At 37.1% G+C, this 65,285-nt stretch overlaps 5 protein-coding genes across 6 annotated transcripts; 4 read left to right on the top strand and 1 right to left on the bottom strand.

Moving 5' to 3' along the window:
- Window positions 1–6,914: 6,914 nt before the first annotated feature.
- On the bottom strand, window positions 6,915–15,815 carry LOC114541335. The gene is made up of 2 exons (XM_028561274.1): window positions 14,764–15,815; window positions 6,915–7,369 (listed from the first exon to the last, which is right to left on the bottom strand). Exons 1-2 carry the CDS (start codon window positions 15,490–15,492, stop codon window positions 6,959–6,961), a joined length of 1,140 nt encoding a protein of 379 aa, XP_028417075.1. The 5' UTR covers window positions 15,493–15,815; the 3' UTR covers window positions 6,915–6,958.
- A 10,529-nt stretch (window positions 15,816–26,344) lies between these two features.
- LOC114541356 lies at window positions 26,345–35,329 on the top strand. Of its 2 annotated transcripts, XM_028561298.1 has the most exons (4): window positions 26,346–26,468; window positions 27,904–27,971; window positions 32,227–32,304; window positions 34,825–35,329. In XM_028561298.1, exons 3-4 carry the CDS (start codon window positions 32,278–32,280, stop codon window positions 35,308–35,310), a joined length of 513 nt encoding a protein of 170 aa, XP_028417099.1. In that variant the 5' UTR covers window positions 26,346–26,468; window positions 27,904–27,971; window positions 32,227–32,277; the 3' UTR covers window positions 35,311–35,329. The 2 variants fall into 2 exon arrangements, with proteins under 2 accessions (XP_028417106.1, XP_028417099.1); XM_028561305.1 differs by lacking the exon at window positions 27,904–27,971 and having other exon boundaries at window positions 26,345–26,468.
- A 7,005-nt stretch (window positions 35,330–42,334) lies between these two features.
- Window positions 42,335–49,463, top strand: LOC114541345. Its single transcript, XM_028561286.1, has 3 exons — window positions 42,335–42,690; window positions 46,737–46,811; window positions 47,613–49,463. The coding sequence occupies exons 2-3, from the start codon at window positions 46,785–46,787 to the stop codon at window positions 48,219–48,221; spliced, it is 636 nt and encodes a 211-aa protein (XP_028417087.1). The 5' UTR covers window positions 42,335–42,690; window positions 46,737–46,784; the 3' UTR covers window positions 48,222–49,463.
- Window positions 49,464–52,605: 3,142 nt separating this feature from the next.
- LOC114539248 (L-amino acid oxidase Lm29-like) lies at window positions 52,606–56,443 on the top strand. Its single transcript, XM_028559887.1, has 3 exons — window positions 52,606–52,636; window positions 54,551–54,962; window positions 56,355–56,443. The coding sequence occupies exons 2-3, from the start codon at window positions 54,620–54,622 to the stop codon at window positions 56,441–56,443; spliced, it is 432 nt and encodes a 143-aa protein (XP_028415688.1). The 5' UTR covers window positions 52,606–52,636; window positions 54,551–54,619.
- On the top strand, window positions 56,426–61,974 carry LOC114542345 (putative L-amino-acid oxidase YobN). Its single transcript, XM_028561960.1, has 5 exons — window positions 56,426–56,515; window positions 58,130–58,213; window positions 58,905–59,476; window positions 59,820–60,307; window positions 61,646–61,974. Exons 3-5 carry the CDS (start codon window positions 59,132–59,134, stop codon window positions 61,800–61,802), a joined length of 990 nt encoding a protein of 329 aa, XP_028417761.1. The 5' UTR covers window positions 56,426–56,515; window positions 58,130–58,213; window positions 58,905–59,131; the 3' UTR covers window positions 61,803–61,974.
- The last annotated feature ends 3,311 nt before the right edge of the window (window positions 61,975–65,285 follow it).

The raw sequence follows: 65,285 nt of genomic DNA, 5'->3' as shown, positions 1-65,285 counted from the left end.
AAAATAACCAAACTACCCAAGTACTGACAGTAATGTAAACAAATACTCACTTTAGACTCACTTTAGAGCTCGGTGTTCCCCACGCTGTCACGTTTCGGTGATAGGCTAGATTGCAGAATACCCCTCACCGATTATTAGTATAGGCGTAGACAGGTTTTGGCTACGCGTAAGTGAGTGACAACAGAGACCTTTAGTTTGACGTTTACGGCAAACGCCAAACCGCTAACAAAGTTTGTGTTTTAACTCCACTCTCCTTATTTATGGACAGGTCCTAATGTTTGGGTGTCATAGAAGGGACCCTAGCTTAAATTGAATATCTCCGCAAGTATTTAAGCTAAAGATACCGGAATACCACCAAACGATAGCGCTTGAAGAGATCATATAAATGCTATATTCAAATCCGCGGATAGTTTTAAGCCGCACTTGTAATATAAGCCAAAATAGTAGCTTGCGTTGTTATCTCAAATTACATGCCCATGGCCCATAGTGCATTCTAGGGGTCTCCCGCCACAGATCTGTGGTGGGCAGCTCTACCATGAAACTCCCGCCAAGGAAAATTTGGCGGCAATTATGAACATTTGGCGGGAGAAAAAAAAAACAAGCTTCCATGGCGCAGATGGCGGATTGGCAGCGTAGCGGAAAACTTTTCATATTTTGCGAATCTTAAATATTTACTTAATATTTTATACAAATATATTTATCTTGGACAGTGTAATTGTAAATAGAAGACTTTTACAGTTCGACTTTTACAGTTCGAACTAGAAGAATTTTATAGTTTAAAACTTTTAAAAATCCGTCAAATGAAAGTCAAGGAATTAAATTTCTTTTGCAAAGAAATTTTCTCCAAGTGGAAACATGGTGACAACAGTCAACACAATTTACACAAATACACAATAATGATTAATGCAAAGTTATGCAAAGTTTCAAGTTGACACTTGACAAGTCTGAACTTAAAGAACTTTGAAATGCAAATGAAAAGTTATGGTAATCATAGACATAGTCATTATTTTGTAATTTACATCAATTAATTTAATACGTGTATTCATTATTCAACTTTCAATTTTGCATTGCATAGGATTGCATAATTGCATTAATTTGCATTGCATTGCACAGGATTTGCGCTTAGCCGCTTACTGCTATAGAAACTAAAAAAGTTACTTCACGCAATCTGGCATTATTTTAGGAAAAGTTAGAGAATATTCACAAAACCTGCTGTGTTTGTAACAAGGAAAGCACTGGAGCACATGAATGTTATGTTTGTAAAAATCCAGTACATGCTATTTGTGGTAGCAAATTGACTGACAGTGATGAAGGCTATGGATCCAAAGTAACATGCAAGAACTGTGAAAATGGTGAGCCACCTGTAAAAAAGACCACTTCTTGGTGTATAAAATATCCTTCCAATACAAACCTTAAGCACAAGGCTCCACAAGCAACACAAGTTAAATCTAGTGCTAAAACTATTGAAACACGTTGTATCTGTTTGGAATGCTATCACAACAATGAAGATCCAAACGTATTTGTGATGTCTAGGCGAGACCCTAGCACAAAAGAGAGACATGTCAAAAGACGTCATCCTCAAAAAACATTGAACGAAATCCAAATTTATAACTTTGAATGCCATGCAAGTGATTTAGAGCAGGCTCGTCAGTTATATTATAAGAGCCCAAAGAATGCAAAGAAACCCTCAAAAGTATCCATAAATCAATTGTTAATACCTGCAGAGTCAAAAAAGGTTTTTCATGTCTTTAATTCTGCACAAAGCGATGTCACATCCTCCAAAAAAACACAAGAACAGTGTAAGGGCACAGAATCAACTGATCTTAATTTGTGCACGGCAAGAGATGTCCAAATAACAGTCATGTGATAGATCAAAGCCAAACTGATTGCAAATATACTAATGTTTCAAATTCCGAAGGTGCCTTAAACATAGACTTGGCTCCTTGAATCTAAAAGTGGATCACTTGATTCAAACAGTGAAAGAACTTAAGCTGTCCAATGTGGGTTCAAAAGATGATAGGCCAACTCTTCGACAATCAGCGCTTGACTTTCAGGCCCAGAATTCCAACGATTGGAAGGATATAAAGAACATAATTGATCTGACTGACAAAATATCTGAAATACAATTCTATGCAGGTGATTCATCTGACAACATCCCATCCGTAATTCGCTGTGAGGCATGCCACATCCTCTTAATGGATAGAATGAACAGTTCAAAGAAAGTTGAAAACCCAACAAAGATTGCACTACAAGGAATTGGAAAGTACTCTGGGTCCCTTTCATCTGGCCTACTTCTTTCACCTGAGAAAACAGAAAATGTAATCACAGGTGGAAATCAGTATTGGTACGAGATCAAAAGGTGTGTAAAACAGCATGTAAGTTGCACTGGTGACCATTCCCAACTGCATTTTGAGGCACTTCAGCACCAAGCTGCCGCAAAGAAACGGAAAGCCAGAGGAGTAAGAGTCACAGAAAACCTAATTAGAATCGCCTGGAGTGTCATCAAATCTAAGTCAGCTGCTCAGCATTATGAGAATGAGATTGCTTCACATATCTCTACTGGTAGTGACCTAGGGGACATGTGTCATTCCCGAAATCACTTTAATGAGATACTCTCTGCGATGAATGTTTGGATTGATTCTCAGACAGGTAAACACCTTTCAAAGCCATTGCAAGCAACATCATTTCCACCACATTTTTATATCACAGCAGATAAAAGTACTCCGCAAAGAATTTCAAATCAGGCAATTATGCTTTGCCCCATGGTTGATGGAAAACGAGTTGCCATTCCTGTAAATTCCCCTGTTGTTTACAGTTCCAAAGAAGATTGCAATCCAGGAAGTGTGTCGGGTGGTTGTGCAGATCAGCTAGCTAGCCAAATTGTAAAAACAGTCAAGGAAGCGTACGAAGATAGCGAAGACTTTTCACTAGAAAGTGCATGGCAAGGGACTTCCTGTGATGGTCAATATCAAGCGCAAGAATTTAAACAGACCTTGCACAAAGAACTAGATTCGCCAATTGATCCACTTTTCTCAGCAATTGTTTGGGACCCATCGCACTGGATAAATCTATCCATTCTTGATATCCGTGACGGAAAGGTTGGGTCTTCAAGCTCTTACCTCAAGCGAATTGTGAGAAGGGCAAAGAATATTCATACCATGTTCCAACGCGGCAAGATGTTAAGCAGTGCAATTGATCTCTCTAAGCAGGAACATTTAAAGCTGAGAATGAGCAAGGGTAGCTGCACCACAAGATTCTGGTCATCCCAGTTCGAGGAGTTTAACATAATTATCGAAAGTTTTGCTGCCTACGTACAGGCGTTCAGAGCTTTTGGTTACAGTGAAGTTAAAGAATACGAGATCCTTGGTGATGATTTTGTCATCGATTTGTGTTCAATCACCGATGTTATGAGAATTGTCATTGCTTTGATGGTCAAGGTTCAAGCGCTAAGCTGTCCATGTTGGAAGATATGTGTTTGGTGGCCAGCTGTGAAGAAGGTTCTTGAGGAACTCAAGACTGTTAGTATCAAAAATCCACCAGAAGTTATGAAGATTCTCAACACTAATATCAAAGATATCATAGAGAAAAACAAGTTTAAAGATCAACCTCTCAAGATCGGCTGGTTGGTTGAGTCATACACGGAAGGTGAGGAAAACTGGCTGGCGAGAGAAGTGGAAGATTGTGAAGTTGATCTACATCAATTTATTGCTGATTTGCTTGATTCACTTATATCCAGATACACGAACTGCGTTTCAGATATGTGCAAATATTTGACAGCTATCGATTTGGAAAGTATCTTCTGTTTACTTGTCGGAGAACGGATAAATGGCAAGCCATCGATTTCGGAGGTTGAACTTGAAAAATTCGGTACAGTTTACTTCAAGAAATTTGTGGAATATGTATGTTCTCAGAAGCATGTTGCGGCCGCAGTTGAAGAAGGATTGTTAGAAATTGATTCCCGGCTGAGTCATGTAATCCACCGAAGGCTGAAACAAACACTAAAGAATATTCTATGGGACATGAAAAGGATCGCGGTACATTGGTTTTCCGTAATACAGAAAGGAACCTTGAAATTGAAACCTCTGGATGAAGTACTTCCCAACAGCTGTGGAAATCTTATGTCGTTTAAACTATCTTAAAACCAGCCGTTTGTTGAAAAATGTTTTGTTGCAGTGTTTCATGATGATGATAGAGAGCATGTTGTAAAACTAAACGAGGATGCAGTCTACAGATCGCTGTATACTGAAGAAGAGGTTTATTCCATGTGTGGGAAAGAAGTCTGTCTCATAATCGACATTGGCTTGGCTAAAGGAGGTCCTGAATCTATTGTGGAATCATACTATTCAACCATGAAATCGCAGCAGCAGCCAGGAGGCCAAAGTAATGAGACGTTGTCCCTTCGTACAAAACTCGACTGGTGTTTACCCAATGTCTTACAGGGAGAGAGAATCATAAAAGAGGTGGCTAATCTTTACATTAATGGTGATAAAGAGAAAGGTTTGAAGAAACACCGAGCTCCCGTGTTGTGTGATCGACCTGCTATGAAAGCAAACAGTACTAGCAAAGTCATCAAAAGAATTAAAGAAAGTGACGTCCGAATGCCGTTTTTGCTGTAGTTACCATGGGCCATTAGATGTAGGCAAATGATATATTCGGCAATTAAAAAGTTCAAAACTAACGTGTGTGTATGGACAGGACTGTAAGGCATAGATGTGTAAAGGTTAATGATGTGCTGTACTACATCCAAAAAATATTTGGGTAAAGAATCTACAGTACCCACACTAGAACCCATCGAGCTCGTTATACGATTTGTTGGAACGATTTGACAGTTTTCTGAATGTTAATTATTGCGTTGAGTCGTTGACCACATATTTTCGATGCAGTACATGAATTGTTAATGTTGAATAGGCTTTTAGCCATTAATTATGCTCAAATATAGAATTTTCCAGTCATACGACGGGCAAAACCAATTCAAAACGTTGATATTACAATAATGATATTAATATTTACTAGTAACTGGTAGTAAGTGCAGTAATTTTCTTTATGTATCCATTCACTAGTTGTAGCCTTCTGGGCTGTGGCGGTGAAGTAATAATTATTGTGTATTTCTTATTTTCTACTCAATCTGTCATGCGGCGATCAAATTTTCCCCAAGAAAATTACTGGCGGGAATCTGTGGCGGGCAAAATTGACGGAATGCACTATGGCGGCCATGGCAACCATATACTTTTCAAAATTCCATGTTTGTCAATTTATTTTGTTCTCTGTTAGCTTTAGACTGTCTCAATTTTGCCTATTATTCATTCTGTTATAACTTAGATGTATTTTTAGATTAGGATGTGCTAGAGAATCGGAGAAATAAGCCATTTTAAGAGCTAAGCGATGAGCCTTGATGAGCGTTGCTAAGCGCGTGTTTAGCGCTTGCTCGGAATGTTGTCACGCGGTTCAAAAATGTGACAAAAGTCTGTGATGCCCACCCCCTAGGCAAATTTTGACCCCAAAAATCGATTCCTGGCGTAAAATTGGACCAAGGGGTCCGTTTCTCAGCTTTTTTTGCCCGAAATTTTTGGTGAATCTTTTTATTATTGTGAAATGCTTTCCGTGAGCGATGCGATAATACATACCATAATGCAGATTATGAATGTTTATGTAAAAAATCGGCAAAAATCTTCTAAAGGCACCATTTTGAAGCTAAATATATCAAAATGATCCTAGAAATGTGAACTAAATCACGGTAACCAGTTTTTGTTTGCGTTTTGGGCAATATTCTAAGGATTAGGCCGCTTTGAGGTATAATATCGAAAATTAGCCAAATCGCATGCATTCTAAAGCAAATATCCTAGCGAATTTGAAACGTATAGAACTAAAAAAAAACATCTATCTACTGAGGACAATGTCCTCTTTTAAATGGTTTAATTTTTATTAAAATCAGCCAAGTATTTGCACAGAAAATGCAAGTTAAAGTGAGCCAACCATTTTTAAAGGTCATCTGATCAGCTGACAAAGAGTTTTAAATTAATAATAATTGTGCGGCAATTTCGCAAAATTACAAACGTTCTACACAAAACTTGTGATGTTCAGCAGCAATGTAAGAAAGCAATAGGTTATTTCTAATGTATTTAGAAAAGCAGCAAATTCAGCTTTGCCGTATGCGTTTCACGTTCGCCGTATAAAATTTAATGCTTGAACGACTGCATACACCCTCAGCCGTTCAGGCATTGAATTTTATACGGCGAACGTGAAACATATACGGCAAAGCTGAATTTGCTGCTTTTCTAAATACATCAGAAATAGCCTATTGCTTTTTTACATTGCTGCTGAACATCACAAGTTTTATACAGAACGTTTGTAATTTTGCGAAATTGCCGCACGCTTAAAGATAGTGGAGTTAAAACACAAACTTTGTTAGCGGTTTGGCGTTTGCCGTAAACGTCAAACTAAAGGTCTCTAACGTACGCGTTAACGCGTAGACGTGTAGGCACATTTTCAAAGTCAAGAAAGGTAATTTTTAAAAGTGACTAAAATTCGAGAATATGTAGACTTATATACTCATCAATGTACTTGTTCCTTTTTTGTATAGTTTTCTTCTCTTTTTTGTTTGTACATTTTTACATAAGTACATTTGGAGAAACGATGCATGTTAAAGGAAGTTTCTTTATTAAGATAGTACTTATGTATAGGTAAAATGTGCTGCGCAAAATTTAAACTTTGTATGTTGAATAAATGTGCATAACATACATGACTCGGATTTTTAAGCGATACAGTGCATGTGTGTGCCGTGCTTGTATAGGAAACTAGCACAGTTGCAATTATTACTACGCAAGCGAGCGTTAGAACAATAACTTTTCAGTGTACTCAATGAATCCACATTTATTAATTATAACAGAAATTACATGTAATGGAAATTGCATAATATGAATAATAACACACTTTCGATTTAAGCATTCAATGGAAAAAGTTAGGCGAAGAAGTCGTCGTTAACTTGTCCCGCGTTTACCAGGCTTCTTTTTAAGCCTGGTCCGACAGAGGAATGCAGATGAAAGCGAAACTTTTCAGTGTATGTTTCCTCGGATATAAGACTGGTCCACTGAGTAGTAATGGTGGTAGGGTTCTTCTTAAAAAAAATGTTAGATGGTTTTGGTTGGCGGGGGACTCGTACAGACACGAGCTTTCCATAATTTGAACAAGTGAATGCGCTGTGTTTAAATTCTTCTACGGTTACGCTTCTCAGCTTTCTTGGGCCTGATTGTTTGAACGCCCTAAAGGGTACAATAGGTCCTGCAATTTGTAGGATTGCAACATTAATTTCGTCCTGTTGTGGCTGTGGGGTTTCCTTGTCTATGCATGTGCTGAGGATGTCATCAATGAGCTATATTAATGAAAAAATTGAAGAGGTGCAGTCAGGCTAAACACAATGATAACTTTATTAGAAATAAATATATTCCAACTGAATAATTACTATATACAGTGCAGTAAACGCACTGCAATAAACGCACGCGTGTATGAAGTGGCAAATTCACAAATGTTGTGTTATCGATATGCAAAAAAAGGTCGATATATACAAAGATATTAAAAAAAAAGTTGCTGACTTTAGATTGGGGAGATCATGGGCCGAAACGGATTAGGGCCACATCGGTTTAGGGCCAAAGGTTAGGAACACGGGGGTTAGGGCCAAAGGCTAGGTAAGGGGTGGGGTTAGGGTTAGGGTTAGGGTTAGGGTGTTAGTTGCCGCGAATTTGTCATTTTGATAAATTCGGACGTGCTTAAGAATTTAGTCATATAGTAAATTCAAAGGTGGAGCTCATGCTGTTAAAGTCTTACCAAAGTCGCTATATCTTTCTGGGCGTTCGAATAGGTGATCAGTTTTTGCGCTCTGCACACAGCGGTCATGGAACCGCCGTTCCAGGTAAAGCAATAAAAACCCGTCGGAGCTTATGAACAATATGAATTTTAGAATATTAAGTGGTTGCGTTTTTTTTTATACACCCTGTAGTGTCTCTATGATATTTTATTAATCAGTCCTTCCATTGTTCACAACACACGAAATGGTTGTACTGAGTAATTGTCATGCATTATCTTGTTATTAAATAAGGCGTATATTAAATACTGCAAGGTTTTGATATTGGGGAGGTTTTGAGTAATTTGTACTTTTGAGGAACATGTATACGGTGAAACAAAGGAGAAAGAGAAAGCGACGAGATGGATCATGATGACAAAAAGAGGAGAGTTGAGTTACAAAGAACGTCTGTTGGCCCTGGACCTTCTGCCGTTAACCTTATTTCTTATTTCTTATTTCTCTTCTGTGTTTCAACCTTTAAGACAAAATCAACATCAAGCCTCCATATTCTCTTCTTCGCCATTACAAACGGATGCTCAACTACGGAAAATAGAACTTAGTGAACACGACGTTGCTAATTGTCTGGAAAATCTTGATACATCCAAAGCAAGTGGTCCCGATGGAATTCTTGCGCGTCTTTTACAAGAATGCAGCCAACAAATCGCCCCGAGTCTTTGTTCTCTCTTCAACCTCTCTCTACAATCTAGTTCGATTCTTTCTGAGTGGAAATCAGCAGACGTTGCACCGATCCATAAGAAAGATTCGAAGAAGCCAGCGGAAAACTATCAGCCCATTTCATTATTATCAATCGTCAGTAAAGTCTTGGAACGCTGTGTGTACTTTAGATTTCACGACCACATTCTACATCACATTAGCCAAGCTCAACATGGTTTTCTTCGAAAACGCTCGTGTGTGACCCAACTGCTATCAGTACTCCACATTATTGGGCATAATCTAGATAAGAATACTCAGACTGACGTCTTGTATCTCGATTTCGCTAAGGCTTTCGATTCCGTGGATCATGCAATAGTTCTCGAGAAACTACATGGTTACGGTGTTTCAGGGCCAATTCTGGGTTGGTTCGCAGACTATTTAAATGGTAGGACACAGAGAGTCGTTATAGATGGTGTGGCCTCGACATGGACAGCAGTAACCTCTGGAGTACCCCAAGGAAGTATTCTCGGCCCGTTATTGTTTCTCATCTTCATTAACGATCTTCCAGATGTTGTACAAAATGGAACTGAAACAGCTCTGTATGCTGATGACGCTAAATTGCACAGCACAATTACTTCTACTGACGACTGCAAATGTTTACAACAATCATTAATAAATCTGAATTGCTGGGGTGTAAATAACAACATGAGTTTCAATACTTCTAAATGCAAAGTACTCACTATTACACGGAAGAAAAATCCTATCACTTATGATTATAAACTGGGAACAGAAAGTCTGATTCGAGTTGACAGTGAAAAGGATCTTGGCATCATCACGTCCTCAGTACTTTCATGGGAACTTCAAATCAATTCTGTCATTTCCAAGGCGAACAAAATGTTAGGTGTACTGAAACGAACTCGTACCCAACTGACAGACATGAAAGCTAGGCGTACTCTTTATCTGACTCATGTAAAATCTCAACTATGCTACGGAACGGAAGTTTGGTCGCCCGTAAATAACATTCAACTCTCAAAGCAGGTTGAAAAAGTGCAACGTCCATCTCGTCGGATCATGATGACAAAAAGAGGAGAGTTGAGTTACAAAGAACGTCTGTTGGCCCTGGACCTTCTGCCGTTAACCTTCGATAGGGAGGTGAAAGACTTGGTGTTTCTGCACAAGGCTCTGTTTGGTTATGTGAATGTTGATGCATGTCAGTAATTGTATCTCGTTTGTCAGTCATGGTCGAACTCGGCTGAGTAACACCTCAAAGTACATTCTAAAATGTCAAATCTCTAGAACAAGCACTTATCAATCTTCGTATTATAATCGTGTCGTGAAACTGTGGAACACTGTATGTAAAGATATATGTTTAGACACTGTGTCTAGTCCTAGTTCTTTTAAATGTTTAGTTAAACGTATAGATACTTTAGTATTGTTGATTCTATTTATGATGTTGACTTGTCATGTACGTGGTCCTTGGTTCGTGACTGCTCGTGTCATAGGACTTAAATTGTATTGTACTGGGTGTGTGTAGTGTTGTGTGTGTAATGATAGTAATGATTTAGTAAAGTTTGGGAAGGTATCTTGCATGGTTCCTCGAGTCCCGTTTATACCTTGCCCTTTTAGGGTCTATATTTTAGGAGTAGTTTTTTAATTGAATATTTTATATGTTTCTTTGTAAAAATATGTTTAATTGACCCTAATAAAGATGATAATAAACATCGGGTGTCAAGCTGGCTCGGCGGAGTCTGCTAGGTTCGAAAAGGAAACACAAACTGTGGCACCGACATTAGAAAGTTACGATCGCGAAGCTAGAGGGGCGAAGCGAAATTTCACGACATACGATTTCCTTAAAGATCAGATCCTGTGCAACAAAGAATATATGCTCAACTGGTTGAAACAAGAGAAATTAATACTTGAGGAACGCAGCTGCGACGAATGTGGGAATATGATGAGGTGGGTAAAATGTGTTGATCGGAAGGACGGCTACAAATGGATGTGTCGTAAAAAATTTGGAAAAAAGAATCATTACAAAGAAGCAAGTATAAGAAGGAATAGTTGGTTCGAAAAATCAAATATGAGTATGGAAGAAGTTCTTAAATTTACCTACTGGTGGTCAGTTAAGTTACAACAAGAACAAATTATGCAGCAGTTGTCGTTAGCTACCCACACCGCTGTTGATTGGGACTCATTTTGCTGCGAAGTTTGCGAAGTAACCATCATGCGCGAGAGTTGTAAAATAGGGGGTGAGGGAAAAGTTGTCCAGATTGACGAAAGTTTGTTTGGAAAAATGAAGTACCACAGGGGCCACGCCGTGAAAGGGCAATTGGTATTTGGTGGTATAGAGCAAGACTCTAAGAAGTGTTTTATGGTTGCAGTGGAGTGTCGATCAGAGGCCGTTCTTCTGCCTATTATTCAACAGTGGGTTGAGCCTGGCACGCTGATTATTTCAGATTGTTGGAAGTCGTACAATAATCTGGAAAAACATGGATACAAACACGCCACTGTCAATCATTCTGTTGAGTTCGTAAACAAAGACGGACAGCACACCAACAAAGTCGAGGGACTTTGGAGGTTGGCAAAGGCCAATTTACCAACATTCGAAGTCAGACAAGGGCAACATTCCAGTCATCTAGCCGAATTTATTTGGCGTCACATTCATAAAGGTGATGATTTGTTCATTTCTTTTTTAAACGATGTAAAAAAATTTACGATGTTGGTCATTAAAAAGCTAAATTTTCCACCTTTCTATTACAATGTTGAGAATAAAGTGCATGATTGAGGATATATTTATATTGGGTTAAAGTAGGGTTTTTTTATTATTATTATTATTAAAAATTTATTTATACACGGTAGAATCATCAGTAATATTATATATATACAACAAAAAATAAAGAGAAATATCTAAAAACTTTTAGCCATACAAAGAACAAAGCACACAATAATAACACAAATTACTGTTTTACATGATTGCCGTGTGGAAATCAGATATTCAAAAGAATTTGTCAAGTTCGGATTTAAATTGTTGCAGAGAGGTAATTTTCCGAACATTCTCTGGAAGATTATTCCATAAACAAGCCCCGCTATAACTAAAACTACGTTTTAAGTAGTCAGTATGGGGCATCGGTAGATCAACTTGTCTAACCGAGTTTCTTAATGTATAACCTGTGCTCCGTGGAACAAACATATTTCGCATATAATCAGGAGCTAAGTTGTTTAAAGATTTAAACATTACAATAGCTTTTTGTTTCTTGCGACGAATATTAAGCATATCCCATTGCAACATGTAAAGAAGTTCACTAGACCTTATATCATAACTGGCTCTCATAATTACTCTGGCTGCACGATTTTGCAGTTTTTGTAGTTTATCGCTAAGTTGATTGCTTAGACCATTCCAAGCTTGAGAACAATAATCAAAATATGGCAATATTAAAGCATTATGAATTAGCACAGCAGAGTGTAAAGGGACACAAGATCTAATTCTTTTCAAAGCCCCGATCCCTGACGAATTTTTTTTACATAATTCATCAACATGATTGGACCAAGAAAGGCGGTCATCGATGGTCAGGCCAAGGGAAATAGTGTGACCAACCCGCTGGATCGTCTGATCGCCAATTTGAATACAAATTGTACTGTGGTTATCGGCAGATATTTTTTGCCTCGAGCCAATAACCATAAATTTGGTTTTAGCTATAATTATTCAAACTAAGTTTATTTGCAATCAACCAAGTTTTGAGATTAGCAAGTTCTGAATTGACTAGGGGCTCAAGTTCAGGTAGGTTACGTGCCGAGAGGCTAATATTAGTATCATCAGCAAATAAATTGGCAGAGGCTGATCGAAGACAATTTGGTAGATCATTTATGTAAATTAAAAATAGCAAAGGACCAATAATACTACCTTGGGGCTCGCCACAATTAATTGCGCCAAGACCAGATAAACTGCCGTTGACATCACATTTTTGGGTTCGGCCACTGAGATATGAATTAAACCACCTTAGGGCATTCTGGTCAACACCATAGTTTACTAATTTACGCAATAAAATATCATGGTCAAAAGTCCTTCTTCAGGTCAATAAATATTACTCCATTAAGAAGACCTTTGTCTATATTCACCGACCATTCATTAGTGGCCTTAAGTAAAGCTGTTACTGTACTATGGAGCGAACGAAAGCCAGATTGGCAGCTACTTAATAAATTATTCTCATTTAAATAGCCAAAGAGCTGATCATAAACCATTTTTTCAAAAACTTTTGAGACAATTGGTAATATTGAAATTTGTCGATAATTGCTCTGGTCAGATTTCCTGCCTTTTTTAAACACTGGTAACACCCGCGCGAGTTTCCATTCTGTTGGATATATTCCGGTAACAATCGATCGCTCAAATATGTTGGTAAGCGAGGGACCAACAACAAAAGCCGCAATTTTTAGGAGCCTAGCTGGAATTTTATCAAGACCCATAGCCTTTTTTTTCATTAAGTTTACTTAACAGTAGACATACTGTTTGTTCAGAAGGGGCGTCAAGACTAAAAGATTTGGTAGTTGGTTCTAAATATATTTCCGGATTAATGTTAGTTTGTGGAATTTCCCTAGCTAAGTCAGGACCAATATTGCTGAAATATTCATTAAAAGCTTCTGCTATATGCGTGGAAGATTTAATAGTACGATCACCAACTTCAATTTCGGAAATTTGGGACTTACTACACGTGCGGGAAGTCAGTTCATTAATAAGCTTCCACGTTTGACGAGGATTATTTTTATTATGTTCAAGGTTTGAACTGAAGTACTGCTGTTTAGCATACTTAATTGCATTATTAGTCAGATTACGAGAACGTTTATATTTTTCCCATCGTTAAAGTTGACCGCCTGTTTCTTAAGATAATTACGCACATACATTTTCTTCAACAACTCATTGGTAATCCACGGTGCTTTTTTTCTACCAACACGTCTGCTTCTAATAGGTGCGTGTTTGTCTATGCTTTCCATTAGAAGTGATTTCCAGATATCACACATGCAATTCGGATAATTTTGGGGTTAACCTCACACCAGGGCTTTTCGTTCAACTCCCGAAGAAAAACATTCTTATTAAAGTTTTTAAACACCCGCGATTGGATGATACGTGCGGTTGTTTGCTGATAATGTGTTTTTCGAATAAAATAAACCAAAGGGTGATCACTAATTCCAAGATGCAATACACCTGCATTGACTATTTTTGAGGACAATTAGTGACACATAGGTCAATTAATGTTCGCGAGCTGGGGATTACTCTTGTTGGTTCATCAATCAACTGACTTAATCCATATATATTGAATAAATCAATCAAGGTAGAAGTACTATGCGCCTCAGGAGATAACATGTCACAATTAATATCTCCGAGCAAATAATGCTCTTTATCCTTGCTATCAATCCTGCCTATAATTTTCTCAAAAGCATGCATGGAACGCTTCACTTGGGGAGCTCGGAGGCCTATACCATGTGCTGACCAAAAACGCCTTCGATCTTGGCTTAGTAATTTCAATACATAGATATTCAAGGGTCGGAGCTTCTAAGTCGTGTTGGATGAAATAATTAATGTTGGATCGTACATAGAGGCAAATTCCACCTCCATGCCTACCGTTCAGGTCACGATCCCTTCTCACGAGTTCAAAACCCGGTAGTTGAATTTCCCTATTCTCAATATGAGAGTCTAATTTGGTTTCATTGATTGCTAAAATGTCGATTTTAGAAGTACTCAAAAATAATTTGAGCTCATCAATATGCAGTAACAAGCTATTAATGTTTAATGATGCCATAACCAAGCCCCGATTTGTTATGTTAAAATTCAAATTCGAAGCTTGAGACATAGGAGTTGTTCCACCGGGCACAAATTTATCTGATTTCCCCGCGGCAATATCCTAATCTTTTCTAATATAATTTACAAAATTAAGAGCTAAAAGAGCTGTTCCACGTTTATTCAAATGGAGACGACTACGATTCAGATGCTCACTGGCTAATATATTACTATTATTGATAAATCCCCATTTGTTTTGTTTGCTCATTTGATCCAAATGTTTATTAACGTCTCTAATTTTACTAGCAGATTTCAAGTCGTCAGACCTGTCAACTATACCAGATATAGCGATTTTTGAAGCAGGATGACGACATTTCCTAGCTGACTTATTTTCGCATAGATTATTGGTCCCAACATGGATAATTATCCCTGCTGGATTTTTTCTCAGTATCGGTTTGGCATGATCTTTCATGTCTAATGTAGTACAGCCTGGAAAAGAACGTACCTGAACCTTTGCCTTACTTGATAGTCGGTGTCCGTCTATATTCTTTACAATAGAGTCGCCGATGATATAAATTTCTTTCTTCGTGTTAGTCATACTTGTCGCTGGGTCTGTGTCTGTTTGCGTGACCATTTCCAAACTAGTCTCCCCAACATTAGCTGGCTTAACGGTGGCCTGGCAATGCGATCGGTTCTTTCCTGATTTGATCCTATGCCGTTTATGCTTCCGAATCGTTTGAGTCGATCGATTTAGAATAGAGCGACGAGCGTCGGACTTATCTGGCGAAACTTCGACAACTGAATTGTCATCCTCAAGAGCAGGCCTCTCACGGGCATTGAAGGTTCCGGATGCAATGCATTTTAGTCTCTCATTGTTGCGGTACTCTTCTATCTGATCATCGAAGGAAGCGGGGACAGTGACACTGCTTTGATCGCTAGGATTTATATCGGATTGATATTCACTCGGCTCATTAGCGAGGGGCTCAAAATAATTGAAAATAGGCGTATTACTTGATTCGTTTGCGGTTTCCCTTGGACTTGTTTGACGAGGCTGGTCCCATGAAGTTTGACTATATTCTAGGAGTTCTTTAATGCTTTCATTTTGATTCTTTAACAAATTAATTTCAGCTTTCAAGTGTTCAATATCAGAACAAGGCAGGTTGGCCTTAACAATGTCTTCGAGTTTATGCACCACTGCCCAAAGCATAGCAATTTCAAGCTTTGCTTCAGCCATCTCGACTCTAGTAGCTTTACAATCTGAACAGTTAATGCCGGGAATATTAGCACTAGAGGGACATAGTTGATCCTGAATCAGCGATAATAGTTCACTTGCTCTCGAACCTTTGAAATAAATTGACTTGCTTTTAGAATACCAAGTGACGAGAAGCTGCTCGCTCGTAAACTTCCAAGTACCACCACTGGGCGATTTCCAAAAGGCTTGTTCTAAAGCCTCCTTATCAACAACTGTGCTAACGAGTGCTTTTAATTCGTCCAGATTCCCTGTCCAGGATAGTTTGTCTTTCGAGAAGACGAACTTATTCGTAGGAATCGCTAACACTTTATCCATATTTAAAGTAAATTTAAATCAATCGGAACGGAGCTATGGCGTTGGCGTTGATGGGTTGGCGTAGACCGGTTGCCGGGTAGACGGGTTGTCACGTGGACGGGTTGACGCGTAGACGGGTTGACGCGTAGACGGGTTGACACGTAGACGGGTTGACGCGTTGACACGTACACGGGTGACACGTACACGGGTTGATGCGTAGACGGGTTGACGCGTAGACGGGTTGACGCGTAAACGGGTTGACGCGTAGACGGGTTGACGCGTAGACGGGTTGGCGGGTGACGGGTTGACGCGTAGACGGGTGACGTGCAGACGGGTGACGCGCAGACGGGTGGCACGTAGACAACTTGACGCGTGGACGGGTTGATGAGTGGACGCGTAGACGGGTAGGCGTGGAAGGATTGGTGTGGTGGGGTATTCTGCAAGTGCTCCCGGTGATATGCTTCGGAATATATATAATTCACTGGCAATATCTCTTTCAACTTTGCCAATTTTAAAGGGATTCGAAACCTTCGATTTCGACAGGAGAGTGGAAACTCAGCACCACGCCGTACTGCCTCAATATCGGACAGCTTATTGTGTTCCAACAAAGAGCAAAGATCGCACTCATTTGCATCGATATTTGCATATCTTTACTTGCCGCCATGATACAGCATCATGGCAATGAACAAAATACGACGTCACAGTGGCTGAGATGCACCGGTCAGCAGCTTAAAAAAGGCCCCAAAACAATAGATTTGTGATGTCACAGTGGCTGGCTAGCGATGCACCGGTGCATCAACCGATGTATCGCCAGCCACTGTGACGTCGACCACAGACAGTTCACTGACCTCTAGGCATTCCTCTAGGCATATTTATACATATATTATATCTCAACTGTAAATCATCCAATCAGAAAGCTCGATTTGTACCACGTGATCAGTAAATTGATCATGGAGTTCCATCGAATTTTTTCACATTATGCTATAAAAGTCTGCAGCGGGGTATTCGAGTTTGCGTGTACCACGCGTGGATGCCTCGCACACGACTCGAGGTTGTCAACAATTTCAAAATGGAGGCAAAAGACTAGCCATTTCATCCACACATTGTTTCGATATCATATATAATTTATAGACCTTCTGCTCGGGGAATTCGACGAAATATTACCCCCTCGGGAAGATTAATCCCTCGGGCGAAGCCCTCGGGATATATCTTCCCTTGGGGGTAATATTTCGTCGAATTCCCCTCGCTCCAGGTCTATAAATGACAAATATATTATGAGATATATCCACTGGATATATCGGATATATCCCGCGTCAGATTTCCACAGATATTTTTGGCGTGACAATTCAAACGCTTTCATATTATTATACGATTTTTTGACGGCAGCTACTGCCCAAAGAGAAGGCGTTGTTAAAAGCAGGCTATTCGGCGATTTTTTCTCGCAAAAAGATTTAAATATTATTTAAAACCATTTAGGCACACCTAACTTTTATTTTCGCTATAGTTTGAAAGTTTTATATTTTCAGAAGGTTTGAGACTTTGACTCTGACACTTTGAAAAATCTGACCGATGCATTCGTATCGGATGCACCGGTCTAGATCCGCCCCTAATTATTAAATTATCAAAAGGGGTAATTAAACGGCTACTTGACACGCAAGTCTTGGAAAAACTGAGTAAAAATATTTACTTCTTGTGAACCTGTGAAAGGGCGCAAATATAACTTTTTTCCAGTCTACCCTCGCACCTCAAATCCATTGGGCAAACTGCACTTATTCAAGTTTTCCGAAAATACTTTTTCCTTCACGAACACCTTCTTTTGCTGTATGGGTTTCTGTGCATGCATGACGTGAGAATATGTATAATATGAGTGGATAAGAACTTGTTAACTCTACAGGGTGTCTAAAGAAAACTATTGAAATCACTAATTGTTAAAATTTGAATGCCGTGTTCACGAATTTTAGCCCGTGGGGATTTAATGCAACTTATAAGATGCTAAATGCTTTCTGTTACTAGGGAAAGGGGACATGTCGAAGGTCATGCTGCTTAAGATGCACATTTGAATATTGTTATCATTTTTGGTAAATTGTAAAATTAATAAGTTTAATAAATATCATTTTTGCGTACAAACATATTTTACTGCATCATCCATAAAATTGCTTATGGCACACACTCATCGCGCTGGGATTCGTAAAGGATGTGAGCTAATATTAATGCAAATACAGTTGAAAATAATGTATGGCGCTCGCCGAGCGGTGGTAAATGGTCATTTGAAAGCAAAGTGTTGACAATTACTTAGAATTCGAAATGCAAGTATATATACTTCCGAGGAGATAAGGGCAAAGAAGTGCGTGACATGCATCGAAGAACATTGCTGTGCGTTGAACGAAATAGTGGACATGTTGAAGGACGATATCAATAAATTTGTAAATAAATGTAAATAAAAATGTACTTTAATTTGTTTGGTACACACAATTTTCTTCGCCTACGATCCATCATGTTTACTAACGCTCCCTAACCATTGTGTTTTGCGTACCCTTGTCTTATGTGCTTAATTTTCCAATAAACACGACTTTAGACGGAGGTTGAGTTTGCTCGTATACGTTTAAAACAAGAAATTCTCTTAGTTCTGTTCTTAACTGAGCCATTCGTAATCGAACTCATAAGTTTAATTCACTTTGTGTGCTTGTTTTGATAATCCTGAAGTAATTAGTTGCACAGTCACTGAAATTCTAATGTACAGGGTGTCCAAAAAAAAAGCAACCACTTAAATATGCAGAACATTAATACAGCTCTAAAGCACAATAGATAAGCACCTCTGGGAATTGAAAATTGCTCTTAATCCTTCATTTACAATGCCAAAAGTCATTTTAGCTGAACTATGGTGCAAACCCGAACAATATCAATATTCTTGCATATTTAAGAAAACAAAGGAACAAAATCCTTTGGGAGAACTAAGCACTAGCTATAGTCAAGACATCGAAATTTGATAGATCTGCCAAAGACGTGACAAATAAATTAGACAATTTCGAGCTCGCTGTTGAAATAGACCTCATCAAAGAAAACAACGTTATACCATCGTGGTTCTAGAAGACGCAATTACTGAAAGAAAGGCAGGATTTAGGCATCGATAAATAAACATCTCGAGGATGGGAAATCAAGTTTGTTGATGGCCACAAAACTAATACAAAACGATTACAGGCAATGGGCATTAGTATTGAAGTTGACACCAATACGCAAGAGTTACAATCGGTAACCAAATCATATGGCCCTGAACAAAGTCAACATGTAAGTCGATAAAACAAAATTACAGATCCACGTAAACAGTATACAGCCACCGACGTGCAACTCCACGGCAAACAACTGCAGAAAGGCAACGACACGCAGCGGAAGATGCCAATAAATTCACAAGGTTCTGAACGGAATAATGCATCTAGAAATGAGAGCCTAGTGCGAAGACATGATGACTCTCAGAGAACAAATCAGCCGAAAATACGCTCAAGAGTGACTGTTCTCGGTGACTCAATGATTAAGCATATCAACCCTAGACAGCTCCAGAGCGGGGTAAAACGAAAGATTCTACAATCTTTGGACATTTCCAGGTGCTACAACAGCTGATATGTCTCATTATGCCAGACCAACCTTATTTACTACGCCGGATGAGATAATCCTGCACATTGGCGACAAACTATATGAAAGCTATAATACTCCAGAAGCCGTAGTTGGTGCTGCAGCAGAACTTGGGGAATCCATAACACAACAGAGCAAGGGCACAGAAGTAAAATTTTCAGAATTATTCTCAAGAGTTGATGATGAAAGGCCAACTAGAAAGGTAACTCTCTGCAATAGTCTTCTTGCCAAACTATGCTTAGAACGAAAATGGCAATTTATTAGTAACAAGACGCCTGTTCTGCCGTTAACTCCGGCGCACGCGCCAGTCTTCAATACAAAGCTTCTGAACATAAACAATACAGTAAATAATCTTTTATATGCCTTGCGAATCTAAATGTTGTTCGATCGCAAAATTCAGAAGCACTTAGGTATAGAAGGTACTTCAAAAATGTAAATAAACTGCATGATACGTTCACTTAGTCTTACACTTTGGAATTCGCGCTTACATAGTTATATTATATCTTCAATCCTCTACAAACTGCTACGTGTCAACGCACCCATGCACGACCACTTGTTAAACGGGGGAAATATAGCAGCAATATTATTAAAGTGGGACCAGAATCTACCTGTATTAAATATATACCGACCCCGATTTTAAAAGAACGGTTTATTTGTTCCTCTTGGAAGGATTGCCGTATCATGCGAGCGAAATCAAATCGCGCATCGGAAAATTAGCCAAAGCTGTTCCCCACAAAAAAAACAAAAAAAAACAAAAAAAAAACAAAGGCTATTTTCAACTCAGTCGCTCACGCCAGAGTAATAAAGTTGTAATCCTTCGTATAAAAGAATGTTGAAAGTACAGACTGCCTTCGTTTAAAGATGATGTAAAGTCTGTTCTGCGCATACATTCTGCGCATACATTCTGCGCATACGTTCTGCGCATAACAATGTTTGTTTACGTTAATTACATAACCTTTACATGACGTATGTGTCGTTTTAATTTTCTTATTTTCGTCTCTCTCGACCGGCTGTGATGAATATGCTTATTTTATATTATATTTTAAAGAAAATATTATTATATTTTGAAGAAGATATAAAGCGAAGCTTGTAAATAAACCGTTATTTAAAACTTTATATATTTGTAATTGTAGGACAAGCTAGAAAGTAGCGTCTGTAGCGACGACAAATAGCCTCGCCATGTCGGGTCCTCATTCAACAAATAAATTCTTGAAGCATTCCTTTCAGCTAAATATTGTTTTTTTCTAGCAGCCTTATCTTCGTCACTCGCAATTCGAGCCTCTTCGCCTTGCAACATAAAATAAACTGAATAATTGCGCTCCCGAACTGTCCGTTTGTAATACAACGCACTAATATCGCATATCATTAACATTCCAAAAGTTGCTCCCCCCCTAATGAAATGTGCTGCTGTGCAGAATATATGCGCAGAATGGACTTCACGTCATCTTTAATAATAAATTTTGAAATTTTATTGTTCTGAAGACAAAGCAATCGAGCCCCGATAAAAGTTCATGTAAACCCGGCCACCTCGCAAATCAGTCCGGTAAATTCAAACGGACCAATTGCAATGCAAGAAATGGACTGATTGACTCCCTTAATGTGAAGTCGTTCCTTCAATTTCTGCTATGTCGCCTTTTGACTTGGAGGTCGTTTCGGTTAAATCGCTCTCACTCTGCTGATAGCGTTAAATTATTCCCAGAGAAAAATTGATGAGGGAGAAATTTCTCGTTTATTTCTACATTCAATTGGTTGAGTTGTTTTTACTCCTTCGGTGAAGTTTGTTTTTCTCTATGTGAAGTGAATATTAGGTATTTTAACATTCTGCATGGTAGAGTAAAAACAGCGCCGAAAAATTAACGGCGCTCGTCTCTTGGAGAGACTACCCAAGCTGCGAAAATGCAGAATGATATATCACGCCATGCACCAGCACTATGAAGACAGGAACACCATTATTTTGATGGTGACCAAAACAATGATAGAAAATATATAGTATATTATTTATGTTTCTTTTATTTTAAACGAACCTTTAAAAATACAAACTACGTATTTTGAGGTATACAAGAACATAACTCAACTTAGTCGTGTGTTCAATTGCACGCCATGGTGTGTAAATTGAGCAAACCTTACTAAGCAGATTTTGAATACACACCTTCGTGTGTACGAAAACACACCTTCGCGTGTTAGCGAACACACCAACCTTTTCCACACACCTTTCCTTTTGCGCATTAAGGTGTGTAAAGAAGCACACTTTTTTAGTATAAACACACCTTGGTGAGTTCGACAGCACACCTTAACCCATCCAAGGAACACACCTTAGGTGTGTTAAACAAAACACACTTATTAACTGGATAAACTTAAAGTTGTTAACTAGATATAAACAGTATAATATTTGACAGCCTTTTTTATTGCTAATATCTTCATTGATAATAGTATCAAATGAATGCATTATTATAGAATACTAAATAGTGCCTAATAACATAGCCTAATTTTGTATTTTTAAAGAAAGTATCTTCAATAGCAGCTGATTCCTTTTAATTTCAACAAGAAAAAACAACCATTCTTTGAAATTATGTTCAATGCACAATGCCAATGTAGACTGTGCTCAGACCTTGTAGCTCATTAGGTGGGAAATAAATTCGATGGTTTCAAAGAGAATTAAGACAAAAATATTTATGATTTTGCCATATCAAAATTTCTTCCAACTTTCCAGCTGGTAGATTACCACAATACCATCAAGTAGAAATGCATTCTTTTGACTCCTTCTACTTCAGTATTCCATCTGTCCAATATATAACATTCTAGGTGTTTTATGTACTCTGTTACTGTTCACTGTTTTTATTGTGTAATGTTACCCACAAAATACTGAAGCAGTAATGTACAATTGACAATAGGTTTTTTTAACAATTAATGCTCTCTTTTTGACAGGCTAAACTGTTCTACATGTTCTGATAAAATAATTTTGTTTTTACAGCTATCTCTGCAAAAGCAGCTTAGCCAATTTTTTAGGAATGCTAGAAGAAAAAGTGTACAAAAGAGTGTTTCTTGTGGAAATTCCAATACCAGCCATACTAATTCAGCCAAAAGGTTCAAGTTACTAAACGATGACCCAGATGCTCAGAAGAGGAATCGAAAGCTTTTAAAGTGCAGCAAACCGGGTTTCATATCAAGCGCAACCCACAAAAGCTTTGTGGAAGACACATTTATGGCCCGGCGAGATTTTATTAGAGAAACAGCCCGATCATCTTACGAAGTGTTAGCTATGTTCTCATATCTTGGAAAACAAGAACATGTGAGTGATATTATCGCATGTGACTTTTAATTTTAGAACCAGTTTTTAGAAATAAGGACCTCTAGGAATTAGAAAATTATGTCCAGTTATGATATTCAGTTATTTACCAGTAGTTATATTAGTCACACTCGTATGGTTTTCAGATTTTGACGCTTATATATACAATACTTTTTTGTGTTATCAATATTTTGGCTATTAAACAAATTCCATGCACTTGATACTGATTTGCTTCAACATTTGTTTCCTTCAGATATGACGTGAAGTGCACCGTATTTTTAAAGAGGACGTACTGGTTGGAGCAGTGGAAAGATTGACAGAGGCCTGCAGGTGTTTCATAAGTCGAAAGAGTTTGAAGAACGCACAACTAACTTTAGAGGATGTCTTCGATGCTATCAAGGTGGTTGAGAGCAAGACATCAAAGAAGCGTGTTGCAATTACAAACGTCATTGAATTCAAAGATGTAAGTCACAAAATCTGTTTAAATATTCTTTTTCGTGAAAGTGTGCGTGCGTGCATATATTGCAAGTGAGACACAATGACTGATATACCTCGTCAAGGAGTTTCGCGCATTTTAGCGCTTTACGAGGGTATTCCGAGCGCCACCCGAGCAACCAACGAGTGTGAAATTATTTTTATTTTGATTTAAAATACTATTTACTATCCCAAATATTTGCAACATGCTTTGTCCTTCTTTGCTCTAGTTGAAAATATCGATACGTGCTCAAGAAAAAGCAAGAGTACGTTAAGCGAAGATTTAGTTTTCTGTGTATTCATTTTGTTAGTTTTGGCTTTCAAACTTTTAAATGCCTTAATTTCCCGCGCTTCTAAGGGAAAATTTTCTTGCGTGTGTATGCATAGGTGGCCCAGAAATCTGTTTATGCGCAGTCTTCGACTGCATTGTTCACGCGGGCGGTCAGTTTCTCCTGCCCGTACTAATTATTGTATTATATATTGATATATAATACAGTAATTAGTACAGGCAGGAGAAGCTGACCGCGCGCGTAAACAATGCAGTCGAAGACTGAGTATAAACAGATTTGTGGGCCGCCTATGGTGTATGCAGTTGATAAAAGAAAGTTTCTTGTTAAAAGGCTTTTAAGCGACCACGAGATTGAAGATGACGAGGAAAATAAAGACAGTGAAGATTATGACGATGACGATAATTAGACTTTAAATTTAATCCAATGGCAAAGGTTTACCGAACATTTCTTAAGGAAACCATGGCAAACGAGCAAAAAAATAATAAAGCGTTTAAGGGAAATTATTATTTATTGTTGTAACCAATATCAAAACAAATAAATGTAAAAATCATAAATCCATGTCTGAAATTTTCTTCTTTCCGGTCGCTAGTTCATATGTACATTAATTTTTCATTTTATCAACAAAAATTTCAAGTGGGTATGAAATATCTCATTGAGCAGATGAGCATCTGCTCATGAGCAGTTACGAGCAGGTACTCATCTCCTCATTGCACAAAATTTGTAACCGATATTCCTCTTCATATTCCATGCAAGTACACTTTGAGTAACTCGATAATATGAAAATTGATGTATGGAAATGATTCGTGTATCAATGACATTTTGACATATAATATGAGGACGATAAAATCAAGGTTAACGTATGAACTGAACTGTATCACAAAGCATACATAGAAAACGAATCTTTAAAATGAATATTAGTCTAATGGTAATATTGACATACAAATGTGTAACCCTAGTAAAATAAAATATACTCTTCGCAAATTCTTACTGTGTGATAAATAATATAAACCGGCATTTGTGTAATTTGAGTAAATTGTTGTCAAACAAACATATCCTGCGTATTTACGCTATGATGCGTATTTACGCTTCATTGTTTACCCCATTCCTCGTGCCCGCGCATTATTCTACTCGCGCGTGGAGACTACGCATATCTTTGGGAAAATCCAACAGTTTCCGACGTCCCGCGTGGGATCCACGCGTTGCGTGTTTTCCTCGCTATATGGGGGTGGAGCTACCTACTTAAGATATAGGTTGCATTCCAGTTTAAAGTAGCATGCTTCCTTAACAATGAATTACTGATACATACAGATTTGAAATATCATGCAGATTTGAAATATCCATGCGATCATCATTTTTTTAGCTCTTAGGAAAGTTGCGCACTAGTCAAAGATTGGTCAATTTTTCTAATTTCATGCCTTATTATAATTCGCATAACGTGTGTTTAAAGGCTCTTTCAAAAGTCGAACTTATAGCTACGACAAAAGAAGGATAAGACTCGAATGCAAATAAGATGAGAGATAAGATACGATGAGAAAGAAGAAATGAACTTAAACCAAGAGTTTAGTGTTCAACGGTTGAGACAGCCTATAAATCAGTCCTTCTGACTACATGCGAGGCAGCTCATAGCACCTTTTCGTTAGCGTTCAGTTAGGAAGATACTTTACCGCTTGGTTGGAACAAACAGGAACACGAAATCGCTAATTGATGTAAAAATATTAAATTGACGTAAATTGGGAGGAGCTAAACTGAGATCTCCTAACTTAATTTTTTTGTGACTCCACAGCGCACAGGGAGTAATTTATGAGATATTTGATGCATTACGGTTTCCCGACATGTGTTTTTGTGATAATCAAATATTCGGGTCCTGAATACAATTATATGCGATTGTGGAGAACCAAACAATTTCCTGCTTCCCGAAACTTCGAGTCTGGTCTATAAATTATTCATGGCGATGCTGATACATGATAGCAGCTCTGACATAATACCTTGTCTTTATTAAGTCCTCTTAAGACGAGAGCATTTTTTCTCTCTTGTGTGATATTTTGAACAATTCTGCAGCATCTCCGGGGGTCCATATTTCGGTATCTTACAAAGGTCGATTAATTATACCACGTTCCGGTGTATTCAATCTTACCAAGGTCGAAAAATCATACTATATGTAGTGTATTCCTTCAAACCAAGGTCGAATATACAACATTCTGTTATATTCGACCTTGATTTTATAAACACAATGCTGCCAAGTTGAGACAAACAGCAATACGAATTCGTTGATTTAACAAATTTTACAGCTGACCATAATGGAAGGAGGTAAACAGATGAGATTTAGATTGCATTTCGGTTTAAATATAGTAACTTGACATTTACAAACTAGGCTTCTAGAAACACTGAAATATCACCCAGATTCGAAAGATCCGCAAATGCGATCAAGATTTATTTCATTGCTCACTGACAGTGGGTCGTATATAACATCGCCGATGAGCTACGACATACCAGAAACAAGGTTTAGCACAAATGAGCTGAAACTAAGACATGTCCAAGAAATCATGAACTATTTGGTTCAAGCATGAAAAGTTGGACGTCTGAAACGGACCATTTTTGAAATATCATGCAGATTTGCATGAAATATCCATGCACGCAAGTCATTCGATCATAATTTTTTGGCTGTTAAGAAAGTAGTATAATAAACTAGTCAAGGATTGGCCAATTTTACTATTTTCATGCCTTATTATAATTTTCATAACGTGTGTTTAAAGGCTCTTTCATAAGTCGAACTTATAGATACGACAAAGGAAGGATACGACTCGAATGCAAATAAGATGAGAGATAAGATACGATGACAAAGAAGAAATGAACTTAAACAAAGAGTTTAGTGTACAACGGTTAAGACAGCCTATAAATTGATGTGTTTCTATACAGCCTATAAATTGATGTGTTTATAATGTGTTTCTGTGATTATCAAATATTCGAGTCTCTCAATTAGGCCACAGGTATAGTAATTTGACATTTATACAATTATATGCTATTCTGGAGAACCAAACAATTTTCTGCTTCACGAAACTTTGAGTCAGGCCTGTAAATCATTCATGGCGATGCTGATACACGATGAGCAGCTCATAATACCTTGTCTTAATTAAGTCCTCTTTAAGACGTCCAGTTAGGAACAGCACCGCATCCAGCGGTCTGGGGTAATATTTTGAACAATTCTGCGGCATCTCTGGGGGTCCATATTACGGTATCTTTCAAAAGGTCGAATAATTATATCACATTCGGGTGTATTCATTTAAAAAATCATACTATATCTAGTGTATTCCTTCAAACCAAGGTCGAATATACAACTTGTGTCTTACTGACTGGATGTCAAATTTAATTGAAGAAATCGCTCAAGCATACGACGTTCTATTCCGCTATCGTTATTTATATAACTGGGGCCGGTTGTTCAAAAGCCGGTTAACGCTAACCCAGGGTTAAAAATACCTAACCCAGGGTTAAATTTTAAACCTTGGTTGATTTGCGTTGCTCAAAGCAGCACAAAGCTCGGTTAGCGTTAACCCTGGGTTAAAATTGATAAAAAATTAACCCTGCTAGCTAGATGGGTTAACTTTTTAATCCTGGGTTAACTTCGATTCAAAATGGATGAATAAGGAGCTGAAACATGTAAACACGTATAATTCGTCATGAATTAAACACTTTTGAAAGGTTTTACGAATAATTTCGACAGCAAAGAATTATTTAAGTTTGACTTCGTTCGGTTTCAGCTGATGTATTGATTTATTTATCTTCGCTTCAATGCAATACACGATAAATGAATACAACCGTACAAATTGAAACATCGTAATCGAAATATTTGTTTCGCCGATGCTAAAATTCGATTCTTTTGATTGGCAGCAAGTGGTAAGGCTACGTTTGTTCCTGAATTTTGAATAATCAAACAATGCCTGAAATTTTAAAATAGATTGTTTATAATTTGCTTAATTTTGTTTCACATCGACATTGTTTATCATACAAAATGGCCTTTCATTTCGGTTCTTTCCAAAATTCCATGCACGGAAATTACTGTTCAAAACAACGTTCCTTCGACCCTGCCCTCACGGCATATAATCTTTCGACTGACAATATAATTATCCTCGTCGGGTAAAGTTTTGACGCTCGTTCATTGACCAATCGAAAACGTTCTTATATCCAATTTAGTCCTTAAAATACATTTAATCTTAGGTTAAACATTTTAACTCTCGGTTAACTAACCCTACCGCTAACCCTGCTTTGAACAACACAGTTTTAACCCAGGTTTAGCTAACCTAGAGTTAAGGATTTTAACCCAGGTTTAGCACTAACCCAGGATTAAATTTAATCTGCTTTTGAACAACCGGCCCCTGATTATCATTGATTATCAGTGTTCAATTCATTTCAAATTCAATCTCGAAGCCGCGTGGAGACAAGGCTAATACTGGTGAACCTCAGAATCTACACATTCAACACGAGAAAATTTTCAGGTATGCGTCGATAAATCTTGTAGTACTCCATACTCCCTGCATCAATGCGAATCTTACTGAATTTTTTGAATTGAGATAAAGGTTCCACTATAATGTTTCCCGAAATGTTTTTCTTTCATAACAAAATAATCGAGTAACTCAATCAGACCTACAGCATAAAGGAATTGCTAATATTGCACAATGTAAAACGCCTAAGTATAAATTAATGTATAATTTTCTAATCTATAGTAACTTGGCGTTTATCCCCCTGAATACAATTAGATGCTCTTCAAATTTACTGGAGACCTAAACTATTTTGTGCTTCACGAAAATTCGACACACATGAAAATTCGTCCAAGCATGTGACGTTTAATTCCGCTCTCCTAATAATTATCGCTCTTCCTGTTTACTTTAAGTCTAAAAATTTTCAGAATTCATGCGCTTTACTTCTTCCTCGTGAATTCCATAGTGCGTTATTTCAATAGACGTTTCATGATGTTACAAGTACTGATATTATTTTATACTGATTATATGACAAACTATTCAGGAACTGTATGTGTATCGTCTATTACAGTTAACTGTGTGAAAAAAATCTATCACAAATTGTTAATAAAGACTTTAGAGTTAGACGTCAGAGTTCGACATTCAAGTCAGCTAGGCCTATAAATGGCGATAACATAGCAGCTCATAGCACCTTGTCTTTGAATCCTTTTAACCAGACATTGCATGCTACACGCGTAAAAACGCTCAGGTTGATGCAAGTTGATATAAACAGGATGGAGCAATGTTGTGCTGCCCACATTGTTCAGAGTTGTTATATCAACATTGAACAATATTGTTGAAACTGAATCGGTTGTAACAATATTGCTCAATATTGATAATAACTCGGAACAATGTGGGCAGGACAACATTGCTCCATCCTGTTTATATCAACTTGCATCAACCTGAGCATTTTTACGCGAGTAGAAGGATAAACGTTTAGTTAGGATCAGGGCCGCTGACTGGTGTGATATTTTGAATATTAATATTTTGAATTTTGCAGCACCACTGCATGGGAGGTCCATATTTCGGTATCTTACCAAGGTTGAATATTTATACTATATTCAGGAGAATTTAAGCTTACCAAGGTCAAATAATTAAAGCTATATATTTTCTGGTGCGTAAATTCGGGAATTCGAGCTCACAAAGGTAGAATAATTAATTATACCATATTCAGGTGTATTCGAGCTTACCAAAGTTAAATATTACACATTCTGGTGTATTCAACAATCTTACCAAGATCAATTATTAATTCTACCATATTCTTGTATATTCGAGTGTTGACCTTCACTACTTCTTGTCGTGTTTTACTGAGAGACTAAATGGTCATATTTTTTTGTACTTCGCCGACAATTTCGTATTCAATATTTCGCGTTTGTTCCTTTCTGCTATATTCGACCTTTACTATTTTTTATCGTGTTTTACTGGGTACCTTTCCAGAGACTATAAATATAGTCTTACTTTTTGCCAATACCATACTTTTTTTTCGCCTTTGTGCGGATATTTTGACTGATGCATTTGCGACAATCGCATCAGTCTGGATCCACCCGTGCATACGGGGCCAGTCGTTTCTTTCTCCGTTGAGGTAACAAATTTTACATCTGGAGGTAAGGAGATAAACTGCATTATAAGATATCTCATATAGCAACCTTTTAAGTTTATACTAGCTTGCTATCTTAACAATAAATTATTGATATAATTATACAGATTTGAAATATAATGCAATCAGATTTAAAATATCCATGCGATCCTCGTTTTTTTTGGCTGTTAAGAAAGTAGTATATTACACTAGTCAAGGATTGGTCAATTTTACTATTTTTATGGCTTATAAGTCGAAATTATAGATACAACAAAGGAAGGATACGACTCGAATGCAAATAAGATGAGAGATAAGATACGATGAGAAAGAAGAAATGAACTTAAACCAAGAGTTTAGTGTTCAATGGTTGACACAGCCTATAAATCATTCCTGCTGACTACATGCGAGGCAGCTCATAGCACCTTTTCGTTAGCGTTCAGTTAGGGAGATACTACACCGCTCGGTTGTGATAAACAGGAACACGAACTCGTTAACTGATGTAAAAATATTACATTGACGTAAATTGGGAGGAGCTAAACTGAGATCTCCTGACTGAATTTCTTTGTGACTCCACAGTCCACATGGAATAATTTATAAGATCTATGATGCATTTCGGTTTATCGATTTGTGTTTCTGGGATTATCAAATATTCGGGTCACTCAATAATTAGGCCTATACAGGTATAGTAATTTGACATTTATCCCCCTGAATGCAATTATATATGTTATTCGGGAGAGCCAAACCATCTTCTGCTTCACGCAACTTCGAGTCAGGCCTATAAATCATTCATGGCGATGCTGATACATGATAGCAGCTCATAATACCTTATCTTAATTAAGTCCTCTTTAAGACGTTTCGTTAGAAACAGGACTGCACAGCATTTTTTCTCTCTTTTGTGATATTTTGAGCAATTCTGCAGCTTCTTTGGGGGTCCAAATTTCGGTATCTTACAAAGGGTGATTAATACACCATTCCGGTGTATTCAATCTTACCAAAGGTCGAAAATCATACCATATTCTAGTGTATTCTATCAAACCAAGGTCGAATATACAACATTCTGGTATATTCGACGTTAACTATATTCAACCTTCACTCTATAATATACAATGCTGCCAAGTTAAGACAAACAGCAATACGAATTCGTTGATTTAACAAATTTTTACATCTCACGTTAATGGACGAAGATAAACAGATAAGATTTCGACTGCATTTTGGTTTATATAGTAACTTGACATTTATAAACTAGGCTTCTACAAACACTGAAATATGATGCAGATTTGAAATATCCGCATATGCAATCAAAATTAATTTTTTGCTGTTTGAAAAGTACTATAAGTTCATTAGTCTAGGATTTGTCGACTTTTTCTTTTTATGGGTTACTATAACTCTCATGCTTCATGTGTGTTTAAAGTCCCTTTCATACGTCGAACTTTTAAGGTTCCGGCTCAGTCGAATGGTAATAAGCTTAAACAAAGAGTTTAGTGTTCAACGGTTTAGACAGCCTGTAAATCATTCCTTCTGACTACATGCGTGGCAGCCATAGCACCATTTGTCCATTTCGTTTGCGTTCAGTTAGGAAGATACTATACCACTTGGTTGGAACAAACAGGAACACGAATCCGTTAATTGATGTAAAAATATTACATTGACGTAAACTGGGAGGAGCTAAACTGAGATCTCCTGCCTGAATTTCTTTGTGACTCCACAGCCCACAGGGAATAATTTATAAGATATATGATGTATTTCGCGGTTTCCCGTTATGTGTTTCTGTGATTATCAAATATTCGAGTCCTGAATACAAATATACGCTGTTGTGGAGAACTAAAAAATCTTCTGCCTCTCGAAACTTCGTGTCAGGACTATAAATCATTCATAGCGATGCTGCATGGCTCTGCAAATTTTTGAACGAATTACGTATTCAAGCATTTGCAAATGCATTGTTTACGATGTATGGAGATCAGTTCATATTAAGGCGCTGTTACAATAATTATCACTTTTCCCCTTGCAAATTGCAATGCAATTGTAATTTTGAGGATGTCAATTAGTAAAGAGTGATCGAAATGTCAAGAAAACGTCAGCGGAGCGTAATAAAATGTTGTATTCGCCAACACTACATCTCTCAAGAGTAGAATTGCATTGCAAGTTGCAAGGAAAATTGCATCGTTCAACACAGCAAAGCGGGACGAGTTGCTATTGCTAGCTACGCCACTGTCTACACGTTGAAATATCTGCGAACAAACAGAACTGGTAATGTAAATATCGTAAATTTCTCTCGGATCCACCTTTAATTTGTCAAATGATTAGCATCAAATACACAGTTCGTTAAGAAATAAGCATAAATAAATACCGACCGGTGGTAGTGCGTGCTAGCAACTTTACAAAATGTGAAAATGACGGTTGGTACTTGCGAGTTCCGGTGGCAACTTGCTCGGTGGCATGCAAAATCGTGGTTAGTTTAAATGTTTGACTTTGAAACCACGACATCATTTTGATCAGACTGTTGCAGAAATTTGCTAATTGAAAGCGTAAGTCACGCAGCGTTTTCTTCGCCTATCGTCTTTATTTTTTATCTTTTCTGCACACTTTTCATGCGAGAATATCTTCAAATACTCTTAGTTTGCTCTCTCTAACTAATTGTTGTTTTATCTTTAATTTCAGGTCCAAAATTCTGGCAGAAATTTATCCGGCCAAGTTTTTCAATTTATCCAAATGCCTCTAGGCAAGCCGTTGAAGGAGGTCAGAAAGTCTACCATTAAAGGACTGTTGTTGTTCTTGTTTAGTTGTTTCTTTGTTTGTTTTTTTGTTTGTTTGTTTTCAAAGCTTTCCCACGCCACCAAGAACACCATGTAGCACATTTAAGGTTGTCTTAAGATTTGAAATATCGTAGTCAACAGAACAGCGGTTTAACCATAGGCAGCCCAGACTTTGACTTGCGCGTGTGATACTCGCGCGCGTGTCGCGCTTACGTTGTTTACTTCGTCTATATACTAGAGATACATGCATGCAGCAACCCCTCGCCATTTCAAACGAAGCAAAATATTTCCTGAGCTAGCCAGACCTAACCTTCAATATTATGAAATGTCCTAAATGTAAAGCCGATAGCTGATGTTTCAAATATTTAGGAAAAAAACACAGTCGTAAAGGTGAAGTGAAATCACCCGTTTTCCTGCTGCTTTCCGTTGAATTAAGTTATAGACTTTCACAGTTTAAGTGAGAGTTAATACTTCATTATAGCTAAAGCTTCAAAACATCAAAACAGCCCAAATAATATAAATAACCAAGCAGTGAACGTCGAATGTTGTTTTTCGATAATTAAACTCATGCAGTGATTGCAGTCGACTGTATATAAACCTTTAAAGTGATATTTGTTATATTAAAACTCCGAATTACACTTTTAAGGACTCTTTTGGAAGTTAAAACGATGATGTAAAGTCTTAAATAGTCGGTCACGTCTTCGCAAAACTGAGCAAAACGACATACTGTACCAAGGTCATAAAATGTATTCGTACAGCAAACACGAAATAAACCTCGAAATAAACAAAATAGACTCCTACCATTTCAAGGATTATAATCGAGTTGTCCCTTTTCACCGCTAATTCCTCCAGTTCTGATAATATAACTCTTCGCAGTGTTTTATCTGTTATTTGATTCCACATTTCATATTTTGTTTTCGAAATATTTTTTTAAAAAATAGTTTGCAAAATGACAATTAAATTGCTGACGTTTTTCACTGAAACACATTCGTCTTAGCCAATCAGGAAGTTGCTGATTACCAGTCTACACTCGTTCGCATTTCGCGCATGCGCACAAGTACCATGACCATTGAACGTCCATGACATTTGGGCAACTTTGGATTCCGCTATGTTCTCCCGGGTGCCGGGTGTAATTCCTAATCTCCGGGCGGAATTAGTACCCTCGCACGGTGCTCCGCACCGGCTCGGGGATTATGACAAGGTAGGAAAGAGTTTATCAAAATATGGCAGATATACCTTCGTAAATGTATAATTATCTAAAAAATTACTTGAAGAAACGCCACAATAACTACAACTTAATAATTACCGATGATTAAACCACATTATTCTGCAGTTTCCATGTTTTTAAACAACATCTATAAAGCCTTCAAATTAGCGAAATAAAACAGGAATTCATACGGAATTTTGAGAAAACTATCCGAGGGTCACTCCGCCTAAGGAAACGTCATATTTTTTGAGATATTAACTAAACGCTCATTGGCTTACCTGCAGGACCACCTATGACCACCTATCCCTTTACGGAGTGACCCTGGGGATAGTTCTCTAAAATTCCGTATGAATTCCTGTTTTATTTTGCTAATTTGAAGGCTTTAGATGTTGTTAAAAAACATGAAAACTTTAGGATAATGTAGTTTAATCATCGGTGATTATTAGGTTGTAGTTTTTGTGGCGTTTCTTCAAGTAATTTTTTAGATAATTATACATTTACGAAGGTATATCTGTCATATTTTGATAAACTCTTTCCTACCTTGTCATAATATATAGACGAAGTAAACAACGTAAGCGCGACACGCTCGCGAGTATCACACGCGCAAGTCAAAGTCTGGGCTGCCTATGGTTTAACAGTAAATAAAAATCGGTCTTAAACTTGTTTAAAATGTTAATCCGTGTCGTGTCAATTTATGCATGGAGTCAACCACGAGTCAACCAATGCCAAACCCGGCAACGCGATATTCGCTTTAAAAATCAGAACGTTTTCGCACTCGCCTAACCCCATTTACCTCCCTTTTGCGGCAAATTTCGTGATTTTGCACAGCAAAAAAAAATTTAGGGCAAAGTGCTAAACTTAAATAAAGTTTTTTTGGAACTATGTACTTAAAAATATCAAGACCAAAGACTTGAAGCATACAACCGGCTCATGCATGTAAATCCAGTTTTGTTTAACTGAAGTGGGGTAAAGTTGACCGTAAAAAAGAGCAAAATATGTATATTATTTTGTAGAAAAGAACAGTGAAGGAATGTCAGTATGGGGAACTAAGTCTGAAAAAGCTTGCATAATACATTCAAAATAATGCGCATTCATGCATGATATTTACGGTGCCGGCGATTGCTCCAATAATAGCTACAATTTGTCGTCCTTTAATTAACTGACTATCTAGCTATAGGCGAAGTATAAACTACAGTGTCGGAGGAATAGATCTCAAACACATACACCTAAAGGGTTGTTTTTAAGAACGCAATGCATTGCTAGGATTCATTGAAATTTGATTTTTTTCCTTAACAGTTTTTTAAACCAGTTGATGAAGGGTCTGTCAAACATGTCCCATGTTCAACAGGGGAATCACTGCCAGAAAATGCTGTTGAAGGTGGATATGATAACGGACCATCTTACCACGGGAGAGGAATTGTTTCGGAGAAAACAATTCCAGGCAAGGTCGGAGTAGATTCGCCTAGAAATGGCCGTTTGAAAGGGGCGTGCATTCCTTACGGATCTAAAGAGCACCGCGTCCACACATTCGAGGTGCTCACATCAACATCGAAAACATCCTATGTGAGATGCAAAACTGGTGACAAGCCACCAAAAAATGCTATTGAAGGAGGCTACGATGGAGGTCCTTCATACCATGCAAGGGGCGTAGTTGCAGGAAAGATGATTCCTGGAAAAGTTGGAGTGGATAAGGAATACGATGGGAATCTTAAGGGAGCATGCATCGCCTACGGTGGCAAGGAGCACCGCATTCACGATTATGAAGTTCTTGTTTTAGAATGATGATACGACAATTTTAATTTAATTTTTTTTTTTTTATTTTATAAGCTTTGTCACAATATAGATTTACAAGTAAAACACCATTATAATTTATAACATTATTAGAGCTATCCTTGCAAACTTCAATTTTACAGTCAAAAAACTATTTAACATATTAGAATAGACATGGATCTGTGAAAGTCCTCACTGCAAGATAGGAATAATCCGTGTCGAATAAAAAGTTGACGAAGCAAAAATGCTTTCTACGACTCTTAGGGTAATCGCAAAACAGTCTAGACAAATCATAACGCCATTTCTATCAACCAGGGTATGGAGTTCTCGTTTAATGAGAAAATTACCAATAGTTTTTCAGATTAGGAATTACACCCGGAACCCGGTAGAACATAGGCGAATCCAAAGTTGTCCAAATTCTTTGTCATGGACGGTCGACGTTGGGTGGTTTTGTAAGTTATGCGCATGCGCGAGTAACGTCTGTGCTTTAAGAATTAACTAATTCTGATTCTGAATTTCAAGTGGTTATCAGCACTTCAACAGCGCTTAACACTAATTTAGTATACTACCTGTTTACAAGCACAACATGTTTTCTACTGATATTCAATCCATAATCCATAAAGGTAGAATACAGATTTTTGGCTTTACTATAAAAAGGGTATAAAACTAGCTACAATCTATGATTATTTACAATACTTAGATAAATCTTTATTTACAGTTCTAAACAAATATGTCTTTAATCCTACTTTAAAACTATTTACAGGCTCAGACAGTCTTAGTGTCTGTGGTAACCTATTCCATAGTGTTGGTGCAACTACAGAAAAACACCGTCCTCCATAAAATTCTAAATTATATTTTGGGACTACTAATTGTTTATCTACTGAAGATCGTAGATTACGTTCAGGAATATAAATCTTGAGCATATCGTTTATATATGGCGGAGCTAGACCAGATAGTGCTTTATAAGTGAGTAATAGTATCTTATATTCAATTCCTTCTTTCACCGGCAGCCAATGCAGTTTAAACATCACAGGAGATACATGATCCCTTTTATTTGACAAAGCGACCATCCGTGCAGCTGCATTTTGGACTTTCTGAATTCTTTGTAGGAGTATGCTTGGTAATCCATACAATACGGCATTGTTGAAATCCAATCGGGAAGTAACCATGCATGTACCAAAGTTTTAGCAGATTCAAGGCTAAGATATTTTCGTATTTTACCTAATTTTCTCAGATAGTAGAATCCAGATTTGCAAACAGTTATTACTTGCATCTCCATATTTAACTGCGAGTCCATCGTAACTCCAATATTCTTTGCCTTTGGCGATAAATCAATAAGTTCGTCACAAACTGTTACCGAAAATGAAAATGGACAAGGGCGATATCGAGACGATAGCAACATTATCTCAGTTTTTTCACTGTGCAATTTCAGTTTATTCCTAGATAGCCATTCATTCACTTTTCTGATACATTGCTCAATCTCAAATTTAGCCTCACCCAACTTACTTGCATTAGTCGATTTAAACGTAATGTATAATTGAGTGTCATCAGCGTAGAGATGATAGCCAATGCCCATTGATCGTATAATATCTCCTATAGGTGCAATATAAAGTGAGAAAAGCATCGGTCCCAAAATACTTCCCTGTGGAACACCAGATCGTATAGTTCGTTTTGTAGATTGGCCATCAAGAACATATACCGTAAATGACCTTTCATCAAGATATGATTCAAACCATCTTAAAGCCTTTCCGCTGATCCCGTATTTCGAAGAGAGTCTGTGCATTAATATTGCATGGTCTACAGTGTCAAATGCCGCAGAAAGGTCTAGGAGAACTAAGATCACTGTATTTTGATTGTCCAAAGCTTCCAGAACATCGTTTTGAACCTTGACCAAGGCTGTTTCAGTGCTGTGGTGTTTCTTGTAACCAGACTGTAGAGATTTACTTAGATTGTTCTCATGATGTGTTGATCTAATTGAATTGCCACAACTTTCTCTAGGCATTTAGACACAAACTTGAGATTTGAGATCGGTCGAAAACTAGGATATTCATCAGTGTTCATGTTATCTTTCTTCAGCCTTGGTTTTAGAGCTGCACATTTTAGGCTTACAGGTACAGTAGCAGTTTCAAGTGAGTTGTTAATTATATTCATATTTTATTAATCGGTGGTAACAAATCAGCCAAACACTCCTGCACGATCTTAGAGGGAACTGGGTCCAGAACACACGATTTTTGGGCCATTTTTTTCATTATGACAGTCAGATCCTCAGTAGATGTCGGTAGAAAGGACTGATTTAAATTCACTGCATTTCATCGACGATGGTTCTATGGTGTTGGTACACATTGGAATCGTGGAATGTGTTAACAAATCATTTCTGATAGCGTCAATTTTGTTTTCAAAAAAGTCTGCAAAATTGTTTGCAAGTTGTTCAGATGAACTACACGGTGGATATTTTCTTTCTATTGATCCATTAAACATTCTCTCTACTTTCTTAAAAAGTTCCCTTTGATCAGATTCGCAGTCATTTATTAACTTTTTATAATAGTTGGTTTTTGCGTTTGTAATAAGCCTATTAACATCAACACACTTCTGAGTATATAATTCTCTATCAACGGTTAATCGTGACCTTCTCCAACGATGCTCTAACCTTCTTTTTATGATTTTTTGTTCCTGAATTTCGGGGTATACCATGAGGTATCTGGACGTAATACTTTAAGCTTACTTTTGATGGGTGCATGCGAATTCAGTAACGTTACGAGTGTGTTTTCATAGGCATCAACAGAAGCAAAAGTGTTGATCGCGGTGTTGCTTTTTTGGGCAAAAGCTGATCTTCTTATATCGGCACAGAACAAATCAAAATTTATCGACTTGATGTTCTTGAAGCTAATGCTCTTCTTTACAGAATAAGGTTTAGTAAACAGTAACTTACAATTTACTGCAAAATGGTCCGAGATACCAGGATCAGTTACATTTACGCCGGACACAAATGTGTCATCTGATCTTGTTAATATTAGATCCAGCGTATGACCTTTTTTATGGGTAGGAACAAGCACATGATTTTTATAGTCAAACGATCTAATCAAGTTGTTGAACTTTTTCGCCGACACATTGTTGATATCATTAACATGAAAATTGAAGTCGCCCGCTAGTAAGACATCTCCAATGCCCTGGCTCGGAACAAGTATTTCCAGCAAATTAGAAAATTCATTAAAAAATAGCTTCATTTACTCCGTTCTTTTTTGACATAGGAGGACGGTAGACAATAATAATTCTCACAGTCTTCGATACCGATTTCATAGTCAGATCCATATATTCGAATGATTCGAACTTTCTAATGCTCGGATTTTCCTTGATATATAAGGTTCTTCTAAACACAATAGCTACACCACCACCACGAGATTCTCGAGGAACATGTAAGAATGAATATCCATTAGGAGTAGCTTCACTTATTTCAAAATCATTATTTTCAGGGAGAGCCAGGTTTCTGTTAGGACCAAAATATCCAGTTTGTTATCTACGATAAATTCATGAACAAGACACATCTTGTTTTTTAATGATCTTACATTCAGCGTGCTAAAATGTATCGCTAAGCTTGCTTTAGAGGGTTGAGCCATGGGTGCACAGGCAATTGTAATCAAGTTGTTTCGCTTGGGTTGCTCCTTATTAATATTCAGATTTCGAGACCGTGTCGTCATTATTCTTTGAATCATATAGCATTGTCCATTATCAGAAGTATATCCATCATCAAGCTTAGTAACTGGATTTAATTAGAGGAGAGGGTATTTGCGAGGGATTGGGAAGAAGGAACTGTGAATTCCAATGGGACTTGTGGGGGAGCACTGGGAATTCCATTACTGGTCTTGCAGAAGGTATGGGTCTCCACAAATTTGGGTGGTAGTTTGGAAACCTGGTCAAAGGGTCCATGTAGATGTTTGGTGGCATTGACGCTCTGCTGCCGAATAAAAAAGAAGCATTGGGCAAATGATTATTTGTCAATGGTCTTGGTGAAGCCTTTCCTCGGTAAATCGTTGCATGGGAAAAATCACAGTTATTCTTTTTCAAACAGTATCCTCTTCTTTGCAAAAAAGGACAGAAGGTTTTATGCTTAGGGATTTTGTGTTGAAAATCGCATCGGTTCCCTTTGAGACATCTGCCTCGACGTAACAAGAAAGGGCATTGAGTTGAACTTTTTGTAGCATTTACTTCTGTGTTTAAGCTTCCTTGCGTTTGAATTTGCTGTTTATTTATAGGTAGGTTATTTTCTATTAAGTTTATAACAGATTCTTGTTGATTTTGCTGCGCACCAGCACGATTTGGGATATCCGATTGAAAGTTGGGTGGTTTAGTACTCACAAGTTTAGGAGGATTAGGGGTCACAGATTGGGGATTATTAGTTGCCACATTTACTGAGGAATTATGCACTGAAGGACTGATATCATCTTTACCTTGGTTGAGATTTGCCGGAATAGTAGGTGTAGTATGACCTACTTTCCTTTCTAACTCATCTATACGTGACCTTAAATGCAAATTTTCGTTCACCAGGTCGTTCAGCCTCTGTTCACTTTTGTAAACAAACTGTTCCTGCTCAAGAAATTTAGCATTTAGAATTGCAAGTTCGGCATTCAACTTATCTTCCAGCGCATACCTGAAATCTCAGTCGTTGTATTACTATGCAGTATTGCCTTGTACCAGTAGCTCTTCCTCCGAGAACACAAGTGAGACAAAACGAAAGACCGCGGTATAAGAATATAACTTCCGCGTGAGCAGGAGGAGCTAAGGAACGTACCTCCCATACCACCTAGTGTGTGACAGACTCGATGTCTGTCAGGAAATCACGAGTGGATCCAGCACTAATGCACTAATTTGCATCACAAAACAAAGTGGTTATCTTTAGAGCAGTTTTCTTGTGTGATGCAATATCCCTGCTGCATATCCCATTTGTCTAGTACCTACAATATTCGTTCGCTCGCATATATTCATGCCCATATACTTATTTGTTTACTATGAATTAAGTCATAAGAACCATATATTCATATAGGCGATAAATTCATAAAAGCACCGCGCTAGATTGACAATAAAAATTCTTCGCCTTGATGTATATGTATCTGTCTAAGTGCGGGAAGAAATATATCCTTGTTCTGAAAATGTCTATCTTCTGTTCCGATCCTGCGTTACAGCGTATACAATTACGTGATTAACAATATCCATTCGCTTGGGTATATGAGCTACAGCCGATAAACTAATGAAAGCACCGCTCTAGATTCAGATGAGAACATTGCTTTGAGAATCATGTAGCCGATTAACACATGAAAGGACTCCTCTAAGATTGAACAATGAACGTTCATGCATCGCCTTCATCATATGTATATGTATCTGTATTAAAGCAGAAAAAAGAACATATCCCTGCATATCCCATTTGTCCGGTACCGACGGCTCTAATATTTTGTCCACTCCCCCCAATTTTAAAAGTGACTTGACGATCGAACTTTGGCCCGGAAAATGCAGACATCCGGACAAACGGACACGAATCGAGATTCCGACTATACATAGTTCGGTGCGGAAGACTGGGTCGAATGAACTCTGGATAAATCTCGGCTGTGTCAAGAATAGTGGGCTGCCTCGCTACGCTCGGCAGCAATAATATAAACCGGCAATGTGTAATTTGAGTAAATTGTTGTCAAACAAACATATCCTGCGTATTTACGCTATGATGCGTATTTACGCTTCATTGTTTACCCCATTTCTCGTGCCCGCGCATTATTCTACTCGCGCGTGGAGACCACGCATACCTTCGGGAAAATCCGACAGTTTCCGACGTCCCGCGTGGGATTCACGCGTTGCGTGTTTTCCTCGCTATATGGGGGTGGGGGCTACCTACTTAAGATATAGGTTGCATTCCAGTTTGAAGTAGCTTGCTACCTTAACAATAAATTACTGATATATACAGATTTGAAATATCATTTAAAATATCCATTTTTTTAGCTCTTAGGAAAGTAGTGCACTAGTCAAAGATTGGTCAATTTTTCTATTTTCATGCCTCATTATAATTCTCATAACGTGTGTTTAAAGGCTCTTTCATAAGTCGAACTTATAGATACGACAAAGGAAGGATACGACTCGAATGCAAATAAGATGAGAGATAAGATACGATGAGAAAGAAGAAATGAACTTAAACCAAGAGTTTAGTGTTCAACGGTTGAGACAGCCTATAAATCATTCCTTCTGACTACATGCATGGCAGCTAGCTCATAGTACCTTTTCGTTAGCGTTCAGTTAGGAAGATACTTTACCGCTTGGTTGTGACAAACAGGAACACGAAATCGTTAATTGATGTAAAAATATTACATGACGTAAATTGAGAGGAGCTAAACTGAGATCTCCTAACTGAATTTCTTTGTTACTCCACAGCGCACAGCGAGTAATTTATGAGATATTCGATGCATTACGGTTTCCTGACATGTTTTTTTGTGATAATCAAATATTCGGGTCCTGAATACAATTATATGCTATTCTGGAGAACCAAACAATTTCTTGTTCACGAAACTTAGAGTCAGGCCTGTAAATCATTCATGGCGATGCTGATATATGATAGCAGCACATAATACCTTGTCTTAATTAAGTCCCGTTTAAGACGTTCAGTTAGGAACAGCATTTATTTTGTTTAATTGAGGTAATATTTTGAACAATTCTGCATCATCTCTGAAGGTTCATATTACGGTATAGGTAAGGTCGAATAATTATACCACATTCCGGTGTATTCAATGTTACCAAGGTCAAAAAATTATACCATATCTAGTGTATTCCTTCAAACCAAGGTCGAATATAGAACATTCTGGTATTTTCGATTCTGCATGAGCAGCAGGAGCTAAGGAAGATACCTCCCTTCCCACCTGGTGTACTCACTGGATGTCTAATTATGTACGAAATTTAATTAAGAAATCGTTCAAGCATACGACGTTCTATTCAGCTATCGTTATTTATATCATTACCAGAAATTTGAGACATTTTGCGTCCGCGTTCGTGGGCAGCGTCCGCTTCTTGACCCAAGGAATTGGTGAAAATTTCATAAAATGGCTCGATGGTATAATTATGCAATTATAATTATGCTTCAAATGTATATGGCCGGATGCTTAACACACTGAAGAATCATGAAATTTCAAACGCTGTGGGAACCGTGGCGGTAAAAAATACGAAGATATTTATGAGTTATATCGGTAGCTATATCACAACCAAAGACATTTCCAACTCCGAACTTTGCATCGTCCAAAAGGAAAGTGGTGTATTTGACCAGATTGTAGAGCATGTTTACCGATATTACTATGGTTTATATAGCCGAATCATTCAAATTGGACTTGTATATAAATCGCACTCAGGAACCTAGAGGATTTGCTAGTGAGTGAATATTTTTTGTTATAACTCTTCCTTTCTGAGCGATTTACAGAATTTGAATCCGAACCAAGAAAAAAACACACATAGGAAGCGTAATTTAAAGTTTTGTGATTAAGCCATATTGTTTCGCATGAAATTTGGCCGCCATGTTTGTTTTTATCCCAATGCAAGACGCCATCTTGTCCCAAATTTCTGGTAATGTGTCAGATTATCAGTGTTCGATTCATTTCAATTTCAATATCGAAGCAGTGCAGACAAGGCTACTGCCCACTGGTGAAGCTATATTTCACCACAGTGTGATTTGACCGAAGGCAATTTTCAGGTATGTGTTGATAAATCCTGTAACATACATATTTGATCAATGTTATACATACATGTGCAGCCGATATGTGTTATGTGGCATTACGAATCTATGTCATAGAATTGGCCAAGATTTCTTGTAAATTTCTGAATCAGTAACTAATTGCGAAACGATAACTTCGGGCCAGCTCATAGCTCGCTCCTTAATTAAAAAAAGCCAAACACCCTTTCAGTACATAGTTCGAGTTTTATTACATTATTATATTGGTTATCCAAACATTACATTTATAAGATATATATATATTATATACATATAAGAATATATATACATATATATATATATAATATTATATATATATATATATATTAATATATATATATGGGAATTTTTACTGATCGATGCCATACAATAGTCGGTATAATGGACGCTATCTATTAATAAATTATCATAAATGCATAAAGAAATTGATTTCACAAGCAAAACTCATATTGCATGTTAACTCGAGTATTTCCGTTTTACTATATGTTTCCCGTGTATGCATATATGTGTATCCTGTTGAAGTATGTACTGTTGTTTAATATCAATGATGTATATAATCGTTGCATGTTATATCATTTTTTGTAAAGTTTCCGAATCAGCTGCATACTTTTAAGGTGGATGACTAAACTAATTGCGAATCTTAATAAATTTCTTTGTGAATTGAGATAAAGGTTGCAATTCGGTTTCCCGAAATGTTTTTCTGTAATAACAAAATAATCGAGTAACTCAATCAGATATACAGCATAAAGGAATTGCTAATATTGCACATTGTAAAATGTTCTAAGTATAAATTAATGTACAATTTCCTCATCATTAGTAATTTGGCGTTTATCTCCCTGAATACAACTAGAATCTAGATGCTCTTTAAATTTACTGGGGACCTAAACAATTTTGTGCTTCACGAAACTTCGATACAGGAGTTAGAGTTCGACGTCCAAGTCATGCAGGCCTATAAATGGCGATAACATGTCAGGCCTGTAAATGGCGATAACATAGCAGCTCACGGCATCCTGTCTTTCATTCCTTTTAACCCGACAAGGTCGAAAAATTATACTATATCTAGTGTATTCCTTCAAAACAATGTCGAATATACAACATTCTGCTATATGTTTCTCTCCACGGGAAAACATACATTAACGGTTTGAAAAAACGGGCTGAAATACCGTTTGCTATCCGTTTTCTATCCGTGAAAATCAAAAATGGTTGCCTTGAAAAAAAAATTTAAACGCCCGTTTAAATTTTATTGCATGGCGTTTAAACGGTTTGTTCAAAACGTGAAAACGTTTTAATCCATCCGTGAAAACGTTTTGACGGATCCGTGAAAACATTTTGGTAGAGCTGCAAAAACGTTTTGTTAGCGCCGTAAAAACGTTTTGGTAGAGCGGTGTAAACGTTTTTGTAGAGCCGTGAAAACGCTTAAATAAAACCGTAAAAATGTTTTATTACAGACGTAAACAGGTTTCACCTAACCACTCAAACGTTTCCGCTAAACGTGCAATTAAGTATTTCTATCCGACAGTCGGGGCCCTTGTAAAGTTAATTGTATAAAACTACGTATAAAAGTATAATTATTCTATATATCGAAGGCAAGCAAAATGGGTCGAATTATACCAAAGTGAGATCCCTATCACTGATTATACAACATATTCAGTTCTCGTTTCAAAATATGTGTCTGTCAAAGATCTTCCAATAAAGTATTACACGGTGATGCCGCCACTGGTGATTTGCCTGCTTGCATGGCCAGAAAAAATATGTTTTTGATATAATCATGCACCTATAGGTCAATAGCCCTCACAATTATAAATGTAGCTATATTTCTAGTGCGTGTGAGAAGATAGCAATTATATTCTATATGCATACTATGTTTATAAGTAATATATCAGAGGTGTAAATATGATAAAACTAGTCATAGCTATATAACGTGAAATATCTCATAATTATTTGTTTTTATAAAAATATTTTTTTGAGATTCCAATACGTTCTACACAACTATGTGCTTATAGTCCTGGTTCGGAAACCGTTCTATCGCGCATTCTTTTACCTCCTATATAAACACTATATAACTTTGCCCCGACCGAACAACTTTCGCATTCATATATCCATGCATTTCACGAACCATCTTGGCAAAAACAACTATTTATTCGTTATAGGATTGTGTGCGAGCTTCCTGTTATTTTACATCAACTTTTATCCTGTTTCCTATTACATACATTATAGTGCATGTAGGTATATATAGTAGCTATGTAAGATGTGCAAGATACAGGGTGTATAAAAAAAATTTGAATCGAAATTTTGCATGTAATAATGCAAAATATATTTGACAAATTTGGTTGATTTTTACACCATTGTAAAGTTCATTTATTTCTCTTTCAAACTTGACACGTTGCACGTGTCATTTAGTTGAAAAGTGAAGGGCTTTAAAATCTAATTATTACTGAAAACTAAAATGCAAATTTATCGCAAAAATTCTGCTAATTCAATGTTCAACGATATCTTTGAAGAACACAATGCCTCAATTAAGCACGCGGAACAACGAACATTTATTGATTAAATTTGCATTTTCTTTTGTCTGGAGGTCTCACTTCGAATTCCCATCGGCGGAAAAATTTGATTTCGAGAAACAGTTTTTAAAAGACGATAACTCGGCTAGTTTTGGTCGGTATGTAAGAACGGTATAATCGCAAACTAAATAAGGTTATCTTTGTTGCCATATAAAAATTGTATCGTTTACTTTCGTATTTTATACACAGCAGCCTGTCAAAGTTGGATTCGAATTTTTGTTATACACACTGTAGTATATACACATTATTTACTACACATACGCACATTGCAATATTTCCATGCAACAAAGTGCACTGATTTAGCCAATTTTCGCCAATGCGTGTCAAAGGTTGAAAATGGATTGTTAAAAAAATCGATATGATCTATATAAACTCGCCATTTTTCTGTCATATCGCTTCTCAGACTGTATAGTTGTATATATGCTTTCATTTTGAGAGCACACGACTACACAGAGATATAATTGGGTTATACTGTATAAGCAGATTATTCTAATTAATCCACAATATTTATATATGTCATTGACAAGATTTGACCTCTGTCGGACATATTTGAGCTCCATGTCAATAGCTATTCTTATTTAACTAAAAATTATTGGTGGTCACAAAAGATCTCTAAACATATCATTAGGAAATACTTTATTTCCTTCCATACTTTAGAGCATCTGCCCAAACATTAACAGACTAACGGTAGAATAGCTGATGCTATTGAATATCATGCATGTTATCTGAATACGCTATGGTAATGTAAATATCGTAAATTTTTCTCAGATCCAACTTTATTTTGTCAAATAATAAGCAACAAATACATTCAATAAGCATAAATAAGTACCGAGCGGAGCCGGTAGTGCGTGCTAGCAACTTTACAAAAATTAATGTGAAAATAACGGTTGGTACTTGCAAGTTCTGGTCGCAACTTGCTCGGTGGCATGCAAAATCGTGGTTAGTTTAAATGTTTGACTTTGAAACCACGACATCATTTTGATCAGACTGTTACAGAAATTTGCTAATTGAAAGCGTAAATCACGCAGCGTTTTGTTCGCCTATCGTCTTTATTTTTTAGCTTTTCTGCACACTTTTGATGCGAGAATGTCTTCAAAATACTCTTAGTTTGCTCTCTCTAACTAATAGTTGTGTTATATTTATTTCAGGTCCAAAATTCTGGGAAATTATTTACCCAAGTTTTTCAATTTATCCAAATGTCTCAAAGCAAGTCGTCGACGGAGGTAAGAAAGTCAACCATTAAAGGACTGTTCTTGTTCTTGTTTAGTTGTTTGTTTGTTTGTTTTAAATTTTCCCACGCCACCAAGAACACCATGTAGCACTGTTAAGGTTGTCTTAAGATTTGAAATATCGTAGTCAAGAGAACAGCGGTTTAACAGTAAATGGAAATCGGTCTTAATCGGTTTAAAATGTTAATTTGTGTCGTGTCAATTTATGCATGGAGTCAACCACGAGTCGACCAATGCCAAACCCGGGCAACGCGATATTCGCTTTAAAAATCAGAACGTTTTCGCACTCGCCTAACCCCATTTACCTCCCTTTTTCGGAAAATTTTGTGATTTTGCACAGCAAAAAATATTTCGGGAAAAGTGCTAAACCTAAATAAAGTTTTTTGGAATTATGTACTTAAAAATATCAAGACCAAAGACTTGAAGCATACAAACGGCTCATGTAAATCTAGTTTTGTTTAACTGAAATGGGATAAAGTTGAGCCGCAGAAATAAGCAAAATATGTATATTATTTTGTAGAAAAGAACGGTGAAGGAATGTTAGTATGGGAACTAAATTCGAAAGAGCATGCATAATACATTCAAAATAATGCGCATTCATGCATGATATTTACGGTGCACGCGATTGATCAAATTTGTCAATTGGTCGTCTTTTAATTGACTATCTAGCTATAGGCGAAGTATAAACTACAGTGTCGGAGGAATAGATCTCCAACACATACGCTTAAAGGGTTGTTTTTAATAACGTAATTCATTGCTAGGATTCATTGAAATTTGATTTTTTTTTCTTAACAGTTTTTTAAACCAGTTAAAACTCCGAGTCCTTTCAAATATGTCGAATGTTCAACAGGGGAATCACCGCCAGCAAATGCTGTTCAAGGTGGAGATGATAACGGACCATCTTTCCACGCGAGAGGGAGGGTTTCTGGGAAAAATATTCCAGGCAAGGTCGGAGTAGATTCGCCTAGAAATGGCCGTTTGAAAGGGGCGTGCATTCCGTACGGATCAAAAGAGCACCGCGTCCACACATTCGAGGTGCTAACATCAACATTGAAAGCATCCTATGTGAGATGCAAAACTGGTGACAAGCCACCAAAAAATGCTATTGAAGGAGGCTACGATGGAGGTCCTTCATACCATGCAAGGGGCGTAGTTGCAGGAAAGAGGATTCCTGGAAAAGTTGGAGTGGATAAGGAATACGATGGGAATCTTAAGGGAGCATGCATCGCCTACGGTGGCAAGGAGCACCGCATTCACGATTTCGAAGTTCTTGTTTTAAATGATGAGATAATCCGTGTCGAATACAAAGTTGACGAAGCAAAAATACTTTCTACGACTCCGAAGGTAATCGCAAAACAGAAAAAAAACAACCCCAGTTCTATCGACCAGAGAATGGAGTTCTAGTTTAATGAGACAATTACAAATAGTTTTTCATTTACGCATCAAGCTGGGGCATCAATTCCCGTTGGAACAAAATTCAAATGTGGCATTCCAATGATGGGCGAGGAAGAAGAGGAAGTCGTTGCGACCGGTTCTTACTCCTACAGTTGGGGAACGTCCAGTTCAAATGCCAAATCGTATGTTGATAAGTTTTCTGTTAGGGTAAAACCTCATTCCACAGTTGTTTGTAACGCAGTGGTGAACGAGACCAAGATGGATGTTCCTTATACAATCTACTTCGAATCTGGGAACACGTCAAGCGGATCATGGAAAGGAGTTTCTACATGGGGCCTGTACTGCAAAAAAACCTTCGAAGAGCCCAAGGACTAAAGCATGGCTTTTAAAATCATTTAACAAAGTTAAACGGTCTAAACTAGAAAACAGCGTAAAGGCAAGACAATATATCTAGTTTGACTTCATCTATGTAGTAGCTATTTAGTAAGTATTACAGCTAGTAGTCGAATGTATATTTTGAAGATGTGCAGATCAAACGGTTACTCAAAAAAACAGTTGAGAACTCTCTTGGTCGTGGCTTGAATCCGAGGTCTTTCATTAATTTATTGTGTGATCATCCAGATTAAATTTTCTATTATTAATTCTGACGTTTCGGCTTCCTACACGAAAGCCATTATCAAAGACGTATAAAATTGTTACAATTGCAAATTTGCAGTTTTATGTTGCGTCAAATTGACGTCCGCGTGAACAGTTTACAAAGTGAATGCCCCGCAACTGATTTTGGTGAAACTGGACGTACTCTCGATTCTCGCATTAAAGAACATAAGCGATCAACAGAAAACAAGACGTGGCGAGCAGAATTGCGGTTCATCATATGGAAACGAAGCACAAAATTGATTGGGAGAGAGCCACTTGTATGGAATTCATCGCTTTTGAGGATGAAAGAATGATTTTAGAAAGCTGGTTGACAAAATGCGATGGAAACATTTGTCATGGATCAACATTTGTCGCGATATGCCTGGAGCATACGCTGGGCTAATTGCACATAATCGCAGGCTCTTAAGCCTTAAACGCACGTGCAAGCAAACAAACTCACGAAAACGCGCACGTCAATTTGATGCAAGATAAAACCACAGAGAAGAGATGGACAGAGAAGAAGTCGACTCTCTGTCCATCTCTCCTCTGTGATAAAACTGATAAGTGTAAATTTGCAACTGTAATAAACGTCTTTGATAATGACTGCCGTGTAGGTAGCCGAAACATCAGAATTAATAATAAAAATTTTAATCTGGATGATTACACAAATTAATATCTGTGTGCCTGTCGAAATTAATGTATACATGTAGTCATGTGACTCTAATTAAAGTGTTTATGAAACGACATTTTACTCAATATTTTATTGCATTATTTGAACGTACCTTCAAAATGATGAAAAATGGCAGCTATAGTTCATTCATATCTCAACTCATTCCCAAGTTATCGCACTTTTTGCATTTTGAGTTATGACGTCACTGGTTGTGCTTGAGATAGCAGCGAAAAGAAGAAAGTCTAACTTCGCGCAGGTTACAGAACGTAATTAGATGAAATTTGGTTCTAGTAATAATAGCACTTGGGCAAACATTTCAGTGTGTTCATATCATTGTCATGAGAGCAAACTACAGAAGAAAGTCTAAAGGTACGTTCACACACAACGATTAATCGGTCTGGTTCAGGTTTACATAAATGACATTTGTAAAAATTCGCAGTAAACGTCATCTGACGACATCACCAAATGACAGTAATCGCCATTATCATTCAGCAGAACCAGAAATCAGCCCGATTAATCGTTGTGTGTAAACGTACCTTAACTTCCCACAGGTGAAAGAGCGTAGTTAAATGAGATTTGGTATGAGTAATAAGTGCACTTGGGCAAACATTTCAGTGTGTTCATACGACAGCATACTAGTTACCAGGCCTCTATATTCGATTTGCTTAGTTCTTTGATTCCAACAAAATAGAAGGCGCTTATATGTCATTACAATAAGGTATTCTACGCTTAACTATCATTGGAAAACAGTCCTAATATTATATTATGATATAATAATTCCCCCTATGTTATTACAGACACACTAAAGTTACAGTTGTTACTAACTTTAGTATAATTTTTTAATTGAAAGTGATGATATTCCACCTGATATTCCACCTATTACACCATGCCAACATCCCCAATAAAATGCTGCACTAAGCTATATTTGGTAAAAATGAATATAATATTTGATTACGTACTACGACAAAGTTCTGCCATTTGGTCTGCGCAGCGTTCCTTTTATATTTAATCAACTTTCCAATGCCTTGGAGTGGTCTTAATAAATAAATGCCCTATTTCCTTCGCATGTCATATCTGGTCATATCCTAGACGATTTTGTGCTCATTGAACCAAAAGCACCCGCTTTACCATTTGACAGCATCTGTCAGCAAAGTTTATCCATGCTTCTTGCATTTCAAAATATAAAAATACCTATAGCCGCCGGCAAAACACAAGGTCCGTCGCAGACCTACAGCGCAGGCAAAAGAAGTTTTAAGCACTTTGTAAATTGGTTTAGGCGACATAAGTCGAACATTGTCTCCCTGCCAATGAATCCCTTTTAACTGAATACGCCACTTCCATGTTCGCCACGGTCATGCTCTGAATTTACAAAAAATGGTGCGGCTGCAACTAGTACTACGGGGTATAAAGCGATCGCAGGGGGATAAAGTTCGAGTTCGCTTACTGTCCTATCACCATTCATCACTTAGAACTCTTCCGCACATTGCTTGGTGTCCCTAACACTACAAACTATAATTCCGTTATGATCTGGGCAGCTATGACTCTGGTATTTTTTGGCTTTCTCCGTTTGGGGGAGCTAACAACAAATTCGAAATTTAACTCCAGTATACACCTCACGAAAGATAATATCGCATTTCCCCAAGGTACAGCAATGGCCCAGCCCAATTATATGACAGTTCACCTTAAAGAATCCAAAACAGACCCCTTTCGCGTAGGTAACACTAACTGTCGGAGCCACAGGGACCGCGCTTTGCCCTGTTTCGGCCATGAAACAGTATTCAGGTAAACCGCTCACAAAACAAACGTTAACTGCTCAGACTCGAACGTTGTTAAGTTGGGCTCAATGCCAGGAATATGTTGGTCATTGCTTTCGGATTGGCGCTGCTACGACCGCAGCCTCAGTTAACTTGCCCGCTTGGATGATCCAAACGTTAGGACGCTGGTCTTCCGATTGTTTTGAACGTTACATTCAAACACCTACCTCAACGCTCTCAAGCGTATCAGCCACACTGGCCAATATTTCAACATCATCGATTTCCTATTTTTGCGGCAGGGCTCCTTCGTCTATGGGGATACACATTCTGTGTATTGTGAGAGGAAGCGCTCCTGATTGTCACGTTCAAGCCCATAGACTCAGCATTAAGTTATTGTAATCATAGATCAATCGAATCGTATACTGTCCAACAAACTTGTGCGGTTGATCAGGTTGATGTCTTAGAGGCTAGCTATACCTCTTTTATGGTATGTAGCGTGTGCGCATACATGACATATGGTCATATGCATCATACAATTGTGCGCAGTTGAAGAGTCCTAATGGAGAGAATATAAACCCAAGACAACGATTTAAAGGCCATTTAAGAATGAGTCTTTGGGATGAAAGATTGACCACAAAGAATTACATCCTATAGGAGTGCTTCCACCAAACCCCTTCTCCCACAAAAAACGTGTGTGTATGTGTATTGTTTTCTGCGGAAATCCCGCTTGCTAGTAATCATTAGAACGGCTTCGATCATTAAGGCTATTTTGAATGCCGCGCAAAGGACTGGGGCGATATTGCTGCAGGAATCTTGATTCCTGCAGCAGGAAAGCTTGTGGTTATCGTGGAAAGTGATGGATTAGTAAAATACTCGTAGTCAGTCATAGGTACCAGTGATAGGTACCCGTCAGGCCGTCACTGAGCTTGTCTTCGGTACAGGATGTCAAACACTGAGCTAGTGATTTCAAGTCATTGAAGTCATAAACAAAAGAAAGAAAAGGTAAGTGTATATTTAGTGCCAGTTAAAGTATATATTTCAAATACTTTTTAAGAAATATATTTAATAATAATGCTCTCTATTTCTCCATTATATATAACATGATTATATTATATAAACATGAATGCCAATTAAAAGTTATTGACAAATGTCTCCCTAATTGTCAATTCGATCTAGTTCATTGGATGACATATCCTGAAATGTAAATATAAAATATTTGTATATTTAATACTGAGTAATTAATGTATTTACATTAATTAAAAGATGATTTATTGATAAATAATATATCAACAATTCAGCTAACTAGTCCATTATTTCCCTAGCCTCCCTTGGAATTAAACACTGTTGATTTAGCAATTGTGCAGGTATAACCTAATGCTAATTGTCTACCTAATTAATGATTTCTCTTGTGTGGACGAACAATCATGAATTATTACCATTGAAATATATATGCATGTACTTTACCTACCGTATTTAGATTTTCACATATTTGACAATTAATACCATTCATCATGTTCACTTTTGATTTTTACACATTCCCTAGTTGTTTGAAAGGAAAAAAATAAAGCATATATGATTCTATGTCCAGTGGCAGGCTGGAAACTAGCTAGTGGTCCAAGGTGGCACAACTGAAGGTGTCCTTGTGCTCCTAAGCTAGGGGGTTAGGCAAAGACAAAAAAAATTATGATAATGCTGTACTGAGATTAAGAATTCTTTAGTAGATTTAATGCCCTGACCTTTGCATTGGTGAAAAATGTGGTGATGAGTTAACATTATGCCACATTAATAAAAATAATGTGTAAGATTTGTAATTGTAAGACACTAAGAATATAAAATTAATTTATATTTTAATTTATTAATTAGTTTTGCCAATTATATAATGGTAAAGTCCCAACCGCAATTTGCCAATTACTGCAGATGCATGTAACTCATCTCACCAAGTGTGCCAGGTTGAACATGAATCACACATCATATTTTCAAAGCCAGCTTTGTTGCATGTTGAGCACTTCCACTCTTCTTGTAATTCATGAACTGCAAAAAATAATAATTATCTAATAAAATTTGTTAACAATATATTGGTAAATTAATGTAGCTTAATAGTTATTCATTATTCATGCATTAATTGGTTATTCTGCAATATAATAATTAACACTGTACTGACAATTAATGGCCGGCTATTACTAGATAATGCTATTTAGATTTGTTTTTAGATCGAGTAACATACATGAGTTGACAACTTTTTCCCATACTTTTTGCTCTAAGTACTATTTGATGGATATTATGTTGAAATTTAATGCTTCTTCTGATGATGGATGTTTTTTGTCAGGGTGAATGTCTTTCTCTGAAAGAGGCTTGTTTGTCTCCATGACCTCTTGATTAATTTGTTTGAAACACCAAAGCAACTAAGCAACTCTTGAACTATAAAATAAAGTTATGTATTCATTTGTTAACTCTCAGTAATATTGTATTAAACCGTACAGACTTTATTGTAACACAGACATTGAGCAACATATTAATTAGCATATAATTACCTGGTATACCATGTTTGTGAAACAACCCATTAAAAGGTTATTATTATTACATACCATCATTAGTTTTTAGAAAGAGCGAAAGGATATCTTTTATAATATGTCTTTTAATTAGTTGGTTTTGATCATGTGGCATTGAATAGAAAATTCCATTTTACTGGCCGTGCAATAGAAAAACTATTTTTTAGAAAACCTACATTCACCGTTTAAGCTAAACGGGATTGATAAAACCTGCCCCCGCTGTGCTGATATAAATTGTGTAAGTAAATTATTCAAATCGTGTTGTCCAATATGCTGCGCGAGATTATAGTCTATTGTTATGTAGGTGCTGTGTATTTTTAATGTAATTGCTCACTCGTAGTCGCATGACTTTTAACAAAGGAAACAATTGAAAAATTGTATTGACATAATATATTGCCGCGAATTGTCATAATAAAGTAAAGTGTTTTTTTTGTTCCTATATAACAAAGCACTTAATGTACACTAGCTACCTCCGTACCTCGACAAATAGTGAGTTTTCTTTTCCCTCGACTCTTGGGAAAACAAAATTCGCAATTTCCCTTGAAAGCAAAAATTACGTTTATAAGGTTGAAGGTTTTCTGTTTATTATAAAAGTCAAAGTTAATATTAATTTTTTGAATCAGCTGTGTTTTAGTTGATTAGCCGAGCAATAAATGTAAAAATTACAGCAAATATATATTTTTCTTCCATTATAGTGAGAGTGTCTTTCTTCTATTATATCTTTTCTAGGACAATGGCAACATCTTTTCTTTAAACAATACTCACCTTTTAAAGGGAGTGAAACCGTTTAAGGAGAGAATGAAAGAACAAACCACCAAAGTTATTCAGCTGAGTGATTATTTAAAAGAATTCTTGCTGAAAATCCAAAATGAAGGATTGTATGAGGCCTATTTGGAATACGGCGACAATCCACCTCGCCCATCTCCTCCGAAAACAGGCGCACCGCGGCAATTTGTACCACCAGACGATATTGAATATGACGTGATTATTGTTGGAGCTGGTATGTCTGGTCTTGCCGCAGCGTATGAGTTGAAGAGAGCTGGGCTAAAAGTGAAAATACTGGAGCAGACTGATCGTTATGGTGGAAGAGTTTTCACTTATGGGGAAGATGCAGGCCTTGCACCCGGTCTATTTGGCGAAGGTATTTTAATGAACGTCTGCTTGGTAAATTTTTGGCATAAATAGTAACAAAGCAATCACCTGTGGTTGGAACTTCAAATTCATTATTGAGTGGAAGTGTTTTTCACAGTTTTACTTCTGCTCGAAAATTTAGAAAATTAATAATTAAAAAGGCAAACGCAACATGCACCAAGCGTTCTTATATAAGTCGGTGAGGGCTCATTTTTCTTCAATGGGTTATAATTTTAAAAATTGCTCCCAAAAATGCATACTAATTTTTTGAACGCCCTTTCATATTTTAAAAAATGGAACATATTTTCCGTGTTTCTTTACAGTTTTAGTATAAATTTCAAGCCGAGGTGACTATTGATTTTCCTGCTTTCTAATTGGTCAAGATTCACTCTCACTGGTCAATCACTATAGCTTTTTGCAGGCACGCCGGAACATCGATAATTGGGGGGGCATATATTCATATATTCGAGTTCTGCATTATTTGTTTCTTTTGAAATCGATTGTTTTTACGGTCTGTGAACTTGAATATATGAATGTATGCCCCCCCCCCCAATTATCAATCTTCCGGCGTCCCTGGCTTTTTGTTGTTTTTCAACTAAGAAATTTGGAGTAATTATAATCTTTTTTGCAATTATGTTGATTACTATTGTAAGCACCTCGAAATTTTGGCTCAGTGAATATAGGCTTGTAATCACCTTGCCTTCAGCGACCTAATTGTTAAATAGAAAGACGCGTGGGAGATCGGGAGAACGAGAAATAATCAGTGGGAAAAAGAGCCCGCATAGCGAGTTTTTCCACGTTATTTCAAGTTCTCTCAAACTCCCACAAGTTTTTCCATACCTGTATAAAAACACAGGAAAAAAATTCTTATTTCTGTTATAATACAGCTTAATAGAAAGATTTTGCATAAATTTGTGTAATTCGATTCAGTTACAAATTCTTATTACATTACTTCGCTTGTCAAGTTCGGCGGAAAATGTCCCGTGTTTCCATACAGTTATAGATTGATTTGATATAGTTATAAAAACACGCTTCTCGACCAATCAGCACGCGCGTACTATAAATGTTGTATTAAAAACGAAAATAATAACATTATTCAGCCAATGTATCTTCCCGATACTTTCCGTAAAGGTAATTCAACAGCACCGGATACAGAATAAAAAGAAATTCCTACGCCTCAGTTGTGGTTTGAGATGAAATTTAAAACTATTTGAAGCAAGCACCAAGTCATCTTTGTATATTTTTTTATATTGTACGTTTTGAAAACGTGTCCGAAAGTCGTACTGTTGCGAAACTAGTCTAATTTCGTCAATTATCGTGTCTGCTAAGAGGGTGGAAAACAATATTTTTTTCCCCTTTTTTATTATAGCCATACCAAACCTTTACTTTGTTTTATTTTTAGCCGGAGCGATGAGATTTCCTGGTGGTGTGGATGAACCAAATGAAAGAGCGCATTTTCTAACGGATGATATGTCACTGACTTTGAACTAGGCATCAAAAAGTTTCCAAATTTTGATGAAAAAGTCATTTCCAATATTTACGGATTAAAGGAATTAACATCGAGTAGGTGATGTTACATTGAAAACAATTGACTTACAGTAGCTACTTCATATCATAAAGTGACGTACCCTTGTGGGCGTGCATCTAGGATTTTTCTTACCTTTGTAAAAACTTTATGACGTCATCAATGACGTCATGTATGGGGTGATGCATTATGTCATTCATGATGATAGTACCGTGGTGGTTATTAACAAAAAACAAACCCCATATATCAGCATACATCAGAACTGAGAAGTAAGAAAATATTGAATTGAAAAAAAAAATTAAATCACGCTAAATCAGTATCAGACAATTAATATATCACAGACTGACGGCAGGGTGTAGAATGTCGACATCATGATGCATAATTATATTCATTCATATGAACATATTTATACATAAATTATGATAATGTGATATACAGTAACTGTGCGAACACGTTTAGTTTGAGTCTTTGCGATATATTTTTATCATATTTAAGTTATATATTCATATATTTTCACCCAGCCAGCGCAGAGGTATTTAAATTTATATTTTAATAGATAAATAGCTAGCTATGCTTGTTGATGTTCGACATTCATCAGTTTGCCGATTTAAGAACTAAAAACAGTAAAACACAGTTATATACAAGAGTAGCATAGAATAAACAAAATACAGTTGAATTATTGTAGTACAAGCCTTTTCCTATACCATCACGAGCGTGCTTCGGCACCTATATCTCCGCACTAAAATTTCGGCTCGGAGCGTTTCGCCGTCATAAATGTTAGCTGTTGGATGGAACGCAAAGATCAGACGTCGCATAAATAACGGCAATGAAGGTCGTTTAGACACTCTAAATCGTTTGAATGGCTCGTACAAATCACTACAAGTCGATCAACACGTTGTGAAATAACACAATAACAAAGCGAACGCAAAAAAGCAGAAGCTAACTTTGAAATCCAATCCTTCGTTCGATGCTCAGAGCGATTGAAAAGGCATGTTTCCACTCTTTGCCTAACATGACTAACGCTTACCAAGCACAGTGATTAGTTTAAATCACCGAAGATAGGCAAAAAATGCAAGCCAATAAAATAATATAATTTTAAATAATTACCCAATCAGAAGGCTTCCAAGTTACGTCAAGTTAGGCGAAATCGTCTTGGCTAGGCAAAATCAAAGTCCAATCAAAAGGCTGTATTGGCTACCAGACATAGGCAAAATAACTGCCTCTCATTGGCTTTCCTAGATACCAATGAGCTATATACCTATGAATAACTGGACTGTGATATGAAAATATGAATAATTAACTGACATGTTTCCACTTATGAATACTGTGAGAATTGAATAATAATTATCCGGATAATTTACCATTGTTACTTGACTGTGTTGCCTACCCCTAGATCCGCGCCTATATTTTAGTGTAATGTTTATTATGCCACTGGTATGCAGAGACATTGGTGTGTTGTCAATGTCACTGAAGAGAAATCACTCTTGCATGGGGTAAGGTTAAGGTCTCTAGATTATACCTCTTTTACGTAATAAGGTACATTGCAGTATGGCGGACGACTTTAAACTAATTCACCCCCGCGCAATCATATGTTCGTTTGAATAAATCCTCTAAACGACAAAAACGCTAATCATCCTTTTTATTTTCTCTAGCCTGGAAAGGAAAGCATTTCGACACCATTTGGCCAAAATGGAGGGAAAAAATTAATACAGGAAGCGTCGATGTTAAAGATATTGGTATTATTTATACTTTAAACTGTTTTTAAATTGATTTTTTGTTTAAAACTACTCAGATTTTTTTATAACCATCTTACTTCTTGACAATACAGGTTAGTTCAACTAACCACTGAACAACGGCTATTTGTTGTAACACAGCAATTTCATTAAAAATACACTTTACTTCGTTATGCCATATTTTGGGAAACAATTTTTAACTTGTTTCCTGGCGGGAAACACTGCATTAATTTTATTAAGGTCATGTGACTACGAATGAACCAATCACATTTAAAATAAACAGCACCTATATAGCAATACCTTATGTATTTTGAAAAAATTCAACCAGGATACAAATGCACTCGAATTTTTTTATTGTTTTTTATTATATTTTCTTCCAGAAACCAAGCATTTAGACAACATTTTTTAATTGCGCGTATGCCATTTAGTCGCCACCCCCCTACGCAGCAGGTTAAACTATACGAATGCCATGGTGACACGCTTCTTTAGACAATCTGCTTTAGGAACTTGTAAAGGAATTATACTAAGGCATGTATTATATCATTAGGAACAGCTAGTAGCTATAATCTGTCTCAAAACTCTTCTAAACTTGCTTGACTTGACACTATAAAAGCCAATGCTACGTGGGGTAATGTTTCAGGACATAATTAAAGACGTCTTTTAATCAATTTCTTCATTTTTTAACAATGTTTAGACGATTATTACAGCAAAACAACCGGCGTTGTCACGGATCAATTGATTGCCTGGTTGAATAAAACAACCACCATTGAAGAGGAAATCGCAGTTTGGGATCGCTGGATCGACATTTGGAGCCAGTTTACATTCGAAAGCTTTCTGGAGAGCAATGTTAAGGTTATTCGCGCAAAATTGGAAAGCGAAGACGAAAACGGGTGTGATAATCTGGATTCATTAGACATTGACATGCTTGGAAACCTTTTGCCTTGGCCTAACGATGCAGTTCGTGGCTACTCGGTTTTTTCTTACGCAGAGCAAGTGAATCAATCATTGGTTCAGTATCTTATTGATGATCTGGCAAACTGGTGGTCACATGATATGCACACCTTGGTTGGTGGTATGCACAGCTTACCTAAAGCATTCTTCGATTCAAAACGACCGAAATCGTTGAGTTCTGATGATTTGAAACATAACCAGCAAGTTCGCAAGATTTCTTATTATTCCTCACCCTCTGACCCTATCAAGGATTATGTCATCGTAACTTGCTACGCGACTGGAAATGAATTGGAAGAACCTACATACACTGCACGGGTCAGTCTTGTAAAATTAATTACAAGAATCTTTAGTTTTTTTTATATGCCGGACCTCCATTAGATAGAATATTTTAAAGTTAGTTTACAAGAATTTGTTAAAGCTCTATGTACCTCATATTTCTGCATTTTATTTTTTTCTTTCTTTTCTTTCCAGATTTTTTTATTTTTTTAACTGTAGCTAAATTATTAAATATAAATCCCATACTAAAGTACAAAAATAGTCAACTCTATAACAGTACGCATCAAATTAGAGAGGAAAAAATAGCGTAAGACATAAACTTGGTGTATGATAATGTACTGTTTTACAGTTCTAAGTGCTAATGTATCATATTTAAATCCAGGCCGTAATCGTTACCGCTCGAGCCAACCTTTTGCGGCAAATTACTTTTGCCCCAATTCAACCAAGCCAGGGAGACAGAGATGCCCTCAGAAGGAATTTTCAAGCCATTGAAGACATGTTCGCTTCACCTGCCATGAAGATTATCCTGCAAACCAAGACCAGATTCTGGGAAGAAGAGAAGTACGGCATCAAAGGTGGCTTTTCCAAGACCAACCTACCCATCGGTCAAATACATTACGTTAAACCGGATGTCGATTCCACGAAGCAAGGAATAATTTTGATCTACATCTGGAATAATGAAGCACTGCTTTTTGGTTCTCTGACCCAAGAGCAGGCAGAGAAGGAGGCCATTGAGCAAGTTGGAGAAATTCACCCTGAGATCAAAGAAGAAGGAGCAGTTGAAAAATGCATTGTCCATGCTTGGTACAACCAACCCTCTTATCGAGGTGCCTATGGACTCGTGAAGACCACTCAATTCAACAATAGCAGGTATGTAATTGGCATACGAATTTTACACAGACTTTTCCAGACTTTAGCTGGGGAAGATAGGCTTTTTTATCGTAAATATAGTTGGTTATCCATCTATTTATCAATTCATAGCTCGATTCTCAAATAATCAGTAAAGGCTGGTTTCCACTCAGGAAAATGCGCTAGCGGATATGGACCGGAGAGCCTGGTGCTTGCGCTTAAAATAATAAGTTTTTGTTGAGAACACATTGATAAATTAAACTTTTCTGTGCGATACGGACCGGAGGATAATTTACTTGGCTGGAAAACAGCTTACCACGCAGAAACGCCAGAAACAGTTTCGGGCAGCGTGAGCAGAATTTTAGAAAAGGACACGTTCATTGAACTGCTAGGGCGCAGCTGCTCCCGTGGTTCCGGCAACACCGCAGTAATTGGTGTTTATGAAGTTTCAACCCGAAAATCTGATCACTGGTTCACATTATGCATCGCTGCATCGCTATCAAAGAGAAAACTATTGAATAACTTCAGTTTTTCTTCTGAATACGCATTATGGAATCTTTTGACAGCTCATCATACACATCTGATAGCTGTGAAAGGGCATTTTGATGCTTAAAGTATAGACAAGGTTATTTATTCAGATGATTCGTTTTTACCGTGTGCAAGCTTCAAATCTTTTGTGCAAGACATCTTTTGTGTAGTATATATCAATTTTTTTTTCACCAATTTTGAAGCCTAAGTGTTCAGAATTGCGCCTAAGTATTTTTCAGTTTTACCAATTTCCGCGGTATCGGTTCCGGTGCCCCTGATAGGCCGTTCATTTTGTCACCAAGTCGCCGAGAAAAGGGCACATGATGACGACGCCACATCTTACAATTATAATGGCTGGTTTCTAGTTAGGAAATTTATTATTAGGAAAATTATTAGAAAAATTATCCTTCGGACCGGATAAAACTGAGTGGTTCCTTTTGTATTTGAGACAAATTATTCGTTTTTGTTGTTGACATAAGGATAAAAGGATAAAGGAAACTAAGTTTTCTGCCCGAAACGGAGGATTTTCTGACTGAAAAATAGTTTTGCGGCGGATAGTTCTTTGCCTCCGAGTCTGTGTTACGATGGAGTCTCAGCGCTAACCCGCTCTTAAGCAAAGCTGTGTCCAGTGTTTTGGGGAATATGAGGAATTTAGGTGCTTCCGTGTAAATTAGAATTTAAAAAATCGGGTTGGAAAAACAATGGTACAAGAAACATCCTAAACTTTCCGATAAAACTCTCTGTTCAACTTGCTTTTCCGACAGGAATTTCTAATTTCCTATGGTATTTGATAAGCACCCCAGATATACAAAGAATTTTTTTAACTGACAGATATTTGTGGGAACCAATGGGAAATGTGTATTTCGCTGGCGATAACATAGCATTTACGGCTGGCTGGATTCAAGGAGCTTTGGAAAGTGCTTTTAAATCAGCGTATCAAGTTTATGTCCGTCACATGCAGAGAAGGAAAAAGGCAAAGATTAATTGAATGGATTAAAGACAGCTTCATAAGGAATCAATACTCGTTTTACCGTTGATTAACATTCTCTAACATCACTTTATTAACTCTTAGTTAAGTAACATTTAGAAGAATAAATAACCCTTAGTGTAAACGTTTTTGTAACAATCGCATGGGACGTCAGTTAAATTTATTAGTTAGCTAATTATATTAAAATTGATTTAATTATGAACAATTAAATTGATTAGTTAGCTAATTATATTGAATTTGATTTAATTATGAACAATTTCTCAGGTGAATACAGTTTCTTGTCCTTTTTTTATTAAGAGGAGATATTTTTCTATGTCGCGTAATATATGCTCAAAACCTCAGTTATATCTTCATGCAACACTAAAATCTTCAGCATTAAAAATGTTTTGCAAACCTGAAAAGCATCCACAAAGTATGTTTACTGTATAATCTCAAAATATTGTCGAAGCTTCTTTTGTATTCATTTCAGTTATAATGGCGTTGACATTATAACATTGTTGATAGCCGCCGCATTATATTTTTAATAACTCCTTTGTTTGGTGTTTTCCATTCACCAAATACAGTTCAAAACTTTTTTCACAACATAATCTAAAGAATAACGGTAAAATAAATGGGTTTTGAAAATTTGTCCCACAAGGCTTTGAAATCCTAATTATGACTGAAAACTAAAATTCAAATGTATTGTTTACATTTACCAGTCCCTAGACAACTCGCGTTCTCTGTTAACAGCGCGCTCTCTGTTGTCCAACTTCTTAAAAAAAGCATTTCAATAATGTGATTGTCTGTACTTTTAAGATCTACAAAATCAAATCCCGCACCGTGAAAGTTTTTTTTGGTTAGACAATAAGGACTATAGCAGTTATTATTTCCGATATTCTAACTATATTATACAAGGTGTAAAAATTAATTTATTTGCTTTAAAAAACTGAGAATTCGTGTCGCGTTGGCGAATTGCGTCTAGTGTGTGTGGGCCTTAAAACTTAGATTAATGGCATTAATGGCGTATTTATAAAGAAGTGTTTCAATATGCAAAAGAAGCATTGTTTGCGTTAAAGAAATTATTCAACATGTGCCTAACTTATATATCAATAAATTACCGTGAGAATTTATTGCGGATAGCTTAATTGCAACAGTTTGTTAAGTGTCTACTATTAATAATTTATAGTGCGTCCTTCAGTGGAGTAAATTAAACTAATTACTAGAAATAAATGCATGCAGTAACCTCTCGCTAGTTTAAACCAAGCAACGCATTTCCTGAGCTAGCGAAATCTAAGCTTATGATTAAAATGACAATGAGCCATGACTGAAAAGAGTTGATAGACCTTCAGAACGTCAAAACAATGAATCATTGGACCTGTAGAGTGGAAGTTATTTTCTAGTTAGACAATAAGGGCTACAGCAGTTATTATTACATGGCTTTTCAGGATCCTCTATACTGCATGATTGGTTGATGAGCCGTCCGTAAAAACCCATATATCCGAACCGTGGTCTCATGTAGTTCAGCATATATAATAACAGATTACTGACTCGCATGTTCTGTTTGTAAGTACTGTCAAATATCAGAACGAGGTTTTTTGCATGGACCTCGCTCCTTCGTCGCTCAGTTATAATCAGTTATTATTTCAATATGCAAAACTATATTATAGAAGGTGTAAAAAGTCGCAACACTGTACCAAAGCGGATATTCATGAATATTATAAATGTTGCGTTTTTTATACGTACATCCTGTACGCTACAGATATTCCCATGATAATTGCATAACGATAACATGTTGTGTAAATCTTTACTGAATATGTGCTGCGCCTCGATTCGATGAAAAGATTTTTCAAAGAGTTCACTATTTCCCTAGGAGCTGCATGATTACATCGGCCCTGACCGGACCGATTACGTGAGATCTAACGAAGCAAAAGATGATTTTGAGGCATGAAATAAACGGTCTTCAAGAAACAAAACAGGCGCATACTGTTGCCACTACTATCTATACACCATTGCCAGGATCATATTGATCATATTATAATTTATAGTCATTTCAATAATCAATACCACAAAGTCATTTTTCAATCCCGGCTTATAGCGGTCGGATCATGTAAACAGCACCTTAGAACCAAATCATTTCTCAGCAATTTTGTTTGTCGAAGCAAAGAGTTCGATGTGTTGAAAGAGAAATTTATGGACGATATGTCAAATTCAAACTGCCTGAAAGAACCAAATCACGTTTGTGTCATACCTAATTTTACTGATAAAAGTAGAATGTGCAGTGATAAAATGAGAAATATGCAGTGATAAATGTGTCACTCTGCTGAGTTGGGTTCATCAGTAATTGTCCCCCAAAATGCTGGAAATTAAGTAATAGGAACTCAAAAATTTCTGCAGACCCTCTACAATTACCCCGTATTTAAATTACCGATTTCCAATTAGGACCATTTTTATCATGCCCCCTCCCCTTGGGATGCTATGTGCAGTGATAATTCTTCAAATTAACTATGGTTTGTGTAAAGTCTAAGATGGCGAATAATAATCACATGAAATTACAAATTTAATTGTTATTTGTAATGCTTGAGTTGCGGCGCAGACGATCATCCGACAGCGGTTGAATCACTGTGGTCTCTGCGATTATAGCCATTAAGTTGTTTGTTCAACCGCTGGTTTCAGGGCCGTAGCTAGACCGCTTAATTGGGGGGGTGTATATTCATATATTCATGTTTATATACCATAGGAACAATAGCATACAAAAGAAATCATTCGGGCATACGACGAATATATGAATATGCACCCCCCCAATTAAGCTTCTAGCTACGGCCCTGGCTGGTTTATTAACTCGAACTTTTTCATGTACAGCTGAATTTTAAACAAAGACTTTAATGATATCACAACACATGAAAATCCGACGTCTGAAACGAGTCTTAGAGATCGTGACTAAAATATCAGAAAACTTCCCATACAGGTACATTGGCACAATAATTGTGATTGGATCCCACTACAGGTAAACTGCAGACAGACTTAACACGTCTAATGTAGGCATATGGTAAAACGCGGACTGGACTGGACTTGTAAAACACGGACTGGACTAAATTAGTAAAACACGGACTGGACTAAATTAGTAAAACACGGACTGGACTAAATTAGTAAAACGCGGACTGGACTAAATTAGTAAAACGCGGACTGGACTAAATTAGTAAAACACGGACTGGACTAAATTAGTAAAACGCGGACTGGACTAAATTAGTAAAACGCGGACTGGACTAAATCAGTAAAACACGGACTGGACTAAATTAGTAAAACGCGGACTGGAAACATTCCAGGCGTAAAAATCGAGCAATTCTTTCAGAATCTACGCAATTTATCATCTTATGTTATGAATTACGAGCATTCAATTCAACACAAATATAATTTGGAAGGTTTATTCCATTAATAGAGCTAAGAGGTTAGGAAGAAACGACGGTGTGTTGTTTATGTCGATAGCAAGTCGATACCTGGTATTCT

The sequence above is a fragment of the Dendronephthya gigantea genome, unplaced genomic scaffold (genome assembly GCF_004324835.1).
Source record: "Dendronephthya gigantea isolate DGI-Jeju-01 unplaced genomic scaffold, DenGig_1.0 000003F, whole genome shotgun sequence".
NCBI lineage: Eukaryota > Metazoa > Cnidaria > Anthozoa > Malacalcyonacea > Nephtheidae > Dendronephthya > Dendronephthya gigantea.
The sequence above is the reverse complement of the archived record's forward strand: the minus strand, read 5'-3'. Positions and strand labels throughout refer to the sequence as shown.

Excerpts from the sequence above, each read along its gene's own strand:
- LOC114541356 (XM_028561305.1), top strand. The coding sequence starts at position 32,278 with ATGCCTCTAGGCAAGCCGTTGAAGGAG. Across the intron at positions 32,305-34,824 it reads TAGGCAAGCCGTTGAAGGAG|TTTTTTAAACCAGTTGATGA; the intron begins GTCAGAAAGTCT and ends TTTCCTTAACAG.
- LOC114541345 (XM_028561286.1), top strand. The coding sequence starts at position 46,785 with ATGTCTCAAAGCAAGTCGTCGACGGAG. Across the intron at positions 46,812-47,612 it reads AAAGCAAGTCGTCGACGGAG|TTTTTTAAACCAGTTAAAAC; the intron begins GTAAGAAAGTCA and ends TTTTCTTAACAG.
- LOC114542345 (XM_028561960.1), top strand. The coding sequence starts at position 59,132 with ATGCTTGGAAACCTTTTGCCTTGGCCTAACGATGCAGTTCGTGGCTAC. Across the intron at positions 59,477-59,819 it reads AACCTACATACACTGCACGG|GCCGTAATCGTTACCGCTCG; the intron begins GTCAGTCTTGTA and ends ATTTAAATCCAG. Across the intron at positions 60,308-61,645 it reads ACTCAATTCAACAATAGCAG|ATATTTGTGGGAACCAATGG; the intron begins GTATGTAATTGG and ends TTTAACTGACAG.
- LOC114539248 (XM_028559887.1), top strand. The coding sequence starts at position 54,620 with ATGAAAGAACAAACCACCAAAGTTATTCAGCTGAGTGATTATTTAAAA. Across the intron at positions 54,963-56,354 it reads ACCCGGTCTATTTGGCGAAG|CCGGAGCGATGAGATTTCCT; the intron begins GTATTTTAATGA and ends TTTTATTTTTAG.
- LOC114541335 (XM_028561274.1), bottom strand. The coding sequence starts at position 15,492 with ATGGCTGAAGCAAAGCTTGAAATTGCTATGCTTTGGGCAGTGGTGCAT. Across the intron at positions 7,370-14,763 it reads CAAGTAAGGCAAAGGTTCAG|CTCATTGATGACATCCTCAG; the intron begins GTACGTTCTTTT and ends TCATTAATATAG.